This window comes from Neovison vison, chromosome 2 (genome assembly GCF_020171115.1).
Source record: "Neovison vison isolate M4711 chromosome 2, ASM_NN_V1, whole genome shotgun sequence".
Lineage (NCBI taxonomy): Eukaryota > Metazoa > Chordata > Mammalia > Carnivora > Mustelidae > Neogale > Neogale vison.
Window position 1 is genome coordinate 95109885 of NC_058092.1, and position 70012 is coordinate 95179896.

The window sequence follows — 70012 nt, forward strand, 5'->3', positions numbered from 1 at the left end:
TCTTGCCATAAAACTCTCAATTCCCCTGTTGCTGGATCTCATCAAATACAGGAAATGCCTCGGTCTGTTCCTCTCTGTGTGCCCCTGTGTCCAGGGCCCACCGCATGTTTGCCTCTTTAGCTACCCAGCCTGCCCTCTCTGTTCCACATCCTAGTTACCCAGACGTCTGTCCTGCAGGGTGCTGGTGGCTGGCACCACTCTTGGCCATCACACCTGTGGCCCCAAAGCCCCTGCCTGAATCCTGATTTGATCCTGACTTTCTAGTCAGGATTCCAAAAATCCTGACTTTCCTCCCCTCACCCTGGGATGTGGTTTTCTCTACCCCATCTACGGCTGAGCCTTTGTTTCCCTTTCTGCCCTGTCTCTCTCTCGGGGGGCTGCCTACTTATCATGAAGCCCTGCATATATGCTTCTGAGAGGCTCAGACCAGGGGACTGACTCGTGGTCACACCTGTTGCCGAAATCTGACCATGGCGCCCTATCTTTCTCCTTCCCCTCTGTGTGTGGCACATGCCTGCCTTTCCTGTTCACTTCCGCCAGGCCCCCCTCCCCTCCAGTGCTCATGCGGATGTCATATCCACCCCTCACCTTCCCAACACCCATCTAACATGGAACCGGGGGACACAGCCCAGACAGTGCAGGAGTCTTGGGCCTGGTGTCTGTCTTAGCCGGGGTGACAGGTTGAAGCAGCACTCTCTGCCGCAGGGGTAGACGGAGTGCTCCCTGGAAGGTTAGTCCGGGAGCACCGAGCTGGAGATGCCTGGATAGGACAGGCTGCAGGCTCCCTTTGAAGTCAGGCCCAAGGCAGAGAGGCAGTGAGGGCAGGAGAGGGGTTTGCTTCCAAGGTGGAACACGAGGCAGAATTCTGGTGGTGACCCCACCTGTGTTAGCTCAAGAAGTCCCATCTGGAAGGGGAAATCAGGTCATGGAGGCTGCTGGGACACTTCCCAGACTAAAGATCAAGCATGTGTGTCCTTTGGCTTTGAAGTCCCGTTGGGGTGGAGTCTGGGGCCCTTATCAAAGTGGGTATTGGGTACTTAATGTGTTTGTGGAGCAGCCTGAAGTCAAAGGGTCATCTCTGCAGCCCAGGCTTGCAGCCAGGGCGGACCCAGGACCCTCTATAAAGGCTGTGGGAAGGAGGACTGGCTCCAGCAGTGGCCAGCCCACGGTCCAAGATGAGGTGCCTCGTGGTGCTCCTTGCAGTTCTCGCCCTTTCCCAGGGCAGTGGGATCTCCAGGTGGGTATCAGGCACCCAGGGAGGGGAAGGGGGTCACATGCACCTGCTCTGGGTGGGTGTCTCCTGGTGTTCCACCTGTGCCCGCGGCCATGCTGTGGGTTCCCAGGAGAGTCTTGCCTTTGCGTTTGGGACCTTTCCTTCAAAGTCTGCCCCGCCGCTGCAGGGGTGATGAGCAGTAACGCAGGGTCAGACGGGCAGCCTGGGAAGTGAAGGGCGTGGCTTCTGGGGTCAAACTGCCTGTGTTCTGATCCCTAGCTCCAGCACTAACCTGACTCCCTGTGCCCTGTTTCCTCTTCCATTGTAAAATCAGGAACAGAAAGCATCTCTCTCTCAGGGTTGTGAGGAGTATATGAGTTGGTATTTGTCAAATGCTTTGAGCAGTGCCTGGCACATAATGAAAAAGCTACGTATGCATTTCTTAGACAAAATAAAGTTCTCTCTATGGGCGAAATTCCCAAGTTCTCCTCCAAAACTAATAACTGATAATTTTTTATTTGATACTTTTTTTTGGAAATAATTAAAAAAAAAATAATCTCTCCACCCAACCTGGGGCTCGAACTCATGATGCCAAGATCAAGAGTCACCTGCTCTACGGACTGAGCCAGCCAGGTGCCCCATAACTAATATTTCTTGAGCTGTTTTTTGCTGGGTGCACTATTCTTCCTGGATTTGGTAGATATTATTATTTGTATTTTACAGATGAGGCAGCTGTTGTTTGAGGAGGGTCTCAGAGCTACCCAAGGCCACATGGTTCATAGTGGAGGAGCTAGGATTTGGTCCCAAGTGATCTTACATTTTTGCCACAAAATCACCCTATCTCCAGTTCCTAGCCTGGAGCTCCATCAAGCCATGAGCCTGGGGAGACCTGAATTCACCCCTGGGAAGCTGGATCCCTGAAAAGGGGCCGGGGGGCCTTTGACAAGTCAGAGCTCCTTGTGTCTTGAAAGGGAAGTTTTTTCTAATCAGGCTTCGGGTGGTTTCAGTGCAGGGACTGGACAGCACTGGAAGTGGAGGTTTCCATGGTGGTTGGAACCTCCCCGTTCTTGGCGTGGGGCAGTGGGCTGCCGGCATCCCTCTGAGGGAGGTTCCCTGGGGCCTCATGCTGGACACAGCAGCTAGTAGAGAGACAGCTGTCCCTGTGGGAGTCACCAGACCTTCCATGAGTGGATCCTGAGCTGAGTGGGAACAGGAGCTCAGCAAGCAGAACACTTTGGGGACCAGGAGATGGGGACACAGGAAATGGCAACGGTAGCATTGGGCCCAGGAGCCTCTTTCCTTTTGGGCTTATGTCCTTTTTTATCATCAGAGACAAACGCTGAGAAATGTCTTAGGGCCTTTTATTTCTGTTGGGTCCTGGCTGAAGTCACACTTGAGGGCTGGGGAAGGGAGGCACCAGAAAGAGAGACCATAAGTCCCGGACAGGGCTGTTCCATCTGGGATCTGTTTGGATTGTGAACAACATGAGAAAACCCATTTTCTCTGAGGGTCTTAGATTTCCTGCCATTTTCTTACTCTCCAAGCCCTTTCACAGTCGTGGTCTCCACTTGTCCTCTTGTCCTTAAAGCAGCCCCGAAGAGGAGGACCGCATAGCCCTTAGAACTGGAGGGACACCAGGGTCATCAGCCTGCATTACTTCAACCTATAGGAGGGGAAACTAGGAGCCAGAGAGGTGAACGCCAGAAGAAGTTGGTCAAAGGCGGGGCTGGAAAATGGCTGGAAAGGAAGGAGGTCACCTGTTTTGCAAAAATGGAGGCGAAGCTTAGAGGACCTTGGGGGCCACCGAAGGTGCCACAGACTGCAAAGCAGGGTCTAGAACCCTTCTGCTGTTCTCCCTCTCAATTCTCAATTTGCTTCCATCATCCAACACCTAAACTCTATCAGAAGGTCCTCTATGCTGAGGACCACACTCTGTGCTGAAACCCTCTGAAAAATTTCCACACATGTTAGGTTACCCAAAGCGCCAATCACAGGGGTTACAAAAGAGGGAGCATTTTCAGAGTGTGGGGGACATTGTTTCCTCTCCAGAGAGCGTGCTTCCAGATGGCAGAGGCTGTACCTGTGGCCCCCACGCAATGTCTGGCCCATAGTAGGGAAGCAGCGAGAATTTGGAGACTGAATGAATGACATTATGTCTCTCAAACCTCGGAGTTGGGGAACTCAGGAGCAGGCTATAAAATCCATCCACTGAGTCTCCATCAGCATTGAGAAAAGAGGAAGGACTAGGGAACACCAGAGTGTATTACGTTTGGTAAGGGTAGGCACAGAATTGTGAATTGATGTAAAATTTAATTTTTCCTTTGAGTTATGATTTTTAAAAAAATGTGGGGAAGTAGCTTATAGAACCTAGAGCCTCTGGGCACTTCTCTGAGGCTGGGCAGCCTTGAGGAGATGCCCACTGGTATCACTAATTCTTCCCGGTCTCCACAGGGTCCCTCTACACAAAGGCAAGTCTCTGAGAAAGGTCCTGAAGGAGCATGGGCTCTTGGAGGACTTTCTGAAGAAGCACCCGTATTCCATCAGCACGAAGTACTCCAGCCTAGCAAAGGTGGCCAGCGAGCCCTTGACCAACTACCTGGACGTGAGTGGCTCTCCCCTCCCCTTCCAATAATGCTTCTTGCACAGAGTGTGCTGGATGCCTTCTCCTGGCCCACGCCTCTTTCCCCTTCTAGAAATCAGGAAGTCCTGTGGGCTGCGGAGGCCATTCCCCCTGCCCCTCAGTCAGCTCCACACAGGGCCAGCAGCCCGGGCAAAGGCGAGGCTCTGAAGGCCACTGCCGGAAGGGTCTGAGCTCAGGCGACCTGCAGACATCCCTCAGGGGCACATGATCTGCTCCCAGGTGTACTCCCATGCCTGTCTTTCCCAGCCCCGTGACCCATGTCGTAGTCTGGGCTCGGCAGGGATGGGGTTCTGGTGCCCATCTGCAGCCGCCCAGGACATGACAGGAACGCCCCTTGCGCGGTCTTCCTTCCTGGAGCCTGTCCCCCCCTCATCTGTCGCTCTTGGCAGTAAACAGCCAGCCTTGTCTCCTGTGAGCTTGTTGCCTTATCTAGGTCATGCTCAGCCCTGTCCCGACCCTAAGTTCTGACACCTGGAGAGGCTGGCAAAGAGGGGTGGCAGGGATGTTTGTGTTGGGACCCGGGGTCTGTACTTCCCCGTGTCCCTTCTCTATGCCCTGCCCCTGGCAGGCGGGGCCCAGTCTTCCTACGAGGGAGGGGTGATGTTCTAATCTAACGTCTGCTTCTGGGGCTGATTCCCACAGGAGTTGTAGGGCTTAAGGGAGGGACAGCTGTTCGGAGAGGAGCCCAGTGTGGCGGTTGGAGATGAAGAACCCTCCCCAGTAACCCTCACTCCTCTCTCTTCCCTTGTACTTCATGCCAAGCATTGACCCGTATCCCTATGCTCTACTCCCCGCCCCTAACTCTGTGCTGTCTGTCCTCAGTGTCAGTATTTTGGGAAGATCTACATCGGGACCCCACCCCAGGAATTCACTGTGGTGTTTGACACTGGCTCTTCTGACCTCTGGGTGCCTTCTGTCTACTGCAAGAGTTATGCCTGCCGTGAGTGACCTCCCTTTCCAACCCGGCCCTCCAGGCTCTGACCCCAGGGCTGCTCTGCCTGCCCTGCGTAGTGAGAGGAGAAGGCTGGCTTCCTTTGGAGCCTACTCTGGAAGTCTATGAATTTCAGGGACATCCACAGATGATTACGGAGGCCTGGCCACTTTGGACAAAAGATGTTAAATGCCCCCAGGCAGAGATGGGGACAAGCTTCATGTTTTTTTTTTTTTTTAAGATTTTATTTATTTATTTGACAGACAGAGATCACAAGTAGGCAGAGAGGCAGGCAGAGAGAGAGAGAGAGAGGAGGAAGCAGGCTCCCTGCAGAGCAGAGAGCCCGATACAGGACTCGATCCCAGGACCCTGGGATCATGACCTGAGCCGAAGGCAGCGGCTTAACCCACTGAGCTACCCAGGCGCCCCAAGCTTCATGTTTTAAATGCCAGAAATCAAGGTCAAGTGTTGGTCCTGTGGATTCTGGCTGCATCTGAGGCTACATTTGGGGGATTTTGGACAAGAAGTTGGGTCAGCCTGGAAACAAGGAGTGGGCTTGCTTGGATTCTGGCCACCGCTTTTGAGTTGCAGGGTTCTGGGGGGGGAACGTGGGTGCAGGAGAGCTCGCTTTGACATTCCCAGCCTCCCGGTTGTGCCCCATCTCCTTGCTCAGCCCCTCCAACTGCCCACAGATTGAGAAGGTGTGCAAATCATGGGTCAAATGTATAAAGCACCAGCTGGAAATTCGGGGAGCTTAAGCTCTTTATTTTTTAAAGAAATTTTATTTATTTGAGAGAGAGCAGAGAACATAAGCAGGGGGAGCAGCAGGCAGAGAGAGAAGCAGGCTCCCCACTGAGCAGAGAGCCCGATGCGGGGCTCGATCCCAGGACCCTGGGACTATGACCCGAGCCAAAGGCAGACGCTTAACTGACTGAACCACCCAGGTGCCCAGTATTTACTTATGTACTTAGCCTCTGTCAGGAGCCAAGGCAGGCTGCTGACCCTCCTTGGGTTTTTGGTTCTCCTTCCTATAAAATGGGGCTGGGATATGCCAGGAGGTTCTGGGAGAATGAAGTCACCGGGCCTATCATTAGTGATGAATAAACGTTTACTATGTGGTACTAACTGATTTCTCCAACAATCCTGGGAAATTGGTGCTCTTGTTACCCCCTTTACCAGAGAAGGAAGCAAAGTTCAGAGAATAAAAGAGTCTTGCCTAAGGTTACAAAGCTGGAGAAAGTAACACGTCTATGGAAACCCCAGGAAGGCCTTTTTTCTTTCTTGTTTGGTTTGGAAGCTACATAGGTCGTTCTGGGGTTCTGAGAGGTGGGTAGAGCAGCAAAGGATAATTTTCCTTATTAAGCCCTGGGGGAATCAAGAGAGGGGGGCTGCTTATTTCCTGCAGTGAGAATGATTGGTATGTAGACCACATTTCTTACAAGGCCTAGTGAGGTTCTCAGCCCTGGCTGTTACTGTCAAGGGCAAGAAGATTCTACGGGCCTCACTAGCCCTGGGTCTGTGTTTCAGAAAAACATCACCGTTTCGACCCGGCCAAGTCCTCCACCTTCCAGAACCTGAACGAGCCTCTGTCTATCCAGTACGGCACCGGCAGCATGCAAGGCTTCCTGGGCCTTGATACCATCACTGTGAGTGGGGCTTGGGGCCAGTCGGGGCTCACTTTTCTTTCCCTGGTGCCTGCTCTGCCTCCCATCCACCCAGGCTCTGGCGGGCTGCACCTCCAGCGGGGGGTGGAGAGGCCCTTTGCGTCTTGTCCATGCACACCCCCCACCCCGACCCCTGGTGGGGGGCTTGGTGGGTAGGGATTCTGAGAGCGATCTTAACTGGCTGTGACTGTGGCTCATCCCTCCCTCCTCTCCTTTCCAGGCCAGCCCCTGGAGTCCCCCCGAGAGCTTCTCCGTGCCCAGTTTCCACTTTCCCCATCCTCTTTCATCTGTCCTTGCCATAGTTGGTTCTGAACCCTGAGCCTGTGCCAGCTCCCCAGTGTCACCTGTGGGGTCTCACTGTAAACTGAGTTCTTAGGAGGGGACTATTACCCCCATCATGCAGACGAGGAAACTGAAGCTCCCAGGAGCTGGTGACTTGCCTGAAGTCGCGCAGCTGGAGGCTGGGAGCTGTACTTAGTACATAGTACTAAGTACTACGTAAATAATACATAGTACTAATTAGTACATAGAAGGGCTCAGAACTAGGTTCTTGCTTTCCTCACCCACTATCCAAGGTTCAAAGTCAAGCAGCATCCCCTGGGGCTTATTACCTCCATCTTCCTTGAGCTCTTCCTGGGCCTGGCTGAAGGCTCTTTTGCTTTAAGCCCAAAAGGACCCAGTTCTTCTCTGCTGACGGCCCTCTCCTCAGGCTTGTCCATTGGCAGGGCAAGTGCCCATGGAGCTCAGGCCTCCCCAGGGGTTGTTGCCAGACAGTGGAGGCCCCAGAGCCGCTGGCTGAGGTGGCCCCAGCAGACAGGGCCCTGGGGAAGGGGAATCTCCTGCCCATGTCCTACTTCCTCTGAGGCCCGGAGCCGCTGGTTTTCTTTTCTGCTGTTCTCGGTTCAGGGGGAAATCCCACGTCTTCATGGAGGGGCTGGCCCGAGCCTGCTGGCCTCAGCCGTGGGGCATCGGGTGGCCTTCATTTGCCCCCCTGGGACGGGGGTAGGAGAGAAAACCATGGGGGTCAGGCCCCATGGAAATGAGGACAAGTTGGGGTATTGGAGGAGGAGAAAGAAGATAGGCTTGGGCAGAGAAGTGCGGGTCAGGGGCTCAGAGGTATGAGATCAGGTGTGAAAAGCAGGGTGAGCAGGTGAAGTGGCTCTCAGACAAAGGAAAACTCCCGAGTGCCTTGGGGGTCTCTGGAGGGTCCTCGCAAGGGATGACATGACTGGACGTCTGTTTTCAAAGCTCACTTTGGCTGCGTGTATGGCGGGTGGTTTGACTATAAGGGGACAGAGTGGAAGCTGGAGGCCCTGTGAGCTCAGAATGGGTGGGTGGGCTCAGCAGCCTTCCAGGGAAGTGGGCAGATTAACAGGAGAGCTGGAGGGAGAGATACCCTAGCACAGCAACATTAATGTCCAAAGGCCAATCACTTCCTAAATGCTCGATACGGGTTCGGCGCTCATATTATACGGGCCTAAGCATTGCCTCGAGATGCAGATGCTATTATTCCATTTAACAGATGAGGGGAGGGAGGCTCGGGGAGGGGCTTGTGCAAGGTCACACCGTCAGCATGCAACAGAGCAAGGGTGCACAGCTAGGTCCATTGGATGCTAAGGGGGTGCATGTTCTCTGTGCCCTTTGTGCTGTCCCCAGCTGTTCCCTGGCAGATGCCCCAGGTGTCACTGATGGTAGGGCTGCAGGTTGGCAGAGGGCCTTGGAGCATCCCTCACCCCATCCCCTTTTCTGGGCTCACCCCCCAACTTCTGCACGTGAGCACTGCTATCTGCATCCTTCACTGTGTCCTTTCTTCCTCTGTCCCTGGCCTTGTCAGGGTCATTCCTTCACAACCACGGTGCAGAGATGGGAAACGAGGGTTTTTCCCTCTTAAGCTCACATGACTGCATTGCCCGTAGGGGGGTAGGTGAGCCCCCTCGCTCCAAGACTGATCCTGATACAGGCCTGCCCCGGAATCTTCCTGCCTCTGGCCAAAGGCCCCTGGTGGAGGTCTCTCGGCTTCTCTTGCAGGTCTCCAATATCGTGGACCCCCAGCAGACCGTGGGCCTGAGCACCAAGGAGCCTGGCAACGTCTTTACCTATTCCGAGTTTGACGGGATCCTGGGGCTGGCCTACCCCACTCTGGCCTCTGAGTACTCAGTGCCCGTGTTCGACAACATGATGCAGAAGCACCTGGTGGCCCAAGACCTGTTCTCTGTGTATTTGTCCAGGTAGGAGCCGCCCCCAGCCAGGGCCAGAATTCTAGGGCCTGGCAAGGTCTCTTGGCCGAGGAGTGGCTATCCATTTGGGACACTGCAATTCAAGAATGGTGGCTAGAATCCAAGCAAGCCCTCTCCTTGTTTCCAGGCTGACCCAACCTCTTGTCCAAAAGCCTCCAACGTAGACTCCGATGCAGCCAGAATCCACAGGACCAACACTTGACCTTGGTTTCTGGCATTTAAAACATGAAGCCTGACCCCATCTCTGCCTGGGGGCATTTAACATCTTTTGTCCAAAGTGGCCAGGCCTCGGTAATCATCTGTGGATGTCACTGAAATTCACAGACTTCCAGAATAGGCTCCAAAGGAGGCCAGCCTTCTCCTTTTTCTATCCAGGAAACTGAGGTGTGGGAGGGACGGTCATACTGGGAACTGGTGGCTGAGTCACATCTGGAGCCCAGGGCTCCTGACTCCCAGTCTGGTGCTCCCTGCTCTGTCTTCCTGCAGCTCAGCTGGACAGAAGGGTGGGTGGCAGAATGGGGAGAAGAGCGCCACACTCAGGAGAAGGACGGTATTGGGCAACTGAGGTCAAGGGCACCCAGGCGAGGGGTACATTGGTACATTCATTTGCTCAACTAATATTTATAGGCTGCTAGTACGTGCAAGTGCTCTGGCAGAAGAAGGGGATACATTAGCAAAACAGACAAACTGGGAGTTAACTTTCTAGCGGGGGTAGGGGAGCAGACAACACACAATCACACAATTTTGCTTACATTTGTGAGAAGGGCGCTCATTGCAGGCAGATCTGGGTGCTGGGAAAGCTTAGTGATGAGGGAAGCCCTGTCTGGTGGAGGTGCATGTGCAGAGCAGGCAGGGGAAGCTTCCATGAGGCACGCGTGGGAGCTCCCCAGGTGAGACAGAGGATAGCACGCTGCAGGCAGTGGCAACAGCACGTGCTAGGGCCCAGGGGCAAGACAGAGCTTGCTGTGGGGTCTAGGAACTAAAAGCAGCTGGGTGGGAGCAGGTGACACTCGTGTGCCTGTGCTTCCTGGCTTCGAGGAAAGCCCCAGAAGGAACAGGGGGTAGAGGGTAGCAATTTTAATCCAAAGTCTGTAGGACTTGGTTGAAGACCCTTTGCCCTATTGTAGCTGAAGGGTGGGGATGGGGGCTGGGCACAGGAAGACAATTATGGGTTGCCCCAGCCAAGCCTAGTGGTCATATGAACTGTGTGATCGTTAGTTCCCACCTCCCCTGCACTCTACAAGCTGCAGATGCTGCCTCAGTCTGGGGGCGGAGGAGCTCAGAGAGTGGATGCCCTTATCAGGGAAGAGCCCCAAAGATCAGGGAGGTGGGAGAGCTCACTTAGAGCCTGCAGGGAGGCAGTGGGGGTCAAGGGCAGGGAAGATGGTGGGACTGGTCTCAGCTGCCTCTGCCTCCCTCCCACCATGTGGGGCTGCGGCTCCTCCTCTCCAAGCCAGGGTGTCTGAGGGCCACCATATGCCTTTCCTTGGTTTCAGGAATGGCCAGGGGAGCATGCTGACGCTGGGAGCCATTGACCCATCCTACTACACAGGCTCCCTGCACTGGGTGCCCGTGACCGTGCAGGAGTACTGGCAGTTCACCGTGGACAGGTGAGTGAGCAGCAGCCCTGGCTCCAGGGGAGGGGGACGCCAGGGCCTGGGGAGTAGCTTGTGAGGCTCCGAGAAGGACCGCAGCACAGGCGCTTGCAAGCCCGGCCCATCAGATTCTGAGTTGGACCCTTGCAAGGCCAGTGAGCTCAGTCAGCGAGAACGCGGACATTCCCCATGGCTTTATTAGTAAGAGTAAGAGTGCTGCACTTTCGGGCGCCTGGGTGGCTCCGTGGGTTAAGCCGCTGCCTTTGGCTCAGGTCATGATCTCAGGGTCCTGGAATCGAGTCCCGTAGCGGGCTCTCTGCTCAGCAGGGAGCCTGCTTCCTCTCTCTCTCTCTGCCTGCCTCTCTGCCTACTTGTGATCTCTCTCTGTCAAATAAATAAATAAATAATCTTAAAAAAAAAAAAAAAGAGTGCTGCACTTTCTGAGCCCTTATTACCTGTAGACGGTGGGCTGAGTGACAACAGGATGGGCTCGTTCATGCCTCGCTGAAACCCTAGGAGGTGGGGGCCACACCAGGATCCTCATGTTATAATTCACTAACGTGAACCTCATGACGGTCCATCAGTGAGGTCAGGGAAGGGGTCGTTAAGGTACCCATTTTGTGGTCGAGAAGCCCAAGGTCAGGAAGGATGATAATTTGCATAAGGCCTGCAGCAAGTGAATGGCAGGGAGAAAGCTTGACACTGGAGCTTTAGGCATCCAATGCTGGACTTATTCCACCCTTAGTGCATGTGACTTCCGTGGTTTTGAAAAAAGATTGATTTGTGTATTTGAGGGTTGGGGAGCAGCCGAGAGTCCTAAGCTTGGACTCCCCCCTTCCTGAGGATCCTGGCAGGGGAGGATGGGAGGGACCAGGGACAGGGGATGGATGCTGGACTCACCATGAGGCTGTCATCTCTGCACTCTGCAGGGTTACTGTCAATGGCGTGGTGGTGGCCTGTGATGGTGGCTGTCAGGCCATCCTGGACACAGGTACCTCCATGCTGGTTGGGCCCAGCAGTGACATCCTCAACATCCAGACAGCTATTGGAGCAACACAGGACCAGTATGGTGTGGTAAGGCCAGGCCCATTTCCCCAGAGGGGTGGGGTGTCTCAGGAGGTCTTCCCCGTGGGCTTCCAGCCTGGCCCACTGTGGCTGTTGGGACTCTCCCATCTCACACAGAGGCCGACGTCTGGCCTCCTGTCTTCCAGGAGGATCATGCATCCCTGACTCACTGTGCTTTGCCCTACCCCATTTTTCCTCACCCACACACGGATCTCCTTGCTTCCCTGACTGCTAAGTGCTCCCGGGGTCCTGGAGGGGGCACTGACTGAGCCTGGAGAGAAAACACGGAGGCCAATCCCCCTTTGTCTCAAGCTGGGGCTGTTCCTTCCTTGGCTGACAGGAGGTCCCACTCAGTGTAGCTCTCCTGAGGCCTGAGGGCTTCCTTAGAGTCCTCTGAGTGGGGAGGTCCCTCCGCACTAATTCCAGTGCAGAGGAAGGGATCCTGCCTTGGCCTTTCTCTGCCTCATCGAGCCCGATCAGATCTATTGCCCATCTGAGATGACTTTCCTCTGGCCTTCAGGTTGACATCAACTGCGGGAGCCTGAACAGCATGCCTGATGTGGTCTTTGAGATCAATGGCCAAAAGTACCCTCTGCCCCCCTCCGCCTACACCAGCACGGTAGGAGCTCTTGGGAGAGGAAGCCTGGGTTCACCTAGCCCCACCCCCGCCTGGCAAGTCAGTTGGAAAGTGGTGTGCAGCAGGAGCAGTTAGACAAACTGGCCTTTCTGAGTGGGGCCTGCTGTCCTCGGGCCTCCCCTGTGGCTACTGGAGCCTCATGCTGGGAGAAATGGGTCAGACAGAAAGGACAGAGCCTGAGCAGCCTGTGGGAGGGTTGGGTAGGCTGGACCACAGCCCCTGGGGAACCTCCATCCACTGGTCTTGCTTCTAAGCCCAGGGGCCTGGAGTGTTCTCCAGGACTTTCGTAGGTAGCCTGGGCTTTGTGGGGACCCAGCCCTTATCCCCTCTGACCCACTGGCCTTAGCTTTGACCTAGCCTTGAGCACACACAACTGGCAAGGCCTTGGGTCCCTAGGCCTGGGCTGGCTGGTCAGGAGGGCAGTAGGTGCTGAATGAAGGGGGGGTGCCGGAGAGGACAAGTGAGGGGGACTGGGGTAAGGGGACCCCACTGAGTGAGCTTGCATGAAGTTGCTTGATTTTCTGAATATCAATTTCTTCATCTATCGAGTGGGATGAATCTGATACTCATCTGCCTCCCTTGGAAGGTGATTTCAAGGATGAGAGGAAGTGCTAGCTGGGAGAGGGACTACGGTGGGGGAGGTGCTGGGCCACCCACAGACATGGTGACCCGGGTCGGGCCCAGCTTCATCTCAGCCTTTCCTCTCCCAGGATATGGGCTTCTGCTCTAGCGGCTTCCAAGGTGAAGGTGATTCCCAGCTGTGGATCCTGGGGGATGTGTTCATCCGCGAGTACTACAGCGTCTTTGACAGGGTCAACAACCGCCTGGGGCTGGCCAAGGCCATCTGATGGCACCGCTGAGCATGGACCAGGGATGCGTGCCCCAAACAGGCATGCGCACGCCCACACACACGCACCTGCACACATACAGATCAGCTTTTCAGGTGCATGTTTCAATAAATACCATATCTCTGCAAAGCGTGGCTTCTGTTGGGCCAAAGCCTTACGCGCCGCTATGGGATTGGGGACGTGGCATCACGTGGTGTCCAACAGCATTGGGGCTACATGGGTAGGAGAGGGTTGGGGACACTGTTGTTGGGCGGAGACTTTCACAAAGGATTTGGCCACTTCAAGCTTAGGTCAGGTAAAAGCAAGACGTGTCTTGCCTTTGAGTTCTTCCACTCTCGATCTTTCTGGGGAAACGGTGCAGTAGGAGAGAACTTTGTAGGAAGAGGCATGTACCTGGAGAAGGTTTGTACCTGGGGATTAAGGGCTTGGCGTACGGGCCTGGATAGAGAACATTGGCCCAAGAACAGAAAAGCTCTACGTCTGTTAAGAAAAGAGCTTCAGGGCATTTTGGAGAACATAGTACACGGTGGAATAGGCAGAAGGTAGCTGGGAAGGTCTAAGGTCCTGAGATTGTCATTAACCTTGAGAATGAGCCACGGTTGAGAGCCCATCCTTAGTCATAGGCTCTCTGAACCTGACTCACCTGCTCACGGAGACGGGCTCCATCACTGGGGGCAGACCCGCCTATAAGGGCTCTGGGAAGCAGAGAGTCAAAGCCAACACCAGTGCTCCGTGATGACTCTGAGGTCTCAGAGAGGACCCCTAGTGCTCAATGAAGACCCTCTAGTGCTCAGCCAGGACTCCAAGCTCTCAGAGAGGACCCTAGTGTTCAGTAAAGTCTTTTTAGCGCTCATTGAGGACCCCCTAGTCCACAGCTGTCAGAGGACAGACCATTCCTGCTCCCAGGTTCCAGCAACTCCTTTCAGGAGGGGAGAGGCCACATAGGAAATGCAGACCAGAGGGTTATAACAGAGGGATCCAGGTGAATTTAAGGGGCTTTCCCAGTTATGCTACCCTGAAACCCCATGGGGGTCAGGCAGACAAGCTTCTTGGGGGGTTCGAGCCCCCTTTTAGGCTCCCTGGACAGTGCTCAGCTGAGCTGCACACAATTGCTCCCTTGACCCGCCTTCCTTTTTCTTTGTGCCCCTTCTCTTGGCAGTCTCCCAACAGGCTTCTATTTTCTAAATCACAGCCAGTCTGACGCCCAATTTTGTGACTGGGCTCCAAGTCACACCTTTATAGTGGCTGAACTCTCAGAAGGCTTGGAAAGGGGGCTGGGGCCAGGTTCGAATTTGGTCTGTGCCCCACCTTATCCTGACCACACTTGCCCTGCAAACAGCTGGGGAGCGAGGCCGTCCTGCAGGCAGCTGTCTCAGAGATTGAGAGCAAAGCTAAGGATCCAGATCCGTGGCACTTGACAAAGGAGACTGTCCCTTAGGAAGAGGAATGGGGGAGGGGCTTCCAGTGGGAGCTGCTGCTGGGGTCCTGTTAATAGTCTGGTCTGGGGGCGGGGTGTGTGTGTGTGTGGGGGGGATCTCTTGGGGTCTTTCTCAGCTGTATCCAAAGACAGACAAGATGAGGGACACATGGCAGTAGAGATACTGTCCTCAGCACCCACCTGTGTCTGTGGCTGAGCACCCAGTGGCCTCTGGCCAGGAAGGATCGGGGGTTGGGCTGTGGGGGGTGGGAGGATGTGGGGGAAGGAAGAGCTCAGGCTGTAGTCCCAGGTGACCTGAGGAGCTGCAGGTGGGTTGGGGCAGAGACTACAGGAGAATGTTCCAGGACTTTAAGAATAGAGGGTGGGCCTTGGTGCCTGGTCTTACAGGATTGGGGAGGACAGCATGTGCCAAGGAGTAAGTTCTGGCTTTGGGCAACTTCTCTAAGCCTCACTTCTCTTATCCAAGACCAATACTGCCTGTTTGCCAAGAATGAGACAGAACTGGGCCACTCTCATTATTTTTAGGCTTCTTGTAGATTAAAAAAAATGCCAAACAAGCTCACAAAAATTGTGTCATATTTCAATGGTCTACACTTAGTAAATTGCATTTTAAACATCCAAACTTCCAGAAAGCCCATACAGGATGACTTTCATAAATGGGAAGCTAGGACCTAATGGCCCCCCCACTGCAGCACTCCTCCCCTGGCCCACCTGACCCCAGTTGTGGTCCCTGTCCTGAGCGAGTAGTGACCGTATGATGAGAAGGCCCCTCCTGGGATTTCTCCTAGCTGCGGAGGATGCCCTGTCTGCCGTGTTCTCCATACCCAGATCCCTTTGTCCAGCTTCTGTTTGTCCTTTGAACTTCAGCTGGGTGCAAATCTCTCCAGGATGCTTCTGACCAGGCTGGGTTTGGGGCTCCCCAGGACCTCTCTGCCCAGCACTCCCCTTAGCATAGTGCTCAGCGTTCTAACATTTGTTTCCTGTCTGTCTCCCTCACTGACTGTGGGCTCCCTGAGGACACACACTGAAGCTCTCATTTTGATATCTTGAGCCCCTAATTCACAGAATGCCTTCTTCGAGTATGACTGAATGAATGAGTGAGTGAACCAATGATTTGATCAGTGAGGTCTTTAAGAGGGGCACTGCTTGCGACTGGTTTCCCCTTCCTCTTGGATCATTCCAACCATGCACCCATCCGCCACATTCAGGCTCCCTCTGCATCTTCTCCCTCCTGGTTGGAAGCCCAGAACACTCCCCATTCTTTGCTGTCCCTGGGGAAAGGCACAGCAGGTGTGGGAGGACAATGATAGGGAGAGAAGGTGGGGCTGGGGAGCAGACTCCAGGGATTTAAGGTTCACACAGGGCTGGGTTCTCTGGGGGGGAGGGGGGAGGGGGAAGGGTCTGCCAGGTGAGGAAGGGGACTTGGAAGGGCTGTCAGCACATCTGCCATTTGCTTGTAAAGAGGGGCAAGCTGGAGGCCAGTGGGGAGATGTGATGCTGGGCACGGGTTCCTGTGGGGCCGGGCGGCTCACCCCTGCTCTCCCACCTGCACTATCTGCCCGTGAGAACTGGGGCAGGGAGCACGTGGCTGAGGAAGCCTCTGTGGCTGCTTCTGGCCCTACCTGACCATGACCGTGACCATGACCTTGACTGGCCCCCAGGCCTTTGTACCTGCTGCTCCTTTCGGTAGTTGTTCTTTCCACTCTCCCTGACCTGTGAATTGCTCCTCATCCTTCAAGATCAGCTCAAGTGTCCCTTGAGGTGACACCCCACTCCGCCAGACTTCTCTTCTGGCTTCCCAGTTGCTCAGCAGGGATCTTTACAACCCACTTCTCCTGTTGTTGTTATTCACTTATACACGGGGGCTCTGCCAGAGTCTCTGATGAACAGGCATCTCACATCTCTGGCTCCTCAGCACCCTGGGGGATTCCTGGCATGCCGTGGAGGCTGAGCAGACACCCAAGGGTGGCTTGTGCTTTGTTACATGAGCGGGCAAATCTATGACTGGGTAGCAGGAATCATGAGTGCCGAGAAACACAAGTTCACAAAGACATGAGCATGCACATGTGCACACACAGGTACGCGTGCCAGCCCTGCACCCCTCCTTGACCCTGTACTCGCACGCAGGCAGAGGCCTCACCTCTGAGTCCAGCCCTGTTTCCTGTCCCTCTCCCCCGCCCCTGTCACTCAATTGCTTGCCAGATCCTCTCATGCTAATAAGAGGAAGCTTTGGCCAGAGAGAAGCTTGGAAAGGAAGTCTTTGAAATGGAAATGTTATGACAAAATGATGGATTGTTTTCTGAGCTGTGCAGTTGGTTTCTTGCTGGCAGCCTCAGAAGGGAGGATATAACTGAGCCCGGAGTGGTAGAGGGTGCCCCTTGTCAGGAAGCCCGAGGCAGCAAGACAGGCAAACAGGACCCACTCCGGGAGCTGGAAGTGGATCATGGGAATGTGGGCTGAGGGGACAACAGCGGGGCACACAGAGGGGAAGGGCCTGGCCACCTCTCAGGAGCCCTGGCTATGGCTGCTCCCCCTCACCTGTGCACAGCCCCCTCCCTCCCCTCGCCACCCCCCCACCCAGGCCCCTGGCATATAGTAGGAGGTCTGACCATATCTAGCGTCCTGCAGGCCTGGCCTCTGGGCCTCTGCACAGGCCATTCCCTTTGCTGGAAGCCCTGTCCACCATCTCCAACCTATGAACTGCTCTTCCTCCTTCAAGACCAGCTTAACTGTTACCAGCTCTGAGAAGACACCAACCGCACACAATGCCCACCTCACCCAGAGCCTCCAAACCTCAGCAAGACTGGCTGGCTGACCACTGGCCGCTTGGTTTACTGGGACCTAATTAGAATTTTCACCTATCTTATTTATTAAAAAATAGTTTTTGAGTATGTACTATGTGTGAAGCATTGTCCTCTGCACTGTCTCTCAATAAACATGACAGATAGAACCCTCCACGGTCACGGAGCTCTGCAGGGACACGGATGATGGAGACAACACGTGTGTTCACTGTGGAGATTGTGGGTGATTTTGGCTACCATGGGAGAAAGCTGAGAGGGCTCATGAATGCCAGAGGTTTCACAATGAGGTGGGTGAGACAGGCTCCAAAAGAAGGTGATGTTTGAGCAAAGACATGCAAGAGGGGGTAAGGTGTGTGGATATGAAAGAGGGACAAGCATTATAGGTAGAAGGAACAGCGTGTGAAAATTAACACTCAAATGAGTTACCAGTAGATACCTAAGGATACATTTTTATTTGTTTATACTTCTTACCCTTCTGAGATGACCCTTTGAGGGCAGGGGTCACTTCTCGAGTCTTCTGAATACTTCACAGCACTTGATACAGTGTAATTGTTCAGTGGATGTGTGTTGAATGAGTAAACAAACTCCCAAGTTTGCCCTTTCTAAACTCCTAGCAGGATAAGAGCTGCCAGACTCAGCTGTTGTCCTGGAGCGCCCTCTAGTGGCCCAATTTTTCAAATGCTCGGTTTGTACATCTTTCTATGTTCTTTCCACCCTAGAAGGGCGGGGCGGGGCAGTTCGGGTTGGGGTGGGGCCCGTTGTGGCCAACCAAAGCATAGAATTTACTACTAAGTCTGGGGCACAGTGCCAGCTTCTGCAGGAGGCACAGGCACAGGGGGCATGGTCCCTGCGTCCCTGCTCTCAAACCCCCTCACTGGACTTCTCACTGGCTAACCTTTCCCTTCTCTGTTTTCTGGTATCCTCCCTCTCTGATCTTTCTGGATCATCTGTAATCCCAGGATTACATCTGAGCTGGAGCTGGCCAGGCGAGGATGTGGCTGCTGTGTGTGCTGTGGGGCTTGGGAATGGCTTTGGCCCTTATGGGTGGTTCTGAGGCCTTCAACCTGAGGAGTTAGATCTCCAGGGAGCTTGGGCAGCAGTTAGACACTCCCTGGAGCCTTGGGGCTGGGGTTAGGGCTAGATGAGATCCAGTCCAAAGTTGTCTCCCTGCTCTGGCTGGTGGAATCATGCCTCCTCTCGGAGGACTGCTCATGCATGGCCCTGGCCCCTCTCTGGGCTGGTGGTCTTGGTCTCCTCTGCATGACTCTGAAGTTCCATCTGTGGGTGCTGAGCTCCACCACCTTTGTCCTTGCCCTGTCCTCTGGACCCAGCCATGAAACCTGAGAGTCCCTTTCTTTCCCAGGGCTCTGCTTCGCACTGAGACTGGAATAACTCTGTCTTTAGAACTTTATTTTTAGGAACTCTGAGAAGGAACAAGGAGCCTCCAGAGAGACAAGTCCTGTGTTGGGGAAGGTCTGGGCAGGGACCAGTCATACCTTCCATACCTTCTGCAGCTTTGAACTGTTGCCTGGGAAGTTCTGTAAGCCAGAACCTACCATGGGAGCGCTGGATCTCAGCCACAGTCCCCGCATCAGCTCCCTGGGGGGCATTTCTCATCCAAGAGCATCATTCATTTACCATGAAGTGCCCCTGGGACTCCCGGAGTTGCCTTGGGGGCCAATCTCTTGGCCTTGCTCCTGAGACAGTGAAGCAGGCCACCCCACCCTGAGGCGAAGCTGGGGCCAGAGTTCTGGCACCTGGGCCCATGGCCTGTCGGGTTTGGATAACAGCAAAAAGTGGAGAATCCCCAGCCATTTTCCTGAGTCCACACATGCCCAGGGTATGGCCACAGGCCACTCTGGGGAGACCTAGGCCAGTCGAGGGAAGCATGAGTTGGAACGCGAGAAACTTGAGAAACCATAGTCTTTGGCCCGAGAGTCAGTGGGATGGAGCTATAAGCAGGGGGGCGCAGGCGCCCCGTGGATGTTCTGGTCACCTGGGGGCAGCTGGGCTAGGGGTTTGGACTGGACCCCAGCACTGATGTGGACCCATGCTGCCCATGGGGGGCTCCCTGGCAAAGGTCACTGGGCACTTGAGCCCACGCCTCCCTAGCCCCTCGCACTCTCTGAGCACCTTGTCACCTCGGATGGTGTCTTAGAGCAGATCACCACCAACCGGGCAGCTTAAAAAATGGCCATTTGTTTCTCATGCTTCTGGAGTCTGGAAGTCCCGAGGTCAAGGTACTGGTAGGGCTGGTTTTTCCTGAGGCCTCTCTCCTGGCTTCAGAGAGCTGCCTTCTGTGCACAACCCCTCCCCATGTCGCTTCCTCTTCTCCTAAAGACACCAGTCCTATTGGGTCAGGGCCCCACCCATATGACTGTACTTTACCTTAATGGCCTCTTTAAAGGCCCATATCATGGGGATCCTGGCTGGCTCTGTCGGTTAAGCGTCTGCCTTCAGCTCAGGTCATGATCCCCAGGGTCCTAGAATCGACCCCCACATTGGGCTCCCTGCTCAGTGGGAAGCCTGCTTCTCCCTCTCCCTGTGCTCCGCCTGCTTGTGCTCTCTCTCTCTCTCTTAGTGTTAAATAAATAAATAAATCTTAAAACCTTTAAAAATAATAAAGGCCCATCTTCAAATGCAGTCCCACTGGGGGCCGGGCTTCATCAGCATATTGAGTTTGGAGGGACAGTTCTGTCCATTACAAGTGGCATCCTGGGAGAGTGTCTTCCCCTTCCCCACTGTTCCTGTCACCTCCTCGCTGCCCTGCTGCTCCTGCTCCATCTGGCCCCAAAGAAGCCTCTTTCCCAGGGTTGCAGCTGCCTTAGTTGCTCAGAAACCTCCAGCTCCTTCTGGGATTGGCTGGCCCTGAGGGGTACGGTTCCAGTGGGACTCAGCATGCGTCCCCAGGCAAGGGCAGAGAGAGGAACCTTGGAGAGTGAGTCACTTGTCCTACCAGAAGAATCTGACCTAGAGGGATGCAAGAGGGTGACATGGGGGACTCCGGTCTTTCCCATACAGCTGGGGGGGTGTTGGTCAGGCCTGAGGTCTGAGACTGATCCCCCAGGCATCAGTCAGGATTACATTTGAGCCTGGGCCTGGGCCTTGCCCAAGTGCACTCTCTCCCCTCTCCCATCACAGATTTACAAAATGTCTAGCATAAGATCCTTGCAGCCCAATGGCGTCCCAGTGGTAAGTTAACACGATCTTTGCCCTCAGGGAGTTTTGCAGGGGTGAGAGTTATCGGGAGCTTCATCATGGTGAGATTTATGGAGAGGGACCATATTTTACATTTTAAATATTTTGTCCTATTGTTCTCTCCAGTGATTGCAGTGTCCTAAAAAAGAATGGTAATTCTGAAATCAGACTCCCATCTGCCAGACTGTTTCTTACGCCAATGAGTGTCCCAGTTTCGAGTCTAGAAGGTATGGCCCCCGTTCAGCCTGTGCTTCTGAGCCCCTGATGTGGGGCAGGGATCTGAGTGGAGGAAAGGGAGGCAGATCTGGCACCTGGAAACCATCCCCAGTTGGGGGGCCCCCAGGCCTGCTCTGTGTTGGCTCACGGAAGCCTGTCCCTTTCTCAGGCAGCCCTCGGACCCTTCCCCCCTGCTCTGCCTCTCTAGACCAGCCACCTGGACTTTGACAGCTTCTGGACAACCTCCAGAGGGCCCCCAGAGGAGATGTGACCTTTATAATCCTGTCAGGGTTTGTTGGAGGGTCTGAGAGCTGAAGCCAGAGGGCAGCCCTGAGCTGTGACTTATGAGGACAAGCTAGGAAGGGAAGTTGCTGTGGGCTTGGCCAAAGTTGGGCTGGGCAGAGTGGAGAGAAGCAGCCTCCCCACAACTTGCCCTTAAGGCTTTTGGCAACTTGGACGATCTCCTTAGGTCTCCTGGTGGGCAGCCGCCTGTGTGTAGAGCCCTGGAGTTGAGGACTCAGGCAGCAGCTTTGCCAGAGGGGATGGCGGGGGGGGGGGGGACCCTGAAAGCTTTCCTAGATGAAATAAGACTGATCCTCCAAGGTGGGCATTTCCAGAGGCTCTCTCACTGGACAGCAGAAGCTGGCCTTCCCAGAGGAGTCACCTCCTCTTCAGGGGGTGGGGAGGGGGGTTGTCTGGTAATCACCGATGCTGTAGCCCCCAACCGCCTGAAGAGCTCTCTGGCCCTAGTGTGGGTGCACAACTGTAGCGCATGGGCTCTGGGTGACCCAGAGGGGAGTAAACCAGAGCAACATGTCCTAGACAGCTGGGTTTCAGAGCTGTGCTCTGTCTTCTGGCCAATTTCCTCATAATGGATATGAGCCGTATGAATTTTCTATTGCCATGGCATTGAATTAGCACAAACTTAGTGGATTGAAACAGGGCAAATGTATGATCTCATAGTTCTGGATTTTGGAAGTCAGTGGGCTAGAATTAAAGTGTTAGTAGGACTGCCTTCTTTTGGGGAGTTCTAGGGGGCAGTTTATGTTGTTGCATTTTCCAGCATCCATGGGCTGCCAGCATTCCTTGGCTGGCGGTCTCATCACTCTGACCTTGGCTTCCATTGGCTCATCTCCTGACCTTGGCCTCTGCCTCCCTCTTGGAAGAGGCTGTGATTACATTGTGATTACACTGGGTCCATCCACATAATCCAGGATCATCTCACCACCTTGAGATCCTTGATCACATCCACAAAGCCCTTTTTGCCATGTGAAGGTAATGTATTCAAAGATTTCAGGGATGGGGGTGTGGACATCTTTGGGGAGCCAATATTCTGTCTCCCACATCATCCTGTTGCTCTGATTTTGAAGTGCATCTCGAGTTCCCCTCTGTGAGGCCCAGATCCAAGAGAGGAAGTTTTTACTAGATGTGGGGGCTCCCCTCTACCTGCCCAAGGCTGTCCCCCTTGGGTAACTGATCAAGAGTCCATTCACTTCAGAGCACGCCTTGCCCTTGTCCTCTGGGGATGGTTTTCTCTATGGTTTTCTCAGGACAAGCTCCTTGAACACCATCCCATCGCCCTAATATTGGCACCCCAAACCACAGCAGGATAACCTTCTTACGAAACCTCAGAGAGCTGAGAGCTAATATGTCACAGCTAGATACCTGTCCCTGCAAATCCCAAATCCTGCCCAGCCTACCAAGCCTCGCTGTCTTCTTGACTGAGAATTGTTTCTTTGAAAGGATTCTGGGGAGAATATAATATTCTGGATATTCAGAATGTAATATTCTGGGGAGAGGGCACCGGTGTGGAGGAAGGGAAGGAAGGAGCCATCTCTAAAACTTGGAACTGCTGATGCCCAGAGGTCCCTTTGAGGTCCCCAGGGCTGGTGCTGGGGCCCCTCCGGGGGTTGGACTTGATTTCAAGTGGCGAGGGAGCATGTGGTCACTGAAGCTGAGTCTGGGGAAGATGACTCTGCCTTGACCTTAAGTTTTGAAGAAATGAGTAGAAGGGCCCTGTTCTCATGGTAGGCTAAAATTGTGTAGAACTTCTTGCACTTAAAGGTGGGACTGTCTTGATACAGAACTAAGTTTTTAAAAGTTGAGATAAACTCGAGGCTGTCAGACAGGGTTCAACTCTGACTCTTCGGTTCATTAGGCTCTATGATCTTGACTTTTGTTGCAGGCCTCAGTTTCTTCAGCTGTAAAATGGGAATACCAGAACTACCTGCCGAGGACGGGAAGAAGGAAAGTGAAGAAATGAACCTGAAAGTGCCTTGTACAAAGGGGTATGCTATGTGGGAACGTTATTGTATTAAGGGAAGGTGAGCAGGTCGGCAAGCATTCAACAGCGGGCATCCCGGGACCAGGAGCACGGCTGCACCTTGAGACACTCGTACCTGTGGCAGAAAGCTGACTGGTCACCCACCGTGGTCCAGGAACTGAGCCAACATGGAAGACCTTATATTTTCGTGCGGCGGAAAGACTCACAGCCCCCCCACCCCCGCATCATGTGTTCCCTTCATTCTGACCATCCCCCTCCTCTGAACCAGCTCCGCTTTGGCAAATAATGTCCTATGAAATGCTTTTCCCTTTGGGATTGACAGCCTGCCAGAAGGGCTCCCAGTAATCTCAGCCTCCAAGGAGTCTCATGCTTGGATAAACCCTCCCCCCTGGAGTGTGGGCGGGGCTTAGTCTTGCAAACAATACCCCAAGCGTTGGAGTGTCCCTTGCAAAGTTGTTTTGCAAAGACAAGCAACACTCTTGCTTGCTCACTGGGAGGAAGCAAGCTGCCCAGTCATGACCTGCCCCATGAGAAGATTCGGAAAGCAAGGAAGGGAAGGTAGCTTCTAGCCAACTGCCAGAGGGGAGCTGCCCCCCTCCCCCACAAAAGGGCTCCTGCTCAGGGTCATGTGAGGGAGCTGGAAGCAGATTCACCCCCTTTTGAGCCTTTAGGTTGTGCAGCCCCAACTGATACCTTATTCAGCTGCACGACCAACTGAAAGCCAGTGGACCCGACCAAGCTGAGCCTGGGTTCTGGACCCACAGAAACCGTGAGACAATCAGTGTGTGTTTGAAACTGCTAACTTTGGTGGAATTTGTTACCCAGCAATGGAGAGCTAATGCTCACTATAAAACGGCATCACACTTTTAGTTTAGTTACACCAGACACATGGTGTCAGGGTCCTGAGGCTCTGGAGATGAGCCAGACAAGACCCCACCCTCCGGAAGCTCCCAGTTGCGGGCGACAGGTATTCATGGGACAGGCAAGGTGAGATCAGAGCAAGCCTCGTGGACGCATGAGTGTTTGGAATGTCTTGAGAGATAGGTAGGATTTGGGTGGCTCAGTTGATTTAAACATCCAACTCTTGGTTCTGCTCAGCTCATGATCTTAGGGTTGTGAGATTGAGCCCCATGTCGAGCCCTGCGCTCCACCTGGAGTCTGCTTGGAGTTCTCCCTTCCCCGCTCCCCCTGTCCCTCCCCCTGTTCTCTTTCTCTGTTTCTAAAATAAATGAACGGAATCTTAAAAAAAAAAAAAAAAAAAAAAGAGGGTAAAGGGGCATCTCACAGGGGAAGGAACAGAGGTGGTTTAAAGTATTTTCAAGCAGGTGACACTGAGCTGACCAGGGAGGAGAAAAAACTGGGCTGATTTGGCCCCTCTTTTTTTGGATGGGGTTAGCACAAGGCAAAATTGGAGGGAGGCTGCCTCTTCCCACAGCTTTCTAGCGATGGTGACGGCACAGACCGGTCAGGCTAACGCGGGAGCTGTCCTATATGGGGGGCGGGGTGATGGTTCTGGCTACCTCCTGGGCTCAGTCATCCTGGCTCTCCTGAGACACGGCTGTGTGGGGAGAGGTGGTTTGGGGGCACAGGAGAAGCCTTGATATCTACCGCCGAGCCCCTGGCTTCCAGTCCTGCTTGGCTACCTGCCAGCTGGAGCATCTTGGGCAAGTGATGTGATTGTTCTGTGACTGATCCTCCTCATATATAAGGTGGGTTCGTGACACGTCCTATCTCACAGCATGTCGTGAGTCTTAAGCTGACTCATTTACACGAAGCTTCTTGGAATAGCGTCTGGCACGCAATGAATAGAAGTTACTGTTTTTTTTTTCAAGGGACATGACCTGCTCTTTGCAACATGGTTCTTTCTTTTTCTTACTCTTTTCCTTCTTTCATTTGCAGAGCATCTGTTGTGCACCAGAGCTGTGTGGGGATGGTAACATTAAAAGGGCACAGCCGTGGCTCTGGAAAGATTTGCAGCTCGCTGGTGAGTTTTCATTCTAGATCTCACCCTTTCTTTCACATGTCCGTTGAGCACGAACCTGTCACCGTCTACCAGTGCACCCTACTTTGCACAGCACCTTTCACTGTTGGCTGAGCACCTTCCTGTGTTATCTAGTGAATTCTTATGAAAACTTGGCTCTTGGAAGACTGCCCAGCTGGGCCCTGTGGGGGAGCGCAGAGCATAGGTTCTCCCCATGCTCCAGGGCACAATCCAGACAAAGGAATATAGTGAAGCCTAACAGGACTTGTCTGCTCTCGCAGAGTGTTTCTGGGGAGTTCTGTTGCCTGGGTGAGTGGGGCAGACATAGAGGGGGCAGTCCACAAAGCGTGGGGTCCCTGTGCTCCCAGGACAGGTGGAACAACAGGTGGATGTCATCTTGCTGGAAAATGCCTTTGATGCTGGACTGCCTGTTTGGCCTCCCCACTCTGTCCCACGGCCCTTCTTACAGCCCCCACAGGGCTCTTGCCTCCCTCCTCTCTTCCCGCCCCCAGCTCCTCCGTCTTGGGAAAGGACTTCAGGGACAGCATGTGTGAATGAGGGCAGTGGCGTGTATAGCAGAGTTCATTCTTGACTTCAGGGGTCCTTTCCTGGGACTGCGAGGCAGGAACCAGGCCATTAAGAAACTGGGAAACAGGACTCAAGCCTCTGAGTAAAAAAATCTTCATATTACAAGTCGCAAGTGGGAGCCATTTCCAGCACCTGCTCAGGCTCTGCACTGAGAATGTGGCACAGGAGCCAGCCTCGGGGAGCCAGGGAAGGGGGGGCGGGCCCCCACCCTCTGTGAACTTGCCTGGTAACCCCCATCCCCGCCCTGTGAGCTGGCTGCCTCCCTTCCTCTCCTCCCCTTCCCACTCACTCCTTGCTTGTCACTCTTCCCCTCTCCTGTTCACTCCCCCCTGGCCTGAGGAGGCAGCAGCAGGGAGGGAGGGGCCCCCTTCTCTCCTTCCTTTGTCTAATCCTTGACCCAACCTCAAGGGGCAACTCTGCAGCCCTGTGCCCTTGGTGCCCCTGGCAGGCTGTGGGCTCCACGCTGGTGGCCGTCTCTTTTCCTAGCTGTGTGACTTTGGCCATGGGACTTCACCTCTCCGAACTGGTTTCCTCATTTGCAAAAGGGAGGTAATAATTTTTACGGATTGAAAACTGTCTCCCCCGCCCCCAAAAAAAGATATGTTGGGGGGTCCTAACTCTCAGTATCTCAGAATGTGATCTTATTTGGAGATAGGGTCCTTACAGAGGTAATCAAGTTAAAATGAAGTCATTAGGGGGCACCTGGGTGACTCAGTTGGTTAAGCGTCTGCCATCTGTCCGGTGGTGATCCCAGGGTTCTGGGATCAAGCCCCACACTGGGATCCTTGCTCAGCAGGGAGCCTGCTTCTTCATCTCCCTCTGCTCCTCCCCCTGCTTGTGTGCTCATTCTCTCTCTCTCTCTCTTGCATTCTCTCTTTCTCTCTCTCAAATAAATAAATAAAATCTTTAAAAATAAGATAAAATGAAGTCATTAGGGTGAGGCTACCCCAATATGACTGATGTCCTTATAAAAAGGGGGAAATGTGGACACAGAAACAGACATGAAGGGGAGATGATGGGAAGAAATTAGAAGAAAGGCAACTGTACACCAAGGAACCAACTTGCCGCCCCGTGACCTTGAACTTCCAGGCTCCAGAGCAAGGAGACAATCTGCTTCTGGTTCCCTAGTTTGAGCCACAGGGCCCAGCCCTGTGGTCCTTCCTTAGGGCAGCCTAGCATTGTAATGCAAAAACACACACCAGAAGATGCAGAGTAAAACCTCTGACCCCTGGGGAAGGTCAATTCCCCTTGGCCTAGAAGGGAGAGGCCCCATTTTCTCTCAGAGCAGATGCTCAGTTACTGGTAAGCTGTGTTGGCCAGACCCACTCATGGGAAACAGCTGTGGTGTCGGGGTGAAGCCTCAGGCTCGGGGCTGCGCTCCACCAGTGACCAGATGGTGAGACTGGGCAAGTCACCGAATTTGTCAGAATCTGTTTTATCACCTTCAAAGTGGAACAAATGCCAAAACTCTCCTGAATACCCCACAGGGTTCTCGTGAGGTTCAAATTAGATAAAAACACATGCAGAAAAAAAAAAAAACAAAACAAAAAGAATGGTTTTAGAACCCCATGACATTAATTACTGCTGTAGTTAATCCTAGGATTGGAGGGGTTTCTGAGAACACAGAGAATGTCCAGGGATGCTTGGAGGTGGACATTCCTACTTTGCAGGAAAAATTTGAGACTATCTTAGGGGCCCACAGTGATTCCTGGTCCTTACTGTCCCATCCTGAATTCAGGTATGCTGCAACCAAGTGGCAACAGAGGGCCTTGCTTACATTTACAACAATTTTTTGGAGATCCCACACGAGGGGACACATCTATTTATTTAGTACCTATTCTATGAAAGGCAATGTAGAGATGATGTCTTATTTGATTTTCTTGACATCTCCAGCAGATAGGCACAATGAGCCCCAACTTATCCCATTTGAAATGATTGGGTCTCAGAGAGTTTGAGCAAGTTGGTCACAGTCACACAGCAAAACTGGGATCTGAACCCAATGCTGTAGAACCAGGGCTCCTTCCACATACGGACTCCCCAGATGCAACCCTGTGGTATCTGCTTGTGTTTCCTTAGCAAGTAATGTGATCCACATCTCATTTCCTTTAAAAAAAAAAAAAAAAAAAAAACCAAAAAACCCCCTACCTCTTATTAAAACTTTGAACTTGAACCTTTCACTTACAGATGATGCTTCAGAGAAATCATTAATAAGCCTCAAGATATCTGAACACATCTTTCCTCTCCAAGTAACTATTTTTAATCTTTAGTCTTTCCCCTCTTTTTCCTCCTTTATCCAGCTTCAAAGGGAAGCGGCAGCCCCTTGCTTTGCTCTTCCTACTCACTTACTGAAGTTTTAAAAAAGAAAAAAAGCTGCTTCTGTTTCCAACATGCTGGACTTCCGCACCCCTCACCTCCCCGCCTCCAGACTCTTAGTTCCCAGGCCACAAACCTTCTCTCTCCGTCTGTGCCTCTCTGTTGTCCCATAGAAGAGAGAGAGAGAGAGAGAGAGAGAGAGAGAGAAAGAGAGAGCGCCCGCAAGCCTGTCTCCTTCTCAACCCCTTGCAGTGAGATCCTCACTGTCTCCAAAATGAGGCAGAAGGGACAGGGCACTGTCCTGAGAGATGGAAACCCTGTTTTCCCTTTCCCCACCCAAAGGGAAGCAACATTGTGGTACTCTGTTCTTCAGGACCAGAAGGGACCACCTTCCTCCCTCTGTTCTCTCTAGTCAGAGTCCCCCCCCATAGACACCCCCCCCCCGGGCTTCATATTCTTTCCCTGTTGAACATGGTAACACGCCTCCCAGTGAGGCTGAGCACGGTGCAGAAACTGAGCATAAATTACTCCCTCCCTTCTATGGTCCCAGGACCAGCCAGAGGGTGGGCCACACGGGGCCACTTTCCCTCCAGTGTGAAAGAGCCGGGGAGCAAGGGGGCCCCCTCGCTCCCCATTCATGGGGAAAGCTCTAATTCGTAGAGAGGCCATTTCTCCTCCCCAAGGGCACACACCCCTCTCGGTCAGTTCTGTAACCCCAAGGGCCCATTTCAGCATCTGGCCCACAGTTGGAACTTAATTTTCTTTCTTATCAAGAAAGTAAATCGGATACATGGTGACGACTCCTTACCTTCTGCTGCTTGGGATCTCAGGAAAAAACCCAAACAAACAAACAGAGAAATCAGAAAATTCTGTGCCAGGAATTTACTTCAACCCTGAGTCTCCAGGTAACTGGGTCACAAGTATTAACATTCTGGGGCATGTAGGGGAAGTCAGGGGTCTCCTACTTTGCCCTGCTAGGACCTTGCCTCTGCCTTGTTGTTCCCTTGTTTGTCTTCCTCCTTCCCTCCCTTCATTTGTTGAGCATCTACTGTGTCCCAGACACTGTGCTGGGCTCCTCACATTAAAAAGGCATAGCCCTGGCCCTTGCAGGAGAGTGTTTTTATCCTCGGCTCTGCCTATCTCTATCCAACCATCGGCATATTAAGGGATTGTATTATCTTATACAATTCTCATAATAACCTTGGGAGCCTGGTATTATTTATTATGTGTGTTATTTGTTTCTGCTCTATTTGTTATTTCTGTTAACAATAGAACAGGAGGGTGGTGGCAGGGAGGAGGGGGCTTGGCCACGGCCCCTCAGGCTCAGAAGAGCCGGAGATCCACCCCAAATTCCGTATGAGGATCGCTGCCGTTCTCTCCTCGTGTGTCTGACTGGCATCTCCGGGAGGGAGTGAAATAGCATTCATTATCCGGTGACATTTCACAGGCAGCTTTTTACCTCTGCTTCCCCTGAGAGGCAATAACAAAAGTTTGTCTGATCTTCCTTTTACTCACCACCCCAGGGCCCTGCCAACCCTGGTGCCTTTTCATCTGCGCTGTTTCTAGGCTGTGGCTGGGCAGACTCTGTGGTCTCTGGGGGAGACCAGGATGCCTTTCTTCCTTTCACTTCAAAGGGACTTTGGAGGCTCCACTCCACAGGGGAATGCATTTTATTTTTTAGGAGGCAGGAATCAGCTGTTGAGAGGGGCAAGGGGCACCTTGGGCTCCCCTTCCCTCCTGTCCTTCCCACCCCTGGGACCTAACAGAAAAGGAGCAGGGGGAAAGGGGGCCTTGTCACTGGTGGGCAGGCCACGTTTCCTCAGCAGCTGCTGTGAGGTGATCTGAGCAGGACTTCCATGGAGAGGGGCTCCCCTGGTGAGGGCCTGGGCAGGGGGAGGGTGAGGGGAGCAGTTCAAACTGACCTGGGAGGTCGGACTGCCAGGGTGCTTGAGAAAGGTGGCCTTCTGGAGGCTCAGGGGTTGCCCTGGAAAGTTGCAAAGGGGTCCACAACCTTCAGAGCAGGGCATTCAGAGAGAGAGGCGTCCTGGGTCCCCTTGGCCTCCTCTAATCCTATCTAGGGGTGGGGTGGGCAGGAAGGGAGGCAGGGAGTTTTCTCGCCACTGGCTGGGAGCATGTTCCAGGCCAGGCTGCCCCTGTGTCCCTTTCTAGCCACCTTCCCAGGCCCCAGAGCCCGCACCTCCAATGCTTTAAGGGTCACCCAACAGTCATTCCTCATTAAGGAGGTCTGGCCTCAGCCTGTAGGTCTAAGGTCTGGGAGAGGGTAGGAGTGAAGGAGAACAAAATCTTACCAGGCCGAGAGAGTGTCTTAGTTTGGTCTCTTTAGGGTAATTGAAGGGGCCATTTATTAATTCAACAAATATTTACTGAACACCTGCTGTGTGCTGCGATAGGCCCGGGGAATATGGTAGTGGACCGAACAGACCAAAATCTCTACCTTTTGGATCTGACATTTTTGTGAGGAATTATCGATAGTAATGTGACACAAAGGTGATTCTATATATATATGTATATTTGTTTGTTTTTGGTTGGATGATGATAAGGCCATGACCTGGGGGCTGCCACGCTCCCCGCCCTGCGGAGAACGTCCTTGAGAGCTGTGATGGCGTCCAGCAGAGAGAAGCAGAAAAAGGCAATGGACAGGAGGGACTCCAGCTCTGAGGGTGGTGGTGTTTGAGTCCCCCAGACTCAGCTACAATCTATTCTTGTCCTGAATTTCTCCATCACGGGAGCTGGTAAAGGTTTCTGTCTTGTTTGAGTTTGACTTGGGTTTCTGGCTCCTGCCATGGAAAATGGCCTGCTGGAACGCATTCCTGCCCCAGCGTGTGCGCCCTCGGGAGTGCTGAGCGGGTGCTGGGGAGGTACAGCATCCCCAACCAAGCACAGTAAAGGCTGGACAGGGCCACCAGAGCTGAGAGAGCCTCATGGGTGAGCAGGGTCCAGGGTGGCCGCTGCTCTGGGCCACACTGCACCGGGGGATGTCCCGGGGGTGCTGCAGAGCCTTCTTTCCCCAAGAGTGGCTGAGCTCCTCTGAGTGGGCTCTGCGTGGATGGCATGGACTGGGCTAGGCCAACGCAGCGAGTGGTGCCTCCAACCTCAGCCTCTCTGATGTCCCAGAGCCACAGGGAATGCTGCCGTGCGGGGGTTGGAGTTACCGCCTGTGGTTTGCATGGGGGTGAAGCGAATAGGGTCTTTGATCAAGAAGGTGAGGGATGGGACAACCGCAGTGCCACCTATGTCTGATCACCCTGATTTTGTGCTCTTTGACTGATACCTGGGAAATGATACTTACCTGACAGTGGCTGTTTCAGAGGAAGTGACACGTATGCAAATCAGCCTGAACAGCTAGTTGGTTATTGAACATGATACGATATGGTTCATAACCCTTGTCCTTTCCCAGCTCAGTTAAGTCTGTTTTTAAACTGTCTTTGAAATCAGGGACCTTCCGCTTAGGGTCGATTGAATGCCGATTGCCAAGGCAAGTTCTGTCCTTATTCAGGCAGCGCTAATTCATTGGTCCAAAAGACAGCTTTTAAAGAGCAGTCATTCCTTTCGCTAGTGTGGGGCTTTCCAGCCATAATCACCTGTAGTCACACCCCTCCCTGCTTCCTCCCCACAGGCCCGGGGAGGTGGGTGACGTTGGGCCCATTTGTCAGAGTTGGAAGTAAACTCGAAGAGGGTGAGTACAAGTATAACAGGCAGAGAAGCAGGGAGTCCCAGGGGCCGTCTCTAGCAGACGGCAGGTCCTGAGCAGCCACTTGAGTGGCTTGTGGAGGTCCTGAGGCATCCCGTTGGCCAGGTCGGGCAGGTGGGAGGACTCAGGGTCTGCTCCCTGAGGTTGGTTGGAGAGAATCCTGCCATGTTTGCTGCTGCTGGAGTTTTTTCGTTTTATTTATTTATTTATTTATTTAATCTCCATCTTCCACATAAGGAAACTTATGGCCCATGGAGGTCCAAGTCCTAACATTAATACGAATTCAGCCAGGTCCTTTGGTTCCAAGTCTAGAGAGCTTTCCACTCAAAACACTGATGTTTTTGAGTGGCTTTCTGCTTTGTAAAACACTTTTCAAAGAGAATGAATAGATGGAACAATGAATCCCAAGCTCTTTGCAAAGATAGCCGGCATGATGTGGGAAGGAAGTCTCAAGATTTGGAAGCCTTCTGCACTGAAGATGTTTCTGCTGTTTCCCCTTACATTGTTTGCATATTTTTACTGTGACCCTTAAAAGGGGCCTTTCCCTTCTTTCTATGTCTTTACTCAGTGGCTAGAAAATATCTGCCACACAGTAGGACTCTGTTTATAGGAACTCACTGAAGGAAGCCTCAGGCCTTGCTCTGCTCCTCCCAAAGGCAAGGCCATCTGAGCCTGGCTGCTGACAAGTCCTTCCGTCTGTGACGGTAATGAGAGCGCCTTTCACACTTGACCCCTGGGCCATGCTGTCCCGTCTGCCCTGACTCTCTTCTTTCTCTTTGTCAGTGAGTCACCAGGGGTGCAAATCCATCGACAGCAGATCTCTCTGCTACAGGAGGCTGGCCAGATGGATGGTGAGAGGGCCCCACAGCCCGTCTCCCTGGCTGGCTCGGGAAGAAACAGATGACTCAGTGCCGGGGACTCAACGTCAGGGACTATGATACCAGCCCCGTTGGCAGCAGTGGTATGGCGAGTGGAAGACTTGCTGCTGCTGCTTTAATATTTTATTTATTTATTTGACACAGAGAGAGAGACAGTGAGAGCAGGAACATGAGAAGGGGGAGTGGAAAGAGGAAGCAGGCTTCCCACTGAGCAAGGAGCCCGATGTGGGGCTCCATCCCAGGGCCCTGGGCTCATGACCTAAGCCAAAGGCAGATGCTTAAAGAATGAGCCACCCATGTGCCCCAGAGGGCTTGCTTCTGCAGCCCTGTTCCTGGCACCAGCCTAGAGATCTGGACCTGTTTTCTGGGAGTCAGAAGTTTATAAGCAGGCCTCCCAACCCTCCAGGGGTAACTGCATTGGCTAGAGAAACCGAGTGGCTCCCTTCTGCTCTGCTAGTCTAAGCCCTTTCTGGCAGGACCCTCAGACGAGAAAGCCTGGGCTGCAGGCTCTGGGACTCTATCTTGGCCTCTAGGGGCACTGGCCCAACCTACCCCTGGGTCTTTCCATCCCACCGTGTTTGCAGCACTTTGGAGGTGGGAGGCCTGCATGTGGCTCTGAATGTAGAGTCAGAGAGAGAAAGAAAGCAGGTCCTCAGGAGAACCAGCCTCCCTGCTCCCAGAAATGTGCCACGACCATCTGTGTGACACCAGCCCAGGATCCTTTCTCAGGAGGGAGCTGTTCTGGTTAGCAGGCAGCATGGTGGGATACACTGTGGCATCAAAGAGACCTAGATTTAAATCCCTCTCTGTGGCTTCCTGGCTGTGTGCCCACGAACCACTCTGAACCAGTTTCCTCATGTGGCAAAATGGGGGGAATAATGTTTACTTCGGGTGGCTGATGGGAAGTGCAAATGGTCTCACCCATCTGTGGAGAAAGGTTTTGCTGTAAAGAATTGTGATCATGTGGCTTCCAGAAGGCAGAATGTGGGCATGTGGACTCTTTTGTCAAAACCACCCCGAGGATGCTTGGGAGCCTGGAGAAAGAATTTTTGCAAGGACTCAGTGTCTATGGGAGTTTGCATCACCTCAGATCAGAGTGCTGTCACATTTCTGGCACCTAAGCTTATGTGATTCTGTAAAAGAAAAGCCACGCCAGCCAGTGGGAGCACTCTGCTCTCCAGACCACCATCCTGGAACTGGAACCCCACGTAGGGCTGGCTCCAGCATGATCCCACATGTGTGAATCCGGGACTGCCTCGGGACATCTGGTCAACCCCCATGCTTGGGCCTGAGGGATGGGTAGGGAGTTGGAAAGGGGCCTGAAGGAGAGTAATTAGAAAGGAACTTAGAAAACTGTGAGGAAGGCTCTCCAAAGCCCAGAACCCTGAGGCTCAGGCCTGGGACAGGAGTCTTGCTTGCACAGGTCTTAGGGCAGTGATGTCTTCTGTAAAGCCCAGGGTCTCTGTAACCCGTGCAAAGTGAGAGCTTGAGGCTAACGCATAAGAAGAAGATTGGGGTTTTTAGAGCAGGAAGGGGCCTTAAAGATGACTGAGTCCAGATTCCTAGGGCCTATACTCAGGACAACAAGAGCGGAGAGAAACAGTTTTCTCTCACAGTGGTACCTCTGTTAGGCTGTCATGAAGGGGAGGCTGTGTGAGGGGATCTGTGTCTGCAGCTCTTTGTCTTACAGGGTTGTGTGGAGCTGGGTGTGTTCCAGGATTGCGTGTTGTGGATTGTGTGGTTTGGGCTGTGGGGCTTGGAGCTGAGCAGTGACCTGCAGCCCAGAGGTCCAGAGTTCTGATGCTGACTCACCTTTGAGGTTTGGGTATTGGGCCTGAGGATGGTGCGGGCCTCCTTCCTTGGAGGGATGAATGGGGGTGGAGGGATGGGGGACAGAGTGAAAGCTTCCTTCTCTGATTTATGGGGAATTCCAACTCCACCCTCTCATTCTGGGAGCATAGTGAGCTGAGAAGGACCCACTTCTGAGAGGGCAGTTTCTCAGGTAAGCCTGCCACAACCAGGCTCTTTGAGTGAGTCTGGAATCTAGGCACATGTCTTAGGGCCCCGCTGCTCCCCACTAAGCTGCCCCAACTGGCAACTAGTCAATTCCTTATGACTCAGTGGTATCTGAACCAGGAGGTATCTATTTTCCTGGTACACACCCATCCCACACTCAGGCTCACCAGCCTGTGCCTAAGCTCACAGAGATGGGCCAGGTGAAAAGCACCTGGGAGTGTTTCTACAGGCCCACTGCCCAAGGAAGCGACTGAGGATCGAGGCGCCAGGCGGGCTCTATCTTCCCAGCATGCGTGGAGATGCTGGAATCCCTGGGAAAGAGTGTTCCTGCCCAGAGATTTGCTGCCTGGATCCTCTGAAAGACAGAGCCCTCACGTCCCTCTCCCTCTGATTCAAAAGCATCCACAAGCAGAAAGGACCCCAGCCTAGTAAGTAGATGTGGTTTCCAGCATGGAGCATGTCACCATTTCTTCGCTGTCCTTGGGTTTGTTCATCTACAATGTGAGAATAACAACCAAATCTGTCCTACCGGTTATTTTGAGATGCCGTGAGATACTGTTGGTGAAAGTGCTTTGGAAAATTTATGCAACGTGACACAAGTGTAAGATATTATTATTAAACAACCCAGAGCTCTTACTCATTGCTCACAGCATTCCCCAGCCTTTTAATATGCCTCCTCTTGGGAAGACCAAAACCAGTGCTTCTTCATCTTTATTGTGGAAATGAATCACTTGGGATGTTGTTAAAATGAGAATTTGGATTCAGTAGGTCTGTTGTTTGGCTCAGATTCTGCATTTCCCTTGCTCCCACATGATGTCAATACAGCTGATCTTGGGTACCATAGGCGAGCAGCAAGGACCAGAAGTACCCCTCCGAGGAAAGGAGAATTAAATCTTCCAATGGGTGGTTGAGAGGAAACAGCTTAGAAAATGCAGCAGAAGTATGGGGTTATTCAAACAGCTTGCAATCCAAGATGGCCTGCTATTCTCAAAGGATAAACTCCCTTTTTCAGAAAAACAGAGAGCAAGAGGCAGAGAGGAGAGGGGGAGCAAGAAGCTGTGGGCATGGGGACAGAGGCAGAGAGAGAAGGGGAGAGACAGAGAGATACACAGAGAGAAACAGAGAGAGACAAAGAAAAAAAGACAGGGATACTCGGGGGCAAGGACCCCTGGACAGGTCACTTCGGGGACCTCTCCGTGGAGCAGCCACCGTTGGTCTTACTAAGAGAGTCTGTGCTGCCCATTTTTGAGCCCACACTGTTGAGGATCTTGTCAATTTCACTTGGGATGTTTTGCTTCTCTTCATTCTCAGTCTCCCGATGGTAGAAGTAATTAAAGTTGGAGACGATGACAGGCACAGGGAGGGCAACAGTGAGGACCCCCGCGATGGCGCACAGAGTGCCCACAATCTTTCCCCCGGGAGTGATTGGGCACATGTCACCGTAGCCCACAGTTGTCATGGTGACTACTGCCCACCAGAAGCCATCCGGAATGCTAGAGAAATGGGACTCAGGCTCATCCACCTCGGCAAAGTAGACCGCGCTGGAGAAGAGGATGACCCCAATGAAAAGGAAGAAGATGAGCAGCCCCAGCTCCCGCATGGAAGCCTTCAGCGTCTGGCCCAGGATCTGCAGCCCCTTGGAGTGCCGGGAGAGCTTGAAGATGCGGAAGACCCGTACCAGCCGGATGATCCTCAGGATGGCCAGGGACATGTTCTGTTGGGTGCTGGGCTCTGTCTCCTGGACCAGCTCCGTGATGAGGGTTGCAAAGTAGGGGATGATGGAGATGATATCAATGATGTTCATGATGTTCCTGAAGAAGTCAGTCTTGCTGGGGCAGACCACAAACCGGAGCACCAGCTCCAAGGTGAACCAAACGATGCAGGTGGACTCCACCATGAAGAAAGGGTCAGTGAACATGGTGTGGGAGAGGACTGACTTGCTTGTGTTGACGCCGGGGTCTCTCACGACCTTCAGCTCCCTCTCCTCCCGGAACTCTGGTAGTGTTTCCAGGCAGAAGATGGTGATGGAGATGACCACAACCAGCACAGAGACCACGGCCACGCCCCGGGCGGCGCTGGAGCTCTCGGGGTACTCGAAGAGGAGCCAGAACTGCCGGTGGAAGTCATTGGTGGGGAGCAATGTTTCAGGGTCTTTGATGAAGCCTTCGTCCTCCCGGAACTGGTCCATGGCCTCGCTACCCAGCTCATAGAAGGAGATTTCATCAGCGAAGACGTCGATGGGGACGTTGGCGGGGCGCCGGATCTTCCCACCTGATTGGTAGTAATACAGGATTCCATCAAAACTCGGCCGGTTCCGGTCAAAGAAATACTCGTTTCTCATGGAGTCAAAGAAGTACATCCTTTTCTCGCGGTCTCCCAGGAGGGTCTCGGGGAACTGATTGAGGGTTCCGAGCTGGGTCTCAAACCTCAGCCCGGCAATGTTGATGATCACCCGCTGGTTTCCTTCATTCAGGACCACTGGCTCAGGCCCTGGGGAATCGACATCGTCTCTTGAGAGCTTGGAGAAGGCCGTCTCATGGTTGGTACCGTCACCAATGAGGCTCCTCCAGTTGGAGAAGGGGCTGCTCCCAGGACGGCCTTTTGGGCTGGTTGGGTCAAAGTCTGTGGCATAGCCTGGCTCTTCGTGGATTTCATCTGAGTTATCGAAATTGACCAGAGCCACCTCCATTTCCTTCCAGCCACACACATCCATCCTAGGGTGGTTCAGGAAAGCAGCATGAAGACCCTCAGTCTTCCTGGCCTGCCATGACCTGTGGAGATGAGGAAGGTCATCACACACGAGCCAGGATGGGTTACAGTGGGCTCCGGGTCATCGAGGTAAGATACACCAGTGGGTTAAAAAACGACTTACTTTTAGTGTGGGAAGGAACCTCATGGTTGCCTGGGCACCATTCTTCCCTCAAAAGCCACCTGCACCCCTGAGCTCATGTACACGAATCACTAGAGCAGATTGCAGAGAAGGAGCATGGCTGGGCGGACAGCTCTGCCTCTGGCCAAGACGGTGTCCATCCACAACAGGCAGGCCGGCAGCCCAGGGAGGACATAATGAAAGAGGACATTAACATTTTTTAATAACAAAGCAGACAATTTGGGATGCCTGGGTCGCCCAGTTGATTTCAGTTTAGGTTACAATCCCCAGGGTCCTGGGATCAAGTCCTGCATTGGGCTCCTTGCAGAGCGGGGAACCTGCTTCTCCCTCTGCCTGCAGCTCCCCCCACTTATGCTCTCACTCTCTCTGACAAATACGTAAATAAATAAATGAATAAATAAATAAATCTTAAAAAAAAAAAAAAGAGTCAGGTAATTTTGTATTCGGCTGAAGTCCTCCAGTTTTCCCCAAACTTCTCCACGCTTCCTCAGCCAGGTTCTTTCTCTCACTCTACGTACACTTCTCATTACCTCCGTCAGCCCTCTTGGGCCAAGTGCTGGGGCTGGGGGATGCAGGAACCCAGGCGATTCTGCTGGAGGGAGAACAAGAGAGCCCTCTGAGCCTGGTCCCTCCTCTGTCACTAACTCCCAGCGTTGTTTGGAGGCAACATTAACGAGACAGCACATGTAAGATGCTCTATCTGGGGGAAGGATCAATCAATCACAGCTATTGTTTTTGCTGAATTCTTCACCTAATAGGGACTTTAGAAGCCAACAGCCATTGGCATTTTTTTTGGTATACGTCTAAGATGTTTACGGGGAATGATTTCATTTTTATCTCTTTATTTACAATCTTTTTAAAGATTTTATTTATTTGTTTGATAGAAAGAGAGATAGTGAGAAAGGGAACACAAGCAGGGGGAAGGGCAGAGGGAGAGAGAGAAACAGCCTCCCTGCTCATGAGCCCCTCGCTGGACTGGACTCCAAGACCCTGGGATCATGACCTGATCCGAAGGCAGATGCTTAAGCGACTGAGCCACCCAGGCACCCCTATTTACAATTTTTTTTTTAAAAGATCTATTTATTTAATTGAGAGAGAGGAGAGAGAGGTGGGGGAGGGGAGAGAGAGAAGCAGACTCCTGCTGAGTGCGGAGCCTAATGTGGGGCTCAATCCCAGGACCCTGAGATCATGACCTGAGCTGAAATCAAGAGTCAGATGCTTCACAGACTGAGCCATCCAGGCGCCCCAAGAATGATTTCATTTTTAAAAGTCACGTTAGGCAGGTGGAAAATAGGTAAGTGTGTGTGAATTGGGGGCAGGGTTAAAGAGAGTGCAGCCGGTGGGCTTGGATATCCACAGAAAGAGACTAAGATTCCTTCCTCAAGGCCACTCAAGCTTCAGTTTCAACCTAAGAAGGCTGAGGCCAGGAAGGCTGGGGGTGTGGGTGGGAGACAGGGGTAAAACCTGGTGGTCATGACCTTGGAGTTATACGTACAAGGATACCTTGCAGCGTACAGTGTTGTAATCTTTTCTAAGTGATTCCACATTTGCGTGTCTCACTGAATGACAATGATCATGTGAGACTGGAAAATGTTATTTCCATTTTACAGATAGGGAGACTGAGTCACAGGGACCAAGTGGCCTTCCCAAGACCATACGAGTGGTACCGAGCCCTGAGCTGAGACTGCTTCCTGGCCCAGGCCTTTCCTGCTTGACCATGGGGCCCATGAGTGGAAGCTGAGGCCTTGTGAGGAGCTGTGGGCCTGCATCATGGAGGCCCTCGGAGCCCCATCAGTCCCATGCACTCTTTCCTCAGTTCAGGAGTGGAGTTCAGGTCTGGCTGGTTAGGCCTGCTTGAGCCCTTGCCTCTTGGCCTTTGCAAGCCACCTGGTTTCACTACAATGCTCCTTCTTTGGCTGTGGAGCAGGTAGGGGCAGGGGGAGAGTGGGGAGAATGTGTCCATCACTGAGCATGTCAGATGCTGAGCCTCTGTGACAGGTGCTGGCCTCTGGGGAGCAGCAGGGCGGTTGAAGGCAGGATGGAGCAGTAGTTAGGACCTGTGAGCTGGGAACCAGTCGATGTGAGCTGGACTCCTGGCTCTGCACACAGGAAGCCCTGGAGAAATATTACCTCTTCCTTCAGTGAGCCATGTGATGAATTAGGGGCTTGTCCTCAGCTGCCCGGTAGATGTGGGGTCAGACTCCAGCTCTGTACCCATCTTGTGATGTCAGAGTTGTATTTTTCCCCTTGGGGTTCTGGCCCCGGCGGCGCTCCTGCTTATCTCCTCCTTGGTGTGATTTCCATCCCACTTTCTCCAGGCTGAGAGGAAGGGGTGCCATCCAGGGTCTCTGGGGCAAGGGCCTGGGAACCACTTCTGCATGACTACAGTGGGCCCTTATTAGGAGCCTTCTCTGGAGCTAGAGGCGGGAGGCATGGGGGGACGAGGGAGAGCTTCCTTGGCCAAATAACTAACTTCCTGTCCTGGAGGCCAGGCCATTCCCCTTCTACCTCCTCCTGATCTCCTCTTTGCCATGTCCATCCCCAGCTCCTAGTGGTAGGCAGGAGGGTGGCTGAAGAGGGTCAGGTGGTGTGAAGTGGTGGGACAATGCCATGTTCGAACAACGTATTCTGTCGTCTTTAGAAGCACGCTCCCTGCGCCCCATTTCAATGTTGATAATTATAGACATAGGGACAAGAGTCCTGGCTTGAAGCTCTGCCCCAGCACTTAGGAGTTGTTTATTTTTGAGCAAATCCCTGGATTTCATGAGCCTCCATTTTCTGATTTGTAAAATGGGAAACATAATGGTAATTCCCACCTCAAGGATTATACTGAGTAAATAAGATGATAACAGAGCACTTTGTAAATTGTAAATTACTACAAAACTGTAAGTGACTACTCTCCCCACCCCGGCATTATGTATGTTTTCGTGGCCTCCTACTTCCCCAGGAGGAATTCTCAGCTCACTGTCTTCCTGATCAGCTCTTCCCTGGCCCTGCCTCCATGTCTTTCTTTCTGTTTGGCTTCTGCCTGGTACACCTCCCCTTCTGTCTGTCTCTCTTACTTCTTCCTGCTCATCTGGCGACTGCTCAGGTCCTGCCCGCTCAGAGGAGCCTACTCTGGCCAGTCCAGCCTGGAGAGCCTCCCACCTCCCCTGAGCCCCTTGCCTTCCTGCCTGGACCACTCACGTTTGCATTCAGGTTGGAATGCCACCTTCTGTGGGATCAGCCTTAGCTCTTAAGCTTTCACAGTACAGGAGAGTATCTTATAGCTTCTCCTGCTCTAGATGCTCCCGGAGGACAGAACTCACCTCTCATGATCTGCACCTGCATTACCCCGCTGTCCAGCTCAAAGACGGCTAATGAGCATCAGGGTGGTGTAGGAGGTGGTGGGGCAGTGCCACATTCAAACAGAATTTTCTATCGATGTGCAGTGAGTATTTGTTAAGCAGGCGAATGAATGAATGAACGAACGAACGAATGAAGTGCAGTCTCCTGAGGGCAGGGACTGTGCCTGCTTGTGCACCGCTATGGTTCCAACACCTAGCTCTGGGGCTTAGCCCACCCAAGCACCCAATTACTCTCCGGTGAATGAACGAGGGAGTGATGAGTGAAGGAAGTGTTGCCGACAGCATCTTAGGCTCAGAGCCAGGACACCTGCAATGTCTCTGCTGCTCTGTGATTGCTGACTACTTGCGCTTCCTCATCAAGGCTCCATTTTTTCCATCAGTAATAGGAAAACACGCTGAGTCAAAGAAGCCCGAGAAAAAGGGGTACATATAGTTTAATTCCATTTATACAAGATTCTAGAAGCTGCTCGCTAACCTTGAGTGTCAGATAGCAGATCGGCAGTTGCCAGGGGCTGGGGGCAGGGAGGGGGAAAGGGGGGATGGCCAAGGGCCAAGGAAACTCTTTCAGGGGTGATGCTGATGTTTATCTTTGTTGTGATGTCGATGTCATGGGTGTACACGTCTGCCTAAACCCATCAAGCTGCACAGTTTTAATCTAGTGTGTATCCATTCATCTCAATATGTATGTTTTTTTTAAAAAAAGCAAGTAAACAAACAAACAAAAAACCCACAAAAAATTCTGAACCAAAAACCTCAGGAAATGAAAATGCACGATCTGCCAGTGATTGTTCAAGGTTTTGGTAAGGACTAAGGAGATAGAGCGATGCTTTGTGAAAGTGCATGGTTTGCATGAAAGGAGGGGCTTCTTCCATAGCACTGACTTCCGTGCTGGCCTGTGCCCGCTGCAATGCCCGCCCCCTCCGGCCCCCACATCATTTAGAAAGAGTGAATGGACTGGAGAGCTAGGGCAGAGTGTGGCCCCGAGGCCATCCTCTCTCAGAAGTGAGGGCAGCATCAAGGCAGCCCCTGGACCCAGGAGGCCGGCTCTGCTCAGCTCCATGCAGGTCTTTCTGTCTGTTTGCTGGCAGGAGAGAAGTAGGGGTTGAACTGGGAAATACCCCCTTCTTGGCTGAGGTGTCTCTCTGATTTCAGAAGACCATGTGATGACCGTTTTGTGGGAGCCAAGATGGGAGCTGGTTCTGCCCCCCGGCCTCCTTCCTCTACCCCACACAGGGCCCCTGGGAGGAGACAGATCTTCCGAGTGGGTGAGGGTCCCGGAGCCTGCTCTGTCTGCGGACTGTGGGGTTCTTGGCGTTTTTCCCAGAGCCTCACATTTTTTCACCAGTCTGGCCATCCTAAGGCTTTGATAGAATGACCAGAACTCAGGGGTGAGCTTTCACCCACAGTTGAAGTGATTGCTGTGTTTGAGATTCTTGTACGATGTCTACTTCCACTCATCATCTCTGAGCTTGTCTGGCATGGAGCCGAGATAGAAGGTCGGGTTAAAGCAGCACTTGCCCCTCCCACCCTCCCTGCACCCACTCACCCCTGCCCGAACATGTGCTTCCTCCTCAGGCCACTCTGCCCAGCTCCTGCCACCTGCATGCCTCACTTCTGCTTTCACCTGACCGTGAAGTCCTCCCTAAGGAGGCCAGGTGGTGGTACCCTTGCCCTCTGGAGAAGTCCCCAGACAAGGTTTTGGCATTCTGTTATTTGATCCACAAGCTTTGTCATCTTTGGGTCCCCCGGCATCTTTGGGCATGGGGGCTGCCTGGCCCAGTGCATCTTACACCTTCCTGTCTTCCGACCTTTGCTTGGTCTCCTTCCCCCAAAGCCAGGCAGGGCCAGGTCTGATCATACCCTGCCCCACCTCCCGCCCACCCTGAAGCCTTCCTTAGTCCCCGGGTGTAGACCACAATGACCCCAGCTGCCTCCCGGGGTTTCTCACACCTGGTTGTACCCGGTCTGCGCATGTGGTTTTTGGTGCTGATGAGCCCCTCCCTGACCAGACTGGACCCCTTCCATAGGGAAGGCCCCAAGCACTCAGTGCTGTGCCTCTACCAGAGCAGATGTCCCGAAGACGTCTGTCGGGGAGCCGGGCTGTGGGCCGGGCTCCTCAAGGTCACAGAAGGACGAGAGCAGTCAGTGTCCTAAGCTTCCCTCCACCCATGGCCTTTCCCCATCAGTTCCCCGGGTCGCTTAGCAACCTCAACACCTCCTACACATTCAGGTGAGGCCGCGGCCTTTCTGAGTCAGAGAACGGCTGAAAGAAGTCGTCACATGAAGAAAACTCTGTGTACCACGATGCAGGGTCCAGGGAGCCCTGGGGCAGGGAAGGCAGAGCTGCTCAGAGGTGGGCTCCAATGTTACAGGGGTGGCAGCAAGTGGGGGGATGCGGGGGCAGGCAGTGGGCCTGGCACAAGGGCTCCCACGGTCTGCTGACCAGTGCAGGAGGGGACAGGGAGGAAGGTGGGGTGGAGGACACCAACCTCAGCTCTTTTCTTGGCTGGTCGGAAGAGGGCGCTGTTGCCACACTGGAAGCAGGCCCTGGTCCCTCTCTGTAAGTCTCCGCGTGCCCCCCTCTTCCACCTCTGGTGCCACCTCCCTTTCCCTCTTCACCGACCAGGCCTGGGTCTCACTGATTTTCCCTCCAGGCAGGCTCTCTCCTCACCCTCTTCCTGGGCTCTGCCCGGCCCCCAGTTTGCGCCCCATGACATTGGCTTACCCTCCACCATGGGCCCAGCCTCAGTCAGGGCCCCGAGAAGTTTGGTTCTGTTCCTCTCTGCCTCATCAGTGCTAAGGATGTTGTTGACCTACCCTTCAAGAGTCTCAGTTTCTCCATCTGGGGAATAGCAAGATGGGGTCTCAGGAAGGACATGGTGGCTCAGCTGCCACCCGAGCCCTCCTGTCCCTGTGGGGAGATACCCCAGGACCCAGCCCTCCTGGCCTTCCTGAATAGAAGGCAGGGGGTTGACATGGCTGCCTTGGAGGCTTCGTCAGGTAGAGCTTGAAGCCAGGAGCAGAGTCCTGTCAGGACACCTGAACTTGGGGAAAGCGAAGGCAGTCAGCAGGCTGGGGGTTGGGGTCTACAGGGAGTCAGCCGCCCAGTGAGCCTCAGGCAGACTCTCCATCCTAGTGAAGAGCTTGGGCTCTGGGATAGACAGGAGAGCTCTCAATCCTGGCACAGACACTTCCCATCACACAGACACTTCCTGTCTGTGTAACTGGGACAAGTAGCCTTATTGGTACCTGATTTATAAGTTCATGAGGAGAGGTGAGGAAGTGCCACCATATTGAAAGCATGCAGCTTGTGTTAGGCGCTTGGCGGATGCTGGTGGCTAGTATCATTGGGGTCAGGGATGGGGGTGGATGGCCCTTTTTCCTTTCCCTCTTCTGGTGCTGGTACAACCTGTATGTCATACTTCTGCTGGGGCTGTAGCTAGGCCCTTTCAGAGGCTGAGCCTGCTGGGCCAAGCACGCCGGTCAGGGAGGGGAAGGCCTGGGGACAGACAGAGGCTGCACATGACTCTTAGGGCCTGAACTCAGCTCCTGTGCCTGTGTTGGAGCTGCGTCCTCCTGTCCACTCTAGTCACCCCTCTTGGCCAGGTGTTTCCACATAGGATTTCAGCCTCATCATGGCCCCTTAGGCAGGGAGGGATTTTTTTTTAACAAATGGGGGACCCGAGTTCTAGAAAGGTGTGTGAATGGCCAAAAGTCCTCTGGCCACTAAATTATGAAGCTGTGACTCAAACCTAAGTTTTCTAGGTCCAAAACCAACATGCATCCCTCTCTCTCCGATAGCCTCATGCTAGCACACATGCTAGGAACATGCACACACATGGATACACACAGGACCACACATGCACAGCTACACATGGCCATCACAGACACACACTTGCTACACATAAATTTATCCCGGTACCCAAACACACGGATAGACTCGGACTCCTGCGCAGAGATGCATGTGCGCATGGGTGGGCTCCCGTTCCCAAACTTGCAGCCCCAGAAACCACCTACATGCACAGATGTTTCTGTTCCAGGTGTGCCCCAAAACCCCCGCTCCCTTCTAGCCTGTCTGCCTCTGGGAATGGGAAGAGGTTCTGTTACATGGAGCAATAGAAGGAAGAAAAGGAGGGCTGGAGGGGGCTTGGGAAGCCGGTCACATGGCGCTCTTCCTTGTGAGAGCGGGTTGGGTGCAGCGTGGGCAGACAGTCTCTCTCCCTGCAGGGATCGCTTAAAGTCAGAGCTGTCTTCCTAAAGAGGCAGAATGATACGAGCAGGAGCTCTTTCATTGAAAACCTGAGCAGCAGCAATGTTAAAAAAAAAAAAATCACAGGATAATTCATTCCAGCAGGAATGAATTAACATTTAACTGCTATGAACCATGGAGACTGGAAGAGCCCCCCACTCTGACATGGGGTGTATAATTTTGCTCTGGAGCTCAGCTGGGAGGCAAGACTCCAGGACCTCTCGATTTTCTGCACTGTCGAGGCCCCACATTGCCTTCCTGTTGGCCCTGGAGAGAAGGATGCATCTGTCTCTGATGGTAACAGGTGCAATTTCCAGGTAACAGGAAGAGATGGCACAGGAGTCACGGGCCTGGGAGCCTTCCTAAAGGTTCTGCCCATACATAGTGCTGCTGGAGGGCTGGTTTTGCCAGCGCCCGCACGTTCTGAGATGCTGCTTCTGTTGGAGTTTGCCACTGAAATACCCTTTGGGCTTTGGGAAGTGGAAAACACATTTGGGCTGGCTCTGTCCAGAGTTTTGGGTGTTGGCGGGGCCTCAGGGAGATGAGCAGTGAGGAAGGAAGACTGCAGAGAGCCAAGACCAAGGCCAGACGCTGTTCACACACTCACACCCTGCCCTGCTCTCAGATGGGTCCCTGTCCCACCCCACCCCCTGCTGTTTGTCTCAGGGGCTTGGAAGGAGAACCACACTGCATCCCTCTAGGCCAGCTCAACTGCAGGGTGTGAGTGGGTGGGGGGCGTAAAGTGTAACATGCTGGTAAAACTTCTTCTGCTCACCCCTGAAGGTGGGCTTTGTTTTTAGGCCTTCCCAGGCATATAAAATGGGATGGTTTTAGATAGAATTGTAAAATAGGGAACATTTCTATTTATCTCTCTCCTGCCAGCCTTGCCTTCAGCCACCGAATGCCACGAGGCCAGGTTGTTAGCAGAAGGAGCAGAGGGTATGGGATCAGAAGACCTGTTCAAGTCTGCCTTTACATCTCATCAGCTGTGTACCCCCCCTTTTTTTAATAAAGATTTTATTTATTCATTTTACAGACAGAGATCACAAGTAGGCAGAGAAGCAGGCAGAGAGAGGAAGGGAAGCAGGCTCCCCGCTGAGTAGAAAGCCCAACGGGGCTCGATCCCAGGACCCTGGGATCATGACCTGAGCCGAAGGTAGAGGCTTTAACCTACTGAGCCACCCAGGTGCCCCTCAGCTGTGTACCTTTAAGAGAGACATATTAGTTTCCTAAGTTTTCCTTCCATTATCTTTGAAGTGAATATTGGACCCTCTGCCCCACCTGCTGACCCCTAGGCCCTCCGTGGCAGGGGCTTGTGTTGAATAAATATACGCAAAGCATAGGGGAGATAACTAGGCATCAGCACGCTTGGAGGACACAAGGGATGGAGACTCCCAGGCCTAGGCCAGAGCTATGCACCTGATGGAGAGCCTTTAGGAAGACCTCTCCCCCCAGATCTTGTGCGACACCTCACTTTTGTACAGTTCCGCCCCTCCTGAAGTACGTTTTCATTTGACCCTCACAACAGACCTAGGAGATGGGCAGAACTCTATCAGGGGCTCCCTTTTACAGATGGGGAAACAGACACTTAGAGAGGTGAGGATAGCGAAGGGCAGTGCCGGAACTCCAGCCTCCTCGGTCTAGTTCGAGGTCTAACACTCACACCATGCTGCTGGGCAGCCTCACTCAAGACGAGGGACACGCCCCCGAAGCTTCCTGAATGTTCTCAGTTGCATGCCACAAGTCATCACTGATGGGTCCACCTGAACCTGCCTTGTTCCCGCACCCTCACCTCATCCTCCTGGGAGGCAGTGGAGCACCTCATCCTCCTGGGAGGCAGTGGCGGGCCTGGATTTGTGACTGACCAACTAGCCATTAAACTCGTCATTTCCTCTCTGGGCCTCGGTTTCTTTCATCTGTAAAATGGGGAGGCTACCTATATCCTAGGGCTCTCAACCTGGTTACGGGAGTGAGTGGTTGTCGGACACGTAGAGCAGCACCGGACACCTGGTGGGTGCCACACAGAGGGTGGCTATGCAGCACTTAGGAGCCTGGGCCCGACTGGCCTGGGATTAGCTGCCTTGCCATGGCGTGGTTTTGAGAGCATAACTGGTGCCTTCCTTGGGGTCCCTGTGATTGAGCTCACACTGTCTTCTCCTTCTCCGCGTGTGTGCCCCAATCTGGTTCCCTGCTCAGGTAGAGGTGTCCTTCTCTCCACCCTTCACACCCCATTACTTTCCAAATCCTGTAAAATTGTGTTGAATGAATGTGTGCAGTCATGGAGTCCCACCCGCCTGCTCCCGTGTGTGCCTCCCTCCTCTCCTGATTCCAGCCTGCTTGGGCGTCACCTCTTGCCTGGATGGCTGCATCCCCTGCCCTTCCTGTCTACCCCCTCATCCCACATGGTTACCAGGTGCTCCTCCTCACAGCCAGGTGGGCCCAGTCACCCCTGTATCAGGGCTCCAGGGGATCCCTTCACACCCACCTCTAAAACTCCCCGCTCTGCCCTGGGGGTATGCCTCCCGCTTGTGCCTCTTTTTCTCCCGTGCTGTGGTGGAACCCCGGCCTCATCTAGTCTCTGTAGCCAATTCAGGGGTCTGGGGACACATGTAGAATCCTTCAGGGACCAGGAAGGGAGAAGTAGTGTGGGCCCATTTCATCTGACAGCCAGCCGCTTCACTTTCTCCCTTGCCTTCCTTTCCCCGCCCAGGCCGCCTGGAGCTGCAAAGCCGGAGAGCAGGTCCTGGGGCTGAGTATTGACTCTGAACAACAAAATGCCAAACGCTAACCTCTCCTTTTTGCAAATACCCCCAATCTTGTGTTATTTTCTTGGGATCACTGCCCCCCCCACAAAGAACTACCCCCAGTCACCTTCTAGGATGTACTAAGCTGCGTGACCCTGGACATGTTGTTGGGCCTCCCTGTGCCTCAATTCCCTGATTTGTAAAGCAGGGATAATAATAACTAACAGAGAGATTTGGGGGGAAGAAGTCATGTCCTTGTATCATTCCAGGACCTAGTATGTTGACTTGCACATAGAAACTCTGTAAATAATTGTTGAATAATTCATTGATTGGTACACAATGGTACAAGCTAACAAAACAAGGTACTTATGGTGGAATGGCAGGAATCTGCCTCTGTGGGCTGGGGTGGACCGTGGAAGCTGCCTGCGTGCCTGACAAAGTATCACAGAGGCCATTGTCTATGCTCCTGGCCAAAGTGGGGAATTGAGCAGTGGGGCTCTGGGGCCTCCTTATACCTCAAGGCGGCTCTGGAATTTCTGGAGCAGAAATAGGGACATAGTGGGTGGAAATCTGTGCACAGCTAGGCCTTCTTCTGTATCTACCGATAGAAGGCCCAAGCTTAAGTGGGGGATTGAAATTGGTGTTCTTGGAAGGCTCCGAGCAAATTGAGCTAGGGATGCGGACCGTAAGATCAAGTCTCCCTAAGAGCATGTGGGAAACAAGCCAGACTGGGGAGCTCACACTGGTTGCCATGAATGCAATTGAATTTCCCCAGAATGCTTCTGGAATTCTAGGAGAAAGACGCTTGGGGCCCTTTGATAGGGCAGTTAAGATCTAGTTGCAGAGATTGAAGTGTGGGCAAAGGGGGAAACAGGGCCAAGAACTCACCAGCAGGAGCCACGGAGAAGGTGCTTCTTGGTCGGCTGGGGGGAGCCTTGTGCCCTCTGGCTAGGTCAGCTCTCCATGCCTGAGGGCATCTGCTGGTCTCAGGGCAGACAGGAGGAGGACTGGCAGGAAGGAGCCTGCCCGATTGATGCCCGGGATGCAGAAATCCTATCCTTCTGTGAAACAGGATCGCCCTTGCTGTGTCTGTGCCTGGGGGAAGCTTGAGAGACAGGATCCAGCCAGGGTCGGTGGGCAGGGGGACGGTACAGGGCGCCAGCAGCATTCTGGGGAAAGTGAACTCGGAAAGGGTGACCTTCCACCTCCACGGCTGACAGGGCACAGATCAGATACTGACCTGGGGGCAGATTGGTTGTTGGCATGGGAAGTTTCTGAAAAGCCTCTGATAACATGTAGGCACAGAGGGGCAACGGTGGGCTTATGTCTCTCCATTGGTACCCCCAGCTTGCAGGATACTTTGCCCATAAATGAATCATCAATTCAGGCATGGTTTTGCTGGGCTTTTTGGTGACCCCTGGCATTGAAGTTCCTAGGACAGGTTCTTTTGGGATGTTTCCCCTCTCCATACACCTATGAGAAGGGCAAGAGTAGGGGAACAGCTGGGGATTTGCTTCACTCCCATTGGATCTGGCGGCTACAAGAACCTTGACCCTACTGACTGGGGAAGGGTCCTCTCTCTGACTCCACCAAATGTCTTCAGGCTTCCTGGGGGAACTCTGGCCTGGAGAAGAGAGGACCCCTCACTCCAACAGGGCCATGTCAGGGGCGAGGGAACCGGCCAGCTCCCTGCCCCTGCCATCCCGAGGGACTTCATGTGGTAGCAGCAAGAAGGAGAGGCAGAGAGGTGGAATGAGACTGAGTTGGTGTTAGAAGACTTGGTGTTGGGTTTTACATTTATTAGCTGCTCACTAGTTGCTCTAAGATTTAACCGTATTAATACATATGAAGCACAATGAAATTGCCTATGGAAATAGTGGCTTTTGGTTTTGGTGACCGATGGACACACAGTGCCTTTACTCCACGATGCGCTTGCTCTCTCCCTCTCTCAAAGAAATAAATAAAATCTTTAAAAACAATATAAAAAACTTCATTTAGGTAGCTGGGATACATAAATTGTGTATATTAAAGGTGCTCATTGTCGTACATACAGAGCAGCCTGGTGCTGTGGGAGCCTTGGTCTTGGAGAGGAGTTGGTGCCTCATAGAGCCTAGTGACAGACCAGTTCCTTGAGTCAGGGTCTGAGTTCTGGCTCAGCAAAGGTTTGCGGCCCACCACTAATGCCTTGTCCCCACCACAGCTCAGTCCCCCGGGATGGGCAACAGGGCCCACACAAAGGCCGTTCTCATCAATAGCTAATGAGCCCATCAATAAAGGATGCCGTGTCTGTTCCCTGTCAGCGATGGCCTCTCTGTTCCCTCGGCCTTCCCCTTCCTTGCTGTTGCTTCCCCTTCTGCTGGCCTTGTCTTGCGGGGAGTGGAGAAGAAGCAAGGATCCCAGAGGGTGAGGGACCCAGGAGGCCTGGCATTTATCCTGCCACCCGGAGGACTTCAGGCTGTGCCCAGGACAGCCCGGTCACCCCCTTCTCTCACCAGTACTGGGGCTCTGAGCAACCTCCAGGAAGCAGGTCCGCTGTAGGGCAGGGAGCAGGCGGTGGAGGGAGGCACGGAGTGGGCTGAGATGAACTCTGCTCACGGTTCTGCTTAGGTAGATAGTATGGATGGGAGCCATCATTCAAAAGCTGTGAGTGTCGTAAATATCTTAGCACATGTGACTAAGCCAGGACCGGGAGGAGACGGTTCTCCCGGGCCAGATGAGTCACTTACTCACTTTAAGGACACCAGCCTTTGTTATGCCCCCATGTGTCTGGGGCCGAGCTGGGACAGAGAGTTGGGTCCAGTTGGGGGGCTGAAGCTGTGCTGATAACATAACCTTGCAAGGTGCCACCTCCTTCCTATTTTCTAAAAAGAGCTTTATTTAGGGGTGCCCTGGGGGGCTCAGTCAGCTGAGTGTCCAGCTCTTGGTTTGGCTCAGGTTGGGATCTCATGGGTCATGGATAGAGCCCTGTGCTGGGCTCCCTGGTCAGTATGGAGTCTGCTTGAACATTCCCTCCCTCTGCCCCTCCCCCCCATTCATGCTCACGCATGCGCGCTCTCTCGCTCTCTCAAATAAATGCACCTTTAAAAGAATAAATGTGTCTGGGTGGCTCAGTCGGTTAAGAGTCTGCCTTTGGCTCAGGGCACGATCCCAGGGTCAAGGGATAGAGCTCCACGTTAGGCTCCCTGCTCCACAGGGAGTTTGCTTCTCTCCCTGCTCATGTATGCGCTTGCTCTCTCTCTCTCTCAAAGAAATAAATAAAATCTTTAAAAACAATATAAAAAACATTTAGGTAGCTGGGATACAATAAATTGTGTATATTAAAGGTGTATAATCTAATACATCCTGACATAAGTATATACCCATGAAACCATCAGAAACAATCAAGATAGTGACATCTCTCTCTCCCTCCAGAAGCTTCTTTGACTTCTTTCGTAATTTCTCCCTCCTTGCCCTCACCCCAGTTTATGAGGAACTACGGATCTGTTTTCTGTCACTGTGGACTGGTTGGCACTTTCCAGCGTTCTACAAATACAGTCGTACCAATGGAATCATACAGTATGGACTCTTTTTCTGTCGGGCTCTTCTCACTGGGCAGAATTACTTTAAGGTGCTCCCGCGTCACTGCCAGTGTCAGTAGCTCACGGCCTTCGCATTGCTGTGCAGCATTCTGTGGTCCAGCTGTCGTACACATTGCTCTTCCCTTTATTTGTTGATGGACCTTCGAGTTGCTTCCAGTGTGAGGCTGTTACAAATAAAGCTGTTACGAACATTTATGCCCTAGTCTCTCTATGAACTTGGGCTTTTGTTTCTGTGGGGGTCGAATGGTCCTGATCAGTTTGAGGGACTTAGATGCCCAGCATCTGCAAGCAATCCCAGATTGGCTAAATCTTCTGGAATCTCTCCACAATGCTCCTGGGTTCTGGGAAAGGGTATTTTTGTTTTCTCACAGAGAAAGCAGGTGGACAGGGACAGGTTCAGAGAGAAAATTTTCCCTGCCTCTCGGAGCTAGACTTCCTGCCACACGTTGCATCCAGTTCCATTTGGTGCCAAGTAAGGCCCTCCCTTCCCAGCCAGCCTGAAGTCTCCACAGGAACAGCTGGCCTGGGATACTGGGGGTGCTCCCTTCCATCTGGGTAGCTGGGCTTAGCCTGTCTGGGGCTCGGCCTTCCTTACTCTACGACTTCTCGGGAAGTCGCCTCCAGAAACCAGAATCATAGTCTCAGAGGCATGGAGAGGGAGGGCCCCTGGCTTCTCAGCACCTCCGGTGACTTATCCATTGGTCACCTTGCCCATTCAGCCAACAATCAGTTATTGGGCACAGGAAGGGTGCTGGGTGCTTGCTTTACCCGAGGGGACAAATGTGATCACCCTTCAAGGTGCTCATGTCCAGGGGGCAGCCCAACAAGATGCCAGGCGCAAATTCACCCCCAGTAAATGAGTGCAATTTTGCAGAGGAACTCTGGGCCCATGGGGGACCTACCCAGCTTCGAGGGTCTGATTCCTCTGACCAGTAATCTGCAGAGCAGAGGCATGGAAGGGGTCCTGAGAGGGAGGCGGCTGCACATGGCAGGGCCTGGCTGTGTATGAGTCTAGGATGGTCTCTCCCACACCTGCGGCCCCATATCTGGCTGCCTTTGGGGCCGTGTCTGCTTGGGGTGCTCCTCAGAGAAGACTGCTCCCCTCCCCCCACCCTGCTCCTCGGCGGCCTGTAGGCAAGGGGAGGTGATGGGCATCATGGCTACAGAGTCCAATGGCATAAATGCTGGGTGAGAAGCAGGGCTTTCTTTCTTTCTCTCGATCTTTCTTTCTTTCTTTTTTCTTTTAAGATTTTATTTATTTATTTGAGAGAAAGAGAGAGATCACAAGTAGGCAGAGAGACAGGCAGAGAGATGAGAGAAGCAGGCTCCCTGCTGAGCAGAGAGCCCGATGCAGGGCTCGATCCCAGGACCCTGAGATCATGACCTGAGCCGAAGGCAGAGGCTTAACCCACTGAGCCACCCAGGCACCCCGAAGCAGGGCTTTCTAAGGGTAGGAAAAAACCAGACTCTCCTGATTGCTATAAAACCTTACAAAAAATTCACCTTTCTCATTTCTTTTCTCTTCCTGACATTGCCCTCTCTAATCTCATTGGCACAGCAGCCTGTCATTCCTGTCAAAGGAGTCCACTGAGAAATTCAAATGTATTTGATCTGCATGTGCAGAAGTCACAGTGGACACGAGGTGTAGGAAACAGAGCTTGGAACTGGTTACAAGGACTTACTGAACATCAAGAATATTCTCAGCAGCTACAATCTATGGAGTGTCTGCTCTGTACCAGGTACAGAGCCTGCTGCTTTAGCTATCACACCTCATTCCATCCCCAGGGCATTAGCAATCAGTGCTATTAGTATCTCAAGTTGGGGAAACTGAGGCACAGGGAGTTTTTTTTTTTTTTTTCAAACTTCCTCAAGGTCATGTAGTTCCTGAGATGGTAGAGCTGAAATGTGAACCCAGATGTAGGCTTGACCTGTGTGTTAAAAGTGTGCAAGGTGCTGGGTGGGAGGCTGGTGTGGGCTCTATCTGGGACTCCCCATGCCCGAGGAGGTCAGGGAGGGCTTGCTGGGGAGGTAGCATGGGACCTGAAGGAACAGTGGTCCAGGCAGGGAAAAGACAAGAAGGGGAGAAGGCCCAGAGAGAGGACCTTCCAGTACAGGGGGGTGAAGGTCCGGAAGAGGGATCCTCCGAACACTACTATGTGTGGTGCTCGGGAAGATAACGGTCCAAGTTAGGCAGCGTCCACACAGGCCACCCAGGCTATAGAGTAATGGTGTGGACTGTTCACCAAGGGGGGCACCGGCTGGTGGTTTCCTCCTGCGGAACCTGAGGCCGGATGACAGGGAGGAGGAAGGAGCTGAGGTCCCAGACCCAGGGCATTGACAGTCCATGGTGGGATTCCCCGCCTCCTTCGTCATATTACCCCAGCTCTTGCTTCTTCAAAGGGAATTTTGCATGAAGTTTCAGTGTGTAAAATAGACAGAGAGAGGCTCTTCTCCTTGAGGTGGGGGCAGGCTGGGGATCCTGAGCCCTCCCTGCTGGGCCCTTAATTCCCTGTTCCTTGGGGCCTCTTCAGCTCCTCAGAACAGTCTGACACCCACGGGCTCAGGTCATTAATGCCCCATTGAGTTCTGACCTGCCTGGTCGCCCTGGTCACCCCTCCTGGATACATCCCTCAGTCCCCTTTCCCCTGCATGCAGGCAAGTGACACAGTCCAATTTGTTCCTTGCCTAAGAACCTGATCTCCTTGCTCTCCGCTCTGACCTCTGGCTCTATTACCAGCAGCAGCTGGGAGCAGGGCCCGAGGCCCGTGGCCTCCATTTGACCAACTGAATACCAAACTGTGAAAAACGAACTCCCCTATCAGGTCCCGGGGCCTCTCAGAACTCGGTCTGGGCTTACCCGTCTGACCTAAGCTCTCGCACTCCAGTTTCTGGGACAAAGGATGGGCAGAGCTGTGCTCACCGAAAGGGAGTCCATCACCTCAGCTGTAGACACTGGGACTGGACTTGGTGGGGAGAGGGAGGTGCTGAAGGCAGGCGCAGTGGTGAGTCAAGGGTGGAAGTGACTAGAAGCTGCTTTCTGCAGGGAACTAACTACCGCCCGCTCTGAATGGCTCTGGCTTGCATTTCTGTAGTGCAGACCTGCTCGTCTCTCAGCGTCTGAAGATGTGAGCGGTGTGAGCAGGTTCTCTTCACATGAAGATGTGATGGCTCAGCATGTCAGGTGCGCCTGGTGCTGGGCTCAGTGGCGGAAGCAGAGACGTAGTGGGGGTGGGGGGCAAGGAGCAAAAAAGGCCCATGGAAATCTCAAGAGCCACCTTCCAAAATGCCCCACAGGATGGAATGGATATTGTGTGGACAGCCCCCAGCTTTGAGCCTGTGACCCATGAAAATACATACGGGTAGCATTTGCAGTAGCATTTGCAACCAGATCACAGAGGTGGGAACACCACAGAGGTGTTGGGGTGGAGGAAGGGAAGATCTCGTCTCCTCTCTCCCTCTCTCTCTTTTTAAAGATTTTATTTATTTATTTGACAGAGAGAGAGCGAGAGAGAGCGATCACAGGTAGGCAGAGAGGCAGGCAGAGAGAGAGGGGGAAGAAGGCTCCCTGCTGAGCAGAGAGCCCGATGCAGGGCTCGATCCCAGGACTCTGGCATCATGATCTGAGCCGAAGGCAGAGGCTTAACCCACTGAGCCATGCAGGTGCCGCAAGATCTTGTCTCTAAGGAGCAGCCTGAACTGAGTCTTGCAGGATAAATGGGATGTCCCAAAGCAGAGAAGAGGTTTGGCTCATGGAGCAGGAGGGATATGGAAAAGGGGGCATGTAAAAATAGCGTGTGTGAGGGAAGGCACAGATGTGTGTGAAAGCCTCATTTACCCGACAAACTCCAAACTCAGCAGGGCGTCAGGGTCTCTCCAATACCACAGTGCACAGTGGAGAGCTGCTCTGGACACAGACGGACCAGTCTCCAAGTCCAGTGGTGTGGCCTCGGGGCATGTTGTGATCTTCCTAAGTCTCAGTTCCTCACCAGCTGTTTACCTTGCTAACCTGCTGTGATGCTGGGGCCCCGAGAAATAATGCAGCCCCAGGACAGGACCCACAGGACCTTGCTCCTATCTCTTCTGTGGGGTGCAGAACTTGAGACTTGGAATTCTGAAATTAGGGTTTCAGAAGTAGTCTGCTCCAGCCTCTTGTCAAAGCAGACATCCCCTCTGCTGCTGCGGAGGGGATGTCTGGACTCTGCGTGGCACTTCTGGCCTCACGCAAGGGTCGCTGGCCCACCACAGCCCTGACTGTAGACACTGGCTCACTCTGACCCTGTTCCAGGGGAGGGGTAAGAAGGGGAAGAGAGTGATTAGGAATAGTCCCCCCGGGCTCATAAATGTAAAGACTCAGAAAGGGACTTGGAAATCAATCATCCTAACCTGAATTATATAGGTGCTGTGATTGGCCTAATTTCCCCCAGGGACTTACTTACTCATAGGTCTCCCGACTTCCCTTTTGGCTGAGCTGGCTCTACTCGGTGACATGACCATGAACTGACCAATCCTTGCAGTTTCTGCCACCTGCGTCCCCTGGAACTCCTCTCCCCTGGGATCTAGGGCTGGACGCTCAGAAGGTCCTGCCATGTGTGTCATTCAAATCACCATGACAGTCCTGGAACCCCGGAAGTGTGGGGTGGACCAGGGAGGATTGAGAGCTCTGACTGGGGCCTTGTCCCGGCATGGTCAGGGACACCAGGGCAGAAGGGGCAGACTGGGGACGGCTGGAGGGACTAAACCCACCCACAGGGGTGGGATAGGCCGGCAGGAGTTTCAGGAAGGATGTCATGTTGAAGAAGCCAAAGCTGCAGCTGAGGAGTAGGTGTTGGAGTCTGGGCAGAGGTGGTGAGGCCCCACGGCAGGGCAGGGCCTCGAAGACCCCAGGGGATCCCGGCATAGGCGGAGGCACTAGGCAGGAGTTGGCATTGAGGTATCTCTTGTTCCCGATCCAGAGGGCCAAGAGCAAGGCAGACCCCCATACTGGAAGAAGGGGCCCCTGGCCAGGTTCCCGAATGTGGGCTCAGGCCATGGGAACCTGGCTCGGGTGAGGCGCAGCCTGGCTGAGGAGGCCAGTAGTGTCGGGTGGCCTAGCTGTGGGGAGGGAGGCTATAAATGCCGGGTGCCATGCAGATGGTCAGAGGAAGGGCAGAGCTGGGCTCCTGGGGGCATTGGATTCGACATGTGGCTGGACGACTTGGCTGCTCAACCTGCTGGGTGACCTTGGGCTACTCCTTTACCCTCTGTGGGCCTCAGTTTTCCATCTGCAGACTGAGGGTAATCATAAGGTAAAATTGTGCTTTCCTCCCAGGTTCTTTGAGATTTAAAATAGAAGCGAAGGGACACTGTACTGAAGCCACAGTCTCATCGTGAGGTCCTTGCCTCCACGAGTCCCCCAGGGCAGCGACCTGGCCTCTGGCTTCCTCTGCATCCCCCAGCATCCAGGCCAGGGCTTTGGCCCTCCATGCAGACTCCGTGAGAGGACAGGCCACAGCTGAGACCAGCCTGCTGGGCCCTGGCAGCAAGCAAGGTTGCAGGGAGGGAACAGCCTGGTGATGGATGACGCCGCCAGCCCTTGCCCATCTGGCAGCCTGAGCAATTTGCATAAAAACAAAGACAGCTCCAGCGGCATGAAATATTGATGCCCTGAGACTTTCCAGAGTGGCGTTTGGGTCTCGCTCAGCGAGGGCCTGGCTCCTGGCCCCCGTGGTAATGGCGCCTCCTGCCTTTTGAGGTTGATTCCAAGGGTCTGCAGGGAAGGAGAGTGCCCCGGTGGACAGGGCCACCAGCGAGTGTCTGTGGACTTACATGCATCTCAGGTTTCAGGTGATCCTGACTTTAATCAAACTGGGTTGGAAAAAAACACATTGGATCAGGTTCCGAGTGGCTCCGTTTCTTGTGTGATGGAGGCAGATGGGAGCTCAGTCCCCTCAGCAGGACTTGTTTCCCTCCCAGACCCTCACAAAGCAACCCACTGACCAACTGGCAATATTTCGGGAGTGCTGGGGTGGGGAGGGAGGAGGCCTGGCTCAGAGGAACCGCTAAGACCGGGAGGTGTGACTCTGGGGGCCCGCAGGCTCATCAGTGTCCTGGAGGGGGTGCACCACAGAGTCGCATAGGGCAGCCCTCAGGGCCCCCTTCACAGACTCCTCTTCTAACACTGAAGCGAGAGCAGGGTTGGTGGCTGGGGCAGCCAGCTTTCCCTCAAATCCCGGGTGGAGAGGGGAAGGTGCTTTCCACAGACGGGCATTTTGGGTCTCTGGCCCCAGGGCAGGGCCAGGACTCTGTTGATCTCTAATTTGGCTTCCCCCTGGAGGTGGGGTGGTAATATAAAATCCGAGCTCCCTTTTCAGCTCTGTCCCCGCAGGCGCTGCCTTCTGGCCCAGACCCCTCCATCTCCATCTGCCAAAGGAGTGCGAACATTCAGCTCTGGCCAGATTCCTACCGCCAGAGCAGGCCCGTCCTAATAGGTCTCTCCGTGTGAGCGACTCCAGGCCGCGGGCCAAGGCTTAGTCATCCTTGCCTCTTCAGCTCCTGGCACACAGGACGCACCTGAAAAATGGTTGATGAAATTAGCAGAGTCTTGGAACGCAGGGCGGGGCAGGGCCGAGGGCTGACCAATAGGATGAAGGGAGCAGCCACAGGCCAATAGCAAAGCCTGTGAGCTCTTGGCAGAGAGGTTTGGGGGCTGAGAGGGGCTTTTCCTCTTCCTGGCTGGTTGGCAAGAATCGGTAAGCTTCTTTTTGGCCAGGGGTCCTACTTTCATTGGAGCTGCAGTTGGCCAGTATGTTGGGCTGGGGTGTATGTGTGTGTGTGTTTAAAATTTTATTTAAAAAGCAGTACATACAACAGAAAAAAAATTGTGAAAAATAGGAGAGTATAATGAAGACAACTACTATATTCTCAACTAGTTGAGTCATTTCTCAACATTCTTCTTCCAAATATGGCGGACTTGGCTGGGGTAAGGGTTGGAGATGTAGCCCCCTTCCCCGTTCTGTGAGCAAGCGATACTAATTCTGCACCCACCTGCCCACCCTTGGCCCAGGAAACAATCCCCTTGGCTTGGTATTTCCCACTCCATTGGTTTAAAATTAGAATGATTTTCCTGTTCTGGGTGGGCCCACCCCCTTGTGAATGGGCTGAAGAACCCGTATCCATTTGGGTCACTCTCTTTACCTTTGTTTGGTGACCTAGTGTTGGCAGCACCCCATCTGATCAGGGCCAGGATGCAGATTCCTCACTCAAACTGGAGTGTGGAGGAGGGGAGTGAGGGAGTGGGGAGCCAGCTAAGCAGAAGGAGGCCCTGCTGGGTAGGAAAGGCTGTTAACCTGGGTCTTCTCTGAGACCAGAGGTTTAGCATCCAATTTCTGAGTACTTACTGTGTGCTCCACGCTGTTCCAAGCACTTGGCAAATGTTATTTAATCCCTCATAAACACTCTCCATTTATGTTCTTATTTAACTATTTACCAAATAGTTATTGAACTTTGCTGTTGACTAAAGTTGGAGACTTGGGGTCATTCTCCACTCCCTCCCCGACCCTATTCTCTACATCTTTCATCTCTGCCCCACCTTCCCCTCTTCTATGGGCCACGGATGCTTTGAAGGGGGCTTTGTGCAGGTTCTTCTGTCTCTTCCTGCAGTCTTTTCTCCCCACAACATCCCGACTGATTGTTCCGGTATGCAAATCACATCTGTCACTCCCCTCCTCAAAATTCTTCAATGACTCACCATCTGCTATGGCGCAAAATTGAAACTCCTTTCATGGCGTATGTGGCTGGTTGTTTCTGAATATTGGTTCTCCCTTTGTGCTTAAGCCCATCGTTTTTGATGAGGTGGGAGTTTGCAAGAACAAAGACCACATTTTCCAACTGCCCTCAGCCCTGGGTGTTGTCAAGTGACTGAGATGGGAGTAAGTGAGGTGTTATCTGGCAGGTGGCTGGGCACCTTGTTTTATGAGTCGACATTCACACACTCTCTGCTCTCTTCTTTGTCTATTTTTAAATCTCTTCCAGCTGGAATAAGATGTCCTTTCTTGATCCTGAGGTCAAGTCCATGCACAGGGAAGCAACAAGATAGGAGGAGACTGGCTCCCTAACAGTAGAATCCAGTTCAGTTCTGGGTCACACATCTGCACTTTATGCTGGAGAAAAATAATATTTTATCTTGTTTAAGTCACTTTTGTTTCTGTCACTTGCATCAAACCCAACCCAGCACAGACCAGTTCCACCTCATTTTGTTTCCCAACCTTCCTGTGTAGGTTCTTCAAAGCTGCCAGGATGACATGCCCCAGACTCTGTCCCCTTCACCTGGAATGATTTCCCCTGTCTCATTCCCTGGGACCTCATGCACTTGGCAGACTCTTGGGTCCTTTGAGACCCAGCCATGGCATCACTTTTTCAGAGCTTCCTCCTGGTCATATGTGGTCACTCAGGCCCTCCTTCCCCTGTGCTCCTATGGAACCAGCTGCATTCCTGAAAACAGCACTGTTCATGTTGTAATTATATCTCCTCTTCCTATGTTCAAGGACAATATCTAATTCATCTTTACATTATATCCAACTAGCATGCTATCTGGAAAACAGTAAGCTTCTAAGCAATTCTTGCTGAATGAATGAAAATAGGTTTCATTTGGTGGAATTGGTGGAACCCCAGGAGAGGCACAAGTCTCTGTCACATGAAAGCTCTTCTCCTTGAGTTTGAATTATGTCCATGCAGCTATAAAATGGTCTAGAAGGAAGCTCCTGAAAGTACAACCTTAGATCCAAATTCTCTGCTTTGTAGGACAGTCTCAGCACTCCCAGCCTCCCTGGGTCATGTAGTCTGTGGTGCATAGGCCAAGGCCCCTTCAGTCCTGGCTACTCTTAGAAAAAGCAGCAAAAGAGGGCTGGGGCAGAGAGCCCACCAGCCAAGATTATCCCTCAGAATGGTAGATTGGGGCAGGAAACACGCTGCTCTCTCCACACCTGTGTGTGTGCTGGTGAGGCAGGAGGGAGCAGTGTGGGGAGGTACTAGACAAAGACTGCAAGGACTCAGCCAGGGGCTGCTGCCTCAGAACCTGGGGTCTTGGATCTAGCACAGGAATGTGAGGGTCAATACAGGGTCCAAGAGGCATAGGAGACACCTGATTCTGCATCAAATCCCTGCCAGGGTGGGAGGAAGCAGAGAAGTACTGGGGAAGAGCATGCATCTCTAGTCAGAGGAATTTGAATCAAGCCCCCTGATCTCAATTTACTGAAATCCTTCAGAGTTTCAGTTTCCTCATTTGTGAAGTAGGGAAGTCCCATGTCAAATTCTAATTGGAGGTTGCTGTGAGACAAATGAGATAATATGCATTAATGTAATCTCAAACTAAAAATTGTCCCAGCATTGCTAGTGCAGTCATTCTCTTAGGAGATACATGGGGACAGGAGCAAGGTGTCTCTGGTGGATCGTGTCATTGGCTTCATTCTATACTCTCATCTATTTTTCATACCCTTTGTCTTGTGACTTTGTAGTTCCTCCTACCCCTTGACTTTGGGTTCAGCTACACGACTTCTTTGAAAAGGAAGAATAGAAGGAAATAGATGTGGCAGTGTGCCTTAGGGGTCCTTAGGGTTTTTGCAGATCCAGTGTCTTGAGATGAACAACATATCCCCTCTGCTAGCTAAGGGGAGTGAGAGCCATGAAGACCAGAGTTGCCTCAGCCGAGCCCAGCTTAGATTGGATGATTCCCAGGAGACCCCTAATATAGGAACAGGCCTGACCAACATCAGCTGACCCAAAGATGCATGAGAAATCATAAATGATTGTGGTCTCAAGCCCAAGTTTGAGGGTTGTCTGTGATGGTATCATATCTAACTGATACAGTGCCCCTCCTCTAATCCCCAAACTTGGCAAACAGATAATGGCCACACTACATGGCCAATATATGATGGATTAGAGCAGAGACATGAAGATAATCTTAAGGGAAAAGAATGCCAACAAGACTGAAAAGACTTGGTGGTAAATGAATTAACACACATACAAAATAAGGGTCAGTCAGAAGAGAAAAATAGAAATTGAAGCAGAGGGGACCATCTGTTAGATAAAAGCAACAGAGTCCCTCTAATACCCATCTGGTAGAACTCCTCTGTCAGGTGTTGGGGGGAGAAGATCTGCTCACAGGTGAACCCCAGTTGTAGAGATAGTCTTGGCAAGGTAGGAGAGCCTGATGCCATTAAACAACCAAATAATTTAATTAACTCATCTTAGCTAATTCCTCGATGTTTCTATAATTTGGCTCTCATGGAGAAGTTGTGGTCAGCTTAAATAAATTTCCAAACCATTTGACAGTTACATTTCTTACTGTGATTTAATTGAAATTCTGGTCTCATTTCTTGATCTTCCCGTAAGGTTTGTTAGTGTACATCAGTATTCTCAAATCTGACCAAATTTGATTTGGTTCTATCAAGATACCAGATAGAATTTGAGTTTATCAGTCTGTAAGAATGAAGACTAGAATTGTGTTGGTAGCAAGCTCATCAGAATAAAAGCTGCCTTCTGATGTCCAGCCAGCTGGCCTCATCTAGCCTCTGCATTGACATCCACCTTTCTTTCCAATTCAGTGGTTAATGTTGTTATCTAGGTGTATCTAGGTGATCTCCCATGAGATCAGGGGAGTGACTAGTCTTGGTTGGTAGGAAAATTTGGAAGAGTGAGACACTAGGCTTGACCTACAGATAAGACCCACTATCCAATGGTATCTTTCCAGTCCCCTGAATCTTATTTAGAAAGATAATCCTGGCATGGTAATTTACAAAGTCCATGCCATCTAGTTCAATGTTCTCTCTTTATGGAAGTGGAAAATCAGGCCCAGAGAGTAGGTATAAGTTGTCCAAATTCACACAGTCCTCTGAATCCCTTATACAGGAGGATTCCATTTGGGAGGGCCACAGATATGTTTTTCTTGTGGTGTGGTTGGTTCAACAGAGATCTGGCATGCTGGCCTGAGTGTATCTCTTAGGGCAGAATCCATGCCTGTGTTTAACACCAAGAACCTGATCTTGTGTATGTCTGTTGGGGTCTCAACATGTGCTGCTGACTGGCTGAGGTTTGGGGTGGGGGAATGGTCCCTAGATCCTTTTCCTCATTCTTGGGTTTGGCTGGCTAGGGCTTCCCATCTGCCATTCATTCCCTCAAGCTGTGATCTTGGCAGCAACAATCCACTTACTTGTGCTTCATTACCTGTACTCTCTTTCCAACTGGTCGCACTCCCAGAAGGTAATAAGAAAAGCTTTCCTGATTGAGGAGCCATGGGGATTTTTCAATCCTTTGTGTTTTTTTTACCTTGCTTCTTCTCCCCAAATATATTTACTCTTGGCACTAATGTTGACTAAACCCTGACAAATCTGGAAAGTTTTCTGTAGAGGAGGAAGGGAAGGATCTTGAGCCAAATGGTAGAAACACTGAGAAACTGGCAAAGATGAGTTACAGCATTTGATAGTTTAATGGCATCAGGCTCTCCTACCCTGCGATGACCATCTCTGTAATTGGGGGTTACCTGTACAGGCCTCAGTATGGTGCAGGGAGAGCATGGAAGACTGAGTCCTGGGGCTCTGGCTCTGGGATCATCTAATTTCTTTGGGACCCACATTATTCCTTTGAAAAATGAAAATGTTGCACTGCTTTATTGCTTCTAGCACTAATATTGTGGTTTCTTTTTGAACTCACAAAAATTTGTTGTCTGCGGAATTGAAAAAGTTAGTATCATTTTCTGATTAAGGGAGCTCTGTCCTTGGTGCTGAATCTTGGATATTGTATCATTGCTTAGCTTCAGGAGAGAAGAATCAGTTTCACAGAACATGGGCACCATTGGCATTTTTGACAACTATTAGGATTTGGATTTTAAAATATTGCTCCAGTAAGCAGGTAATGGACCTGAGGCTTGAAGATTTTTCATAAACCTTTCATTACAGAATTTGATCTGTACTCTCCAGGCCTGTAGGATGAGTTGGCAAAATGTCTTCTACCAACAGTCTGTATTTCGATGGGTGACCACATATATCCTGAATTTCCTGGTACTGTTATAACTTCAAACATGCTATCACGTGGTTTTCCTAAATCATTGAAATGTCCTTGAAATTCTAATATTTTCCACCTAGACTATACCTCTAGGCTTTCTCTTCTTTATGGAAGTAGTTTAATAAGATTTTGTCCAATGGTGTGTCCAGATTTCTGACTTTAAAATATCACCTTGGCATAGATATTATCTGTTTGATAGCTCTTGTATTGAGACTGTAAGGCTTCTAGATGAAGAATTTCCAGGGTTCTTTTTTTTTTTTTTTTCATAAAAAAAAATTCCGTGAGTGGAAGGCATATCAAGGTTATGATGCGAGTTCCCACTCTCTAGACAAGAAGCAAAAGAGAAAACATTTCTGCATGTATCATGTATGCTCAGTATCAAATAAGAACTAACAAGGATAAAACATAAGACAAGTGATATTTTGGGTGTCTACACAACGGCAGAGGGCCTGGATGATCATTCTCCCGACCTCTGCTTACTTGACCAGGTGCATTGACAGGATTGACACAATAGTGGTGACAGAATGAAGATTGGTGATTAATGGGTCAGTTTCTGATGCTGGGTGGAGAAGCTGGACAATGACAGGAGGCCAGTGATGGCCCACGAGCAACCTGTGGATCTGTTAGGACTATTTCTCAAAGCCATGTGAAAAAGAGTCCCATCTCAGGTACCATGGTGTCCATCAAAATCTCTGGCTCACTGCCTCTCTTGAGACTGAGTTTCCTCACTTTCAATGTTGGAGAACCCAACTCAAAGGTGATACTGGATATTTAATTCAGGAGCTATTTACAAGCACTTGCCATGCATCTACCATGTGCTTTGACCATGATGAGGTAGGTGGAAGTGAGGGCTTACCGGCAGTGGGGTAGAGACTACCATAAAGTGGTGGTGGAGGGCTGAGAGGTAAGAGGAGGATGATTGCCTGGAAACCTCAGGAAGGGAAGCAGAGTGTGGGATTACCAGAATGGATTCTAGGGCCAGTGAGTCTCATGGCCCAATTTAGCTGCTTAATAGGTAGCTTTGTGACTTTGGGAAGGTCAGTTGACTCCTCCTAAGCCAGAGACGTTAATTTATAAAAGGGGTGGAGTAAAAAAAAAAAAACAAAAAAACACCCTTAACTCACAAGATTGTTGTTGGAATTAAAGAAGATAATTTGTGTAAAGAGTTTAGTTCGGTGCCCACGAGTGCTTAATAAAAGACAGCTCTCATTATAACCTGTGTATGATGTATAGATAATGTGTCATTTGCTTGATAACAGTAACCAAGTAACTTAATATTTATCCTATCTGGCATCTCCCTCCTGCCTCCTTGAACGGTGAGGTTTTGCATTTAGTCTTGCAGTTTCTGCTCTCTCTCAAGGATACATTAGCAGTTTTGTCACATTGTCATCGTAGGTGGTTGCTGATGGATTGTTTCATCTCACCGGGTGTAGACTGAGCTGTTGGCTCTGTACCTGGAAGGTTACCTGGGCTCTCAGTGTCAGGGCTATCTCAATATCCATTCCATGGAAGTCCTCAGGGATGTCTCCCATCCTCTGTGAATCTCAACAACCACTAACACCTTGGCCAAACATTCACGGTTTCCTAAGGGCCTTCAGGATAGAAGTCGGAGGGGCCAGCTCCTTATGAAACAGCTCCTAAGAGTCCTCTTTAATTATCTCCTATCCTAATCAAGTATGGTTTTGCATCCTTCTCTCAAACAAGGCACCCTACTTATATGATTATAGTTGATATTTTAAAATAAAGACAGTCAAAAATTTTTGTCTTCTCATTGTGTTCTGTTATTCTGTCATTCAGCTAGGTGGAAGGAGGTCTGCAGGGGGTGGAGGGAGGTGTGACTTCCCCTTCTTTCTCCTCTTTTCCCTTTTATACATGGGGAGTGTTTCCACCTTTCTCTGGCAAGACCTTCTCTCTTGCACCACCTTTTAGCACTACACAACTGAGTATATGTTTCTTTTCTTTGGCTCTTCTGGTCTGATAAAAAATTCAGCAAGTCTATTGGATTTTCAGATCTTCCAGGCATCTACAGCTACTGTTAGCTGTAGACAGTATTACCCAGACCTAGAATTGGAGCTGCACTGATGCAGCCAATAACAACAAACAAAACAAATACTAATAGTTACAAATACAAAATCATGCTTATTGTGCCAGCTACTCCTTCTCACTCTCCTTTGCTGGTTGCTTCTGGGCTTCCTGAGCTCTTGATGTGGGAGAGACCCAGGGCTCAAAACTTGACCTCTTTTCCGTCTACATTTGCTGCCGTGGTGATATCATCTAGTCTTAGGCTTTAAATACCTTCTACATGCTGGTAACTCCAAAACTACTCCAGCCCAGACTTCTCTCCTGAACTCCAGGCTTATAGATCTAACTGCCTCCCCTGTCTCTCTGCTCATTGTCTAATGGGGACTTTAAACCTAACATGCCCAAAATGGATCTTCTGATATTTCTCAGCAAACCAGCCTTCTTTTTGGTGCTCTAGTGCTCCCCTTGCCTCCTCATTCTGTCACTTTCTACATCCAATCTATGGCAAATCCTATTATTCTACTTACAAAACACATCTGGAATTTGACCTCATCTTGCCACTCGTACTGTTTTACTTTAGGTCTAGCTGCCACGATCCTTCGCTTGGATTACTCCTGTAGCTTCCTGGCCGGTCTCCCTGCATTAGTTCTCCATCGCCTACAGTATATTCTCCTCCAAACAACCCTAAGGTGATCCTCCGAAAACATAACTTGTGTCTTCAAACCCTCCAGTGGCTCACACATCGGAGTATGGGTCATAGTCCTTTCAGTGGTCATGGATGATCCAGTCCCCACTACTTGTCTTCTCCAGAGCTCTCCCTCTTGCTCACTCTGTTCCTCATTGACCTTATTGCTGTTTCTTAAGCAAGGCCATGTGCACTCTCCTCAAGGCCTCTGTACTCACTCTTCCCTCTGTTTGGCGTGCTTTTCTCCCAGATATCTGCACTTCCATCAGGTCCTCCCTGGTTACCTACCTAAGATCGCAGCCCCCACTTCAGCCTGGCCCTCCTCCCTACTTTCTTCATCTCCTTAGCCTTTATCATATTTACCCTCTTACGTCCATTTCTGCCACCCCATGGGGGCAGGAACACTGCTTTGTTTTGACAGCTAGACCCCAAGTCTTGACACAGAGTAGGTGTTCAGTAGATAATTGTACATTAACTCAATTAGTTCCCACCATCATGAGTCCTGATCTGTACATGAGGGAACTGAGGCATGGATAGGTTAAGTAAGTGGCCCAGCATCACACAACTCATAGTAACAAAGCTGGGATTTAATTCCAGGCTCTTTGGGTCTGAGCCCATGTGCTTTGCCACTAGGCTCCACTGCCAGGCTGTGGTAGGTGGTTTTCTGTCCCTGTGCCTGGGAGCTGCCATGCTGCAGGGACCCCGCACATGTTGGTCGTTATCTTAGCTCAGGCTGCCATAACAGAATTCCATAACCTGGGTGGCTGAAGCAATAGAAATTTACACTCTCATAGTTCTGGAGGCTCCAAGTCCGAGATCAGGTGCCAGGATGGTCAAGTTCTGGTGAGGTCTCTCTTCCTAACTCACAAATGACCACCGTCTGGCTGTGTGCTCACGTGACCTTTCTCCAGTGCAGGAAGAGAGAAAGAGATCTCTCTTCCTCTATTTATGAGGCCACCAATCCTATCAGATTAGGACCCAGCCCTTATGACTTCAGTGAGTCTTAATTACTTCCTAAAAACCTTGTATCCAAATACAGTCACACTGGGGGTTAAGGCTTCAGCATATGAATGGGGGAGGGGAACTGATACATTTCAGTTCATAGCAGTCATTCTCTGGATTGAGTAGGTTGCCTTTAACCGCTCAGGTTTCCTTTGAAAAATAGGAATGACCTCTGCCCTCTCCCCTCCCCCCATCATGCCTGCCCCATTCTCCAGGGAGCAGAGTGGAGAAAACAGGAGTGCACCAGGGAAGCTGGAGCTTCTGGCCGACCTGCTCTGGTCTCTGATCCAGACCCTTCCACCATCAAGCAGAGTTCTCAGCTTCTCAGGAACAAGAATGGTGGCTTTGATGAGTGGGCTTGGCATAGAGGCATTTTCCAGTGTTGGAAGGAGGCTGTGCTGGCCCCAAGATTTGGCCACCCTTCCACTCCTGCCACCTCACAGGAAAGGCAGCCTGGGCTGACTGCATGTTCTGCTTGCAGACCCCCGTGTGCTGGGATCAGCAGAAGAGAACCTACTGGGTGGGCTAGGGTAGCTTTGCAGGCAGTGGGGTAAGACTGGAGGCTGGAAGGAAGCCAAGCAGAATGGGCAGGAGGGGACCTAGGACACAAGGAACCAGCAGGGGGAAGGGCAGCTTAGAATAAAAGGGTTTTTTATTTTTTAAGATTTTTATTTGTTTATTTATTTGACAGAGAGAAAGCTCGAGATCACAAGTAGGCAGAGGGCAGGCATAGAGAGAGGAGGAAGCAGGTTCCCTGCTGAGCAGAGAGCCCTATGTGGGGCTCTATTTAGGACCCAGGACCCTGGGATCATGACCTGAGCCAAAGGCAGAGGCTTTAACCCACTGAGCCACCAGGCACCACAGTAAAAGGGCTTCTGGTTCCCTTTCCCTAGCAGCTCAGGCTGGGCCCTGCCTTTCCAGACCTTCCTTGCCCACCTGTGGTGAGTGGAGGGAACTACAACTGCCCTTCCTCTCCACCTTCTCAGCTGAAGCCTATACCAGAGCAGCCTGCGCCCAGGATTGCCAGATAAAATGTAAGACCCTCGGTTAATTCCAGATAAACGACGATTGATTTTTTCTCCAATCCCCCAATTCAGGGCTCCAAACCTTGCTTCTGCCAAATTCAGTCTATCCAAATGTGCAGACTGTTTCTGTACTCCTCCAATCTTTTCCCTAATTGTTCAAAATAGTTCGAAGTTGATCTAGTTGTATTCGAAAGAAGAAGCCAGCTCAGGGTCCCCCACTACTCTGCCATCTTGGAGCTTCCCCCCAACAATGAATTATTTTTTAGTCTAGTCTAGTCTAAGTATTCCCCATGTGACACTTATACTAAAAAATGATTCTTTATTCGGAATTTAGATTTAACTGGACATCCTATAATTTTATTTGTGAGATCTGATACTACTGTCTGGACCCCAACAGTAGCTCTCATGGGTCTGCTGCTTTCAGACAGAGCGGGCAGGAGCCTCGCACAAACCAGCCATGACTGTGGGTGAGTCCTCACACAGCAGAGGAAAGAGGCCAACTTTGCAATAGAAGTCCAAGACCTTTCTGACCCCTGGAACGCTTCATCCATCTGAAAGTTTGTAGCCTGGAACTCCATTATCATTCTTTGGTCACTTCATACAAAGTAGTAGGAAACCAGCTGGACTGGAAGGCCAAAGCTCTGAGTAGGAATCTGACTGCCCTTGATTAGCCACGTGAGGAAAAAATTAACCTCCTCAGGCCTGTGCACTCCTTCACCTGTTGAGTGGGTACAATAAGACCCATTTCATAGACTTACTGTAAAGATCACAAGATACAATGTATGTACAAGCCCGTTGGCATATAGGAAGTACTCAATAGCACTTCTGACACCATTCTGAGTGCAAAGAGCAGGAGGCCATAGGGACCCTACAAAGCCCTGGGGAAAGAAGGAACACACCAAGAGGAAAGAAGATGGAACAGAAGGAGAAGACAGCATCTGGGGATGATTCTGCCTCTCCCCCATGATTCTTACGTTGCTGCTGCTAGGCTGGGACCTACAGGAGGGCTCCGTGCTGGCCCCACCTCTTGCTGGCTAGAAGCCAGGACACTAGCTGTGCTGTGGAGACAGGGAGCAGGTGGATTTCTGTGGGTCAGAGAGGTAGAGGGACTTGAGGATTGGGAAGGGTGGCAGGGAGCTCAGGAACATCAGGACTTAGTCATGACAGGTTTTGGAGCTGGGAGAAAGGAGGTGTGGAGGATGCAGGCCACCAAGGCCACGGAGAAGATGGAAAGGACAATTATCTCTTAACACATACAAGTGTCAGTATAGGATGAGAATTACACTATGCTTGGTATGAGAAGGTAACATCTCCACTGATGCCAGTTATAAATACTGGACATGTTTCAAAGGAAATGAGAACTGTAAGAAGGGGCATGGTGGCATGAATAAAAGAAAAATGCAATCAAGCACGACTATTTGCTATGCTTCCCTGAAACAGTCATGAAGGTCAGGGGCATACGCATTCTGCTTGACTCTGAAGTTTAGTGTGACTGTGGCATTGGAGAGCCTTAGTAGCCTCCAGAGTATCTAGAGACCTCTCTCATGTGGCCATCCACAGATCATGGTGCATTGCGGGTGCTGAGCATAAGGGAAGGTGGTGGCCTAGATGTAGGTGAACACGAGAGAGTGAGTCACGAGCCTTTCCTCTGGGGCACTCTTGCAAACAGTTGCAGGGCCTGTGACAAGAGCGCAAATGGTGGCCCATGAGCCATATGTCCACATATTTCGAAGTCAGAAGTCGAGTTGACAACTGTTATATAAAATATGTTCAGGGGTGCCTGGGTGGCTCAGTGGGTTAAGCCTCTGTCTTCAGCTCAGGTCACGATCTTGGGGTCCTGGGATCGAGCCCCGCATCGGGCTCTCTGCTCAGCTGGGATCCTGCTTCCCCCTCTCTCTCTGCCTGCCTCTCTGCCTACTTGTGATCTCTCTATCAAATAAATAAATAAAATCTTAAAAAAATATATGTTCACTTCTTACCTTGACACTTGTACCTTTGGAACAACCTTGGAGGCCATATTCAAATTCAGAACACCTGGATTCCTTGACGTTCTATTGCACAATGTGGTTGAATATTCTTTCCCCCTGTCCCTAGCCTGCAACCCATTGCCCTTTGCTTCCCATTTCTGTCCTGATCCAGCACCTTGAGGGTCTGTATGCTATTGCTGCTGTAGCAAGT

At 52.0% G+C, this 70012-nt stretch overlaps 2 protein-coding genes across 2 annotated transcripts; one reads left to right on the forward strand and one right to left on the reverse strand.

Moving 5' to 3' along the window:
• The first annotated feature begins 1175 nt into the window (after window positions 1-1175).
• On the forward strand, window positions 1176-12831 carry LOC122898791 (chymosin-like). Its single transcript, XM_044236469.1, has 9 exons — window positions 1176-1237; window positions 3665-3815; window positions 4677-4794; window positions 6313-6431; window positions 8478-8677; window positions 10183-10296; window positions 11211-11355; window positions 11867-11965; window positions 12694-12831. The coding sequence occupies exons 1-9, from the start codon at window positions 1176-1178 to the stop codon at window positions 12829-12831; spliced, it is 1146 nt and encodes a 381-aa protein (XP_044092404.1).
• A 22602-nt stretch (window positions 12832-35433) lies between these two features.
• KCNA10 (potassium voltage-gated channel subfamily A member 10) lies at window positions 35434-36969 on the reverse strand. Its single transcript, XM_044236470.1, has one exon. The coding sequence runs from the start codon at window positions 36967-36969 to the stop codon at window positions 35434-35436; it is 1536 nt and encodes a 511-aa protein (XP_044092405.1).
• Window positions 36970-70012: the final 33043 nt, after the last annotated feature.

What these genes read in the sequence shown, in the direction of transcription:
- KCNA10 (XM_044236470.1), bottom strand. Translation starts at nt 36,969, where the DNA reads ATGGATGTGTGTGGCTGGAAGGAAATGGAGGTGGCTCTGGTCAATTTC.
- LOC122898791 (XM_044236469.1), top strand. Translation starts at nt 1,176, where the DNA reads ATGAGGTGCCTCGTGGTGCTCCTTGCAGTTCTCGCCCTTTCCCAGGGC. An exon ending in CTGCAAGAGTTATGCCTGCC is followed by an intron (nt 4,795 to 6,312) that starts GTGAGTGACCTC and finishes TCTGTGTTTCAG; the next exon opens with AAAAACATCACCGTTTCGAC. An exon ending in CCTCCGCCTACACCAGCACG is followed by an intron (nt 11,966 to 12,693) that starts GTAGGAGCTCTT and finishes TTCCTCTCCCAG; the next exon opens with GATATGGGCTTCTGCTCTAG.